This window comes from Anomaloglossus baeobatrachus, chromosome 12, assembly GCF_048569485.1.
Source record: "Anomaloglossus baeobatrachus isolate aAnoBae1 chromosome 12, aAnoBae1.hap1, whole genome shotgun sequence".
Lineage (NCBI taxonomy): Eukaryota > Metazoa > Chordata > Amphibia > Anura > Aromobatidae > Anomaloglossus > Anomaloglossus baeobatrachus.
In genome coordinates this window covers 56,759,980-56,832,068 of record NC_134364.1, presented here as the reverse complement: position 1 = coordinate 56,832,068, position 72,089 = coordinate 56,759,980, and positions in this window count along the sequence as shown.

Below are 72,089 nucleotides of genomic sequence, written 5' to 3'. Positions count from 1 at the left end.
AATTGCATTAACTGACGCGAATAGGACACTGAAACATATACTTTTGTTAGTAGGGATCGGCCACAGCTTTATTATTCTCTTTTTATATCAAGTATTTTTTTTTTAAAATCATATAACATTGTTTAACATCAGGTAAACTGAGACATCATGCACCACTGCACTCCCAGGGGACAGTGCCATATTGTCCAACCGTTTCTGTTATAACCGCCAGCTGTGACTTGAATCATACCACTAAAACAAGAAAACTATATGCGCAAAACATAATGAACCATATAGAACTAGGGGAAGGGTGGGCGGGGAGCTAAGTCAACAGTTACCGGAAAGGGGCCGGCAAGCGCACAGTCCGTCCTTATTAAGGATTGGAAGGTACCAATGACCTCTACAGGATGTGGGACAGAGGGGGTAATCGGGAGGGGGCAAAAAAGGAGGTGAGGTGCATCATAACCAGTGTTTCATTGCATGTTAATATGGAACACTCCCAGTCACCAATAACCCCATACCAGGGGGGAAAAAAAAGGAGGCGATAATGTAAATTACACGATCCCATGACCATCTGCAGTCAGGAATCTCTTTCCTATATAGCCCTACATAAATTTTGATGCTGTCATGTACCATTGTCAGAAGTGTATTCCGGTGAAGTTTTGTAGCATAAATGATAAATTTGTTGGGCCATGAAACATTACAGAGTTGCACTATATATCTGCAAATTGTTTGATGAATTGGCCCCTTTATTTTTATGCAAAAAAGAAAACTGAATTTTGTTTTAGCTGTAATAAATGATAAATATAATCTCACAGTGAACACTAATTAAAAAAAAAAGTATATGTATGTGAGGTAGCACGGTCGGCTGCGCAGCAGAAGACACGGGATCCAGGCATTAAGGTTCACAAAACACGGTTTTAATGTCCAAACAAAAGTCCATAACACAATACATGTGCCTCCCCAGCAGAAAACTCAGGGAGTTCTGTTCACTCCCTCACACCCAGCACACCTGCCCTTGTTCCTGATTCTATTTAACCCTTCCTTCAGCCTGTAGGGAAACAGCATTAACCCTATAGTGGATTTACTTTCTATCATGGAGTGAGCACAACCGGGGCGAGACATACCGGCCGTCATAGATAACCCCGGTCACAGTCTCACATATGTGATAATCTCTCTGAGATTTTACACCATTTACCGGTCTCTGAGAACGCATGTGTCCAGTCAGTAAGATCCCTTTTGTTCAGTTTTTCTCAAAGTGTCCTGCTATCGGGCAGGAATGTGTATGGAGTAGACTCCTTCTTGTTCAGTGGTCACCACAAGAAAAGCATACCGTATTATTTTTTTTATAAATACTGTTGCCAATGGACAATATAGGCCCCTTACCTCTTGGATCCCTATACAACTTGCACAGGTTGCAGCGATGGTGTGTCTACTCCTGTGTTATATCAAATCTGAGCAAAAACACATTTTGCAATGACTGGCCTGTTTCAACGCACCCACAATATTCAGGCTCTTGTAAAATATTTTGTAGTACTCTAATTAATGTCTGTTTACATCCTCGAACTTTCATTGCGAGAATCTGGTACGAGCTGATAGAGAACACTGCATCACTTCTGTCAGGGAAAGCTTCCCAGTATGTGGGTTCAAGGGCGGAAAGATAATCCTCTTTCATCAAACATTACACATTCAGATGTAGACACCTCACAGTCAAAGGTATCATGTAGTCTTTGAAGTTCTAAAAATGAGATTTGGACTCCTTAGGAGACACGCATTAATTACCGCTGTGTATTCAGACGGAACAACCTCCTGGGGTTTCTGTTGGAAAATTTGATAAACCTTTTAGGGGAGGGGGGAAAAAGTCAAATACCAGATCCCGCAGCAGTGATATTCATATCAAATGAACAGCTATTTGGCAGACTATTCATTTGGATACAATTTCTGCATTTTACGCATGATTTTGTGTTACGGATTCTTCATTGTAGCACTGGAACAATTTTATTTTTGGCACCGTTGCTGCACCTGATCTCTCCTTATAAGAACGCTGCCAAACAACCTGTAAAACTAATCACAGAGTGTGTACAGAATTCGTCATCTAAAGAATAAAATTCAATTACATGCAAACAACAGATACAGATGTAAAATAGCCAGTCATGTGGAAGGACTGTGGGGATATCACCATGCCTTTTAGCTTTGTTTTCTATTGTACTACAAGTAAACATAATTTAAAAAAAAAAAGAAGTTAAAGTAATAAATACAGAATAATGGATATTCTTGGCTCCAGATTACATCCCTCTATGCTAACATCTTTTGATAAACAACCCCTAGGGATTTTGCTCCTGTCTAGTGGTCATGTGATTTTGTGCTTCCAAACCCTTTACGGTAATTGGTGCATTGATTTTAGAATTAGCCTTTATCCTTGAATATTAGCCATTTTGAAACGTGGTGTAGACCAACACGTATAACCTTACAGTCTACACTACCTTATTGTTATTTTCTATATTAATACCAAAATCAACAACCTAAGACCTTTGTTGGATAATATAATGATGTAGTTCTAATTGGCACAACTACATAAATTACACGAGTCACTATATCTATAAAAAGAAGGCATTCAACAATTTAATTTTACCAGATCTGCAAAAAAAACTGATGACCGTAATTATTAATTGTCTTTGATCAGTAGCCAAATTCAGTAATCCCTCGGTTGTTTCATACCATCATCTTGTGAAGAGTAAAGGGGGCTTTACACGCTACGACATCGCTAATGCGAACTCGTTGGGGTCACAGAATTGGTGACGCACATCCGGCCGCATTAGCGATGCCGTTGCGTGTGACACCGATGAGCGATTTTGCATTGTTGCAAAAATGTGCAAAATCGCTCATCGGTGACATGGGGGTCTATTCTCAAAAATCGTTACTGCAGCAGTAACGAGGTTGTTCCTCGTTCCTGCGGCAGCACACATCGCTCCGTGTGACGCCGCAGGAACGAGGAAGCTCTCCTTACCTGCCTCCCGGCCGCTATGCGGAAGGAAGGAGGTGGGTGGGATGTTACGTCCCGCTCAGCTCCGCCCCTCCGCTGCTATTGGGCGGCCGCTCAGTGACGTCGCTGTGACGCCGCACGGACCGCCCCCTTAGAAAGGAGGTGGTTCGCCGGTCACAGCGACGTCGCCGGGCAGGTATGTGTGACGGGTCTGGGCGATATTGTGCGGCACGGGCAGCGATTTGCCCGTGTCGCTCAACAGATGGGGGCGGGTACCCACACTAGCGATATCGGGACCGATATCGCAGTGTGTAAAGCCCGCTTAAGGCCTCATTCATACAACAATTTTTCACATACGACTGTTTTTTCAGTGATAGAACTTATACCTATTAATAGTTTATGGGGCTGGTCACATAGAATCATAGCATATTAGAGTTGCAATGGACCTCTACGGTCAATCATGTCCAGACCGCTGCTCAATGCAGAATTCACTAAACCATCTCAGACAGATGTCTGTCCAGCCTCTGAAGACTTCTGTTGAAAGAACTCACCACCTCTTATGGCAGCCTGTTCCACACATTGCTCACTCTAAAGGTCCAGTCACACTAAGCAACTTACCAGCGATCCCAACAACGATAGGGATCGCTGGTAAGTTGCTAGGAGGTTGCTGGTGAGCTGTCACACTGCGACGCTCCAGCGATCCCACCAGCAACCTGACCTGGCAGGGATCGCAGGAGCGTGGCTACACGAGTTGCTGGTGAGCTCACCAGCAACCAGTGACCAGCCCCCAGTCTCCTAGTTACAGCACACATCAGGTTAATTAACCCGATGTGTGCTGCAGCTAAATGTGCACAGAGCAGGGAGCAGCGCACACTGAGCTCTGGCTCCTTGCTCTCCTAGTTACAGCACACATCGGGTTAATTGCCTGATGTGTGCTGCAGCTAAATGTGCACAGAGCAGGGAGCAGCGCACACTGCTTTGTGCTGGCTCCTTGCTCTCCTAGTTACAGCACACATCGGGTTAATTACCTGATGTGTGCTGCAGCTAGCTACATGTGCACAGAGCAGGAGCCGGCACTGACAGTGAGAGTGGAGGAGGCTGGTATCAAAGGTAAATATCGGGTAACCAAGGACAGGGCTTCTTGGTTACCCGATGTTTACATTAGTTACCAGCCTCAGCAGAAGCCGGCTCCTGCTGCCTGCACATTTAGTTGTTGCTGTCTCGCTGTCACACACAGCGATCTGTGCTTCACAGCAGGACAGCAACAACTAAAAAATGGCCCAGGACATTCAGCAACAACCAACGACCTCACAGCAGGGGCCAGGTTGTTGCTGGATGTCACACACAGCAACATCGCTAGCAACGTCACAAAAGTTGTTCGTTACCAGCGATGTTGCTAGCGATGTTGCTTAGTGTGACGGGGCCTTTAGGCTATGTGCGCACTAGGTGTTTTTCGCGGAGTTTTTGTGCTTTTTTTGGGTGCGTTTTTGCTCAGAAAACTGCATGACTTTGCTTCACCAGCAAAATCTATGAGTTTTCATTTTTGCTGTCTGCACACAGCGTTTTTTTTAGCTGCGTTTTTGTGGTGTCCACAAATATGCAGCATGTCAATTATTCCTGCGTTTTTCACCCATTGAGTTCAATGAGATGTTCAAAAACGCAATGAAAAACGCAAATTGCAAACATAGCTGCGTTTTTATGACTAAAAACGCAGCTATAAACGCAAGGGGTGGGTAGGACAGTGACGTGTACAGGAAGAGGATTCCTTCTTTTGGTAAACACAGAAGCGTGAATCCTCCCGATACTGCCACCGCTGCTTCCACCGCCATGTCCACTCCCGTCCAGCGCCATGTCCGGACAGGAGGTGGAAGCAGCTGCTAATTCAAAAATTCAAAAGAGAACAGTAAATAAAAAATCTCATACTCACCTGTCTGCAGACTCCCGGTACATGTCCGCTCCCAGCTACTCTTCCCGGTACCCGCACCCCTATGTACAGACTCCCGTGATACGTCCGATGGCTGCAGGACCTGCCGGTGATCAGCTGATGCGGTCACCTGACCGCATCAGCTGATCATATAAGTCTCACGGCGAGGCCGGCTTTTTACCGCCCGGACGGCTTAAATTATCAGCTGATGTGGGCAGGTGACCGCATCACTGATCACCGGCATCTCCTGCAGCGATCGGACGGGAGTCTGCACAGAGGTGTGTAGTTTTTTTTTATTTTTACTACTGATGTATCAGCTGATTGTATAAACGCCGTTTATACAATCAGCTGATGTGTGATGTGATTCACATCCTTGAACCTGACACATCATCTGATCGCTTTGCCTTCCAGCAAACCGATCAGATGATAATGGATCTGGATTGGATGGTGCGGGACCCTTGACCCAGGATTACTGTGGAGGGGGAGGTCTTTATTTCAATAAAGATGAAGTCACTAATTGTGTTGTGTTTTATTTCTAATAAAAATATTTTTCTCTGTGTATTTTTTTTTTATCTTTACTAGAAATTCATGGTGTCCATGTCTAATATTGGTGTGACACTATGGGCTTAGGGCTAGTTGATAATACACAGCTAGCTCTAACCCATTATTACCCAGCGAGCCACCCGGCATCAGGGCCGCTGGAAGAGTTGGATAAAGCACCAGAAGATGGCGCGTCTATGAAAGCGCCATTTTCTGGGGCGGCTGTGGACTGCAATTCGCAGCGGGGGTGCCCAGAAAGCATGGGCACCCTGCGCTGCGGATTCCAATCCCCAGCTGCCTAGTTGTACCTGGCTGGACACAAAACTTGGGGCGAAGCCCATGTCATTTTTTTTTTTATTTCATGAAATTCATGAAATAAATAAAATAAAATAAAAAATGGGCTTCCCTATATTTTTGTTTCCCAGCCAAGTACAAGTAGGCAGCTGGGGGTTGGGGGCAGCCGTACCTTCCTGCCATACCTGACTAGCATACAAACATATGGCGAAGCCCACGTCGTTTTTTTGCTACGTTTTTGGGCAAAAAAGCCTCCTGCATACAGTCCTAGATGGAGCATGCTGAGCCTTGTAGTTCTGCAGCTGCTGTCTGCTCTCCTGCATACACTAGTGGAAAATGAAGGAGAACAGATTGAAGCCAGAAATGACATAAGACCTTTTTTCTTTTTCTTCACCAATCTTTAATGGCATTGTTCACTGATAAGAAAAACCACATGAAAACGCAGTGAACAAAAACGCAGCAAAATGCAGACAAAAATGCACCAAATCGCGGTAAAAACGCATGCATTTTTTTAATGCGTTTTGCATTTGTGCGTTTTTTAGCAGCCATAAACGCAGCATTTTTGATGCCACAAAAAACGCCTAGTGCGCACATACCCTTACTGTCAAAAAGTTTATTCCTAATATCTAATCTGTATCTTCTCCCTTTCAGTTTGATTTAATTGCTTCTCATGATTCCATATGTAAATGAGAATAAGGGTGATCCCTGTGAGATATTTGTAGACTGCTATTAAGTCTCCTTTTAGTTTTATTTTTTTGCAAGCTAAACATTCCCAGATCCTTTAACTGTTCCTTGTAGGACATAGTTTGCAGTCCGATCACCATTCTGTATGTCCTTCTCTCACCTTGCTCCACTTTTTCAATGTCTTTTTTTTTTTTTTTAAATGTGGTGCCCAGAACTGGACACAGTATTCCAGATGAGGTCTGACCAAAGTGGAGTAAAGAGGATAGTTACTTCACGTGATCTAGACTCTTTGCTTCTCTTAATACATCCCAGAACTGTGTTTACCTTTCTTGCTGCTGCATCACACTGTTGACTCTTGTACAGTCTGTTTATATAGCCAAGTCTTTTTTGCACGTGCTGTTTCTTAGTTCTATTCCTCCCATTCTGCAGCTATTTTTGTTCTTGCATTTCTGTTGAATACCATTCTATTAGTCGCTGCACATTGCTCTAGCTTATATCGAACCTTCTGAATCCTTTCTCTGTTTTCTCTAGTGTTAGTGATCCCTGTGTTTTTGAAGATTTTGTGGTTCGCACCAAAACACGATGACCTATACTGTTTTGATCTGAGCCATGGATCAAATGTGCCAATGCTAGTCTAAGGGTACAAGAAAAAAAATCAGACAGCACTCCTGTGTTGTCCTATTTTTCCTGTTGGACTATTTTCCTGTGCTGTCCTATTTTTATGTTGGACTAGTAGGAGAAGCTTGAGAAAATTTCTTGTAGGAAAAAAATGATATATTTTATTCATGTGTGTGATTTTAACAACTCCATACTTTTATAGACACTATTACAGTCTATGCGGCCGTTCACATGTCCATGTATTTTTATGGACTGAATTGTCCACACAAAAACAAGCAGACATGTCAGATTTTGATCTGAGTCTTGGATCAATCTCGTCATTGCAAATCTATGGGTCATTGAAAACATAAGACGGCACTCTGATACCATCCGTATGCTGACTGTTTGAAAGCAGAAGCTGGAGAAACCTCCATCAGATATTTTTTTCCATCTGATAAAAACAAACCTGATGAACATCTGATGGTAGAAACTGACAAACTAAAGAATGATGCATATCAGATCCAAAACACTGATGAATACATTTTTTGCACATGAGGAAAATCACCAACATGTGAATGAGCCCTAGTAGAGAGGAGATCATCTATCTAGATATAGTGAATATCTATCTGTGAACACTTATTTCTTATTCTGAATTCAGAAGTGTCCTTCCTCCTGCACAGGCAGGTAAAGATGGACACATCTGTCTGTTCAAAATTTTTTATGGCTAAATATTTGACCTGATTTGTTTCAGTCCCTTTTCTCTAATAATGAACTCCAATGACCCTGATTTTTTTTCTCACAGCTATACAATACTAGGTTAGAGCCAACAGGTGATCGGCTCTCCACCCTCAAACTTCGGTGCATGTGGAAAGCAACCCAGGAAAGAAGAAAAAGAACCCGGCACTCAAATATGTACAATCCATTTTGTTGCTTTATTCACCTCTTGAACGTTTCAGCTCCATCCCGAGCTTTCAACAGCAGTCAACACTACGTTAGCTACCTGGCGCCACCAACATACATTTGAAGCATTTTATCCTGTTACCCAATATTAAGAGAAAAACCTTAAGTCCATGTTTATACATTGCTAATCTGATGGATACAAAACAGAAGAATAATATAAGTCTTTGTTCAACTCTGCATATCGTCAATGGGGTACATCCGTCGTCATTGATGTCGTGAGTGCAAGGGTGGATGTCTGTGCCCATAACAGAACAGAAATATGGGGGAAATAAAAAAAACTTTGCAGATGTGGACAGATGAACAGAGCCATTAAGAACAACCGGTCTGAGATGCAATAACTCAAACAATCTACCAAAGCCATACTGTGGAAACCGCTCACATCAATAGAGTAAATGGGATCAAATGTTATACAAGTTTCAGAAATTGATAGCACTCAGAATTTATTTGTAAAAACATTGACATTGTGAAGCTTTTACTTAGTTCTTGTGTTATCTTGGGAATTTTCATTGAATGCAGAGATTGTATAAATGTAAACGGCTATATATATTACTGAGAATAGAGGGAGCAGCAGGCCCAGTGATCGCTGGGGAAAAAGTGAAACGTAATACAAGAGCAGCAATATCAGGACATATGGCAATAAAGCGCTTAGAGGTCGTCTGATGACCTTCTTTTTCTGTTAACAGGAGGTACAAAGACAAAACTGTTCTACAGAGAGAAAAAAAATGAAATGTTAGCTACATTTCTTCATTACCTGTATATATTTCATTGGTAAACCAAGGCTAGATTAACAATGTGATAAGACATTGATGAGAGCCACCATTGCCATCTACTATGGGTAGCAACCCACTTTATTAAAAATGGATGTGAGGTTCTTTTATACATACAGTGCAATCACTTATCTCAGTCCCTGACTGCAATATAGTTCTGAAGTAATTTCCCAATATCACATGCTTAAAGGGAAACTGTCACCAGGTTTTTGCACCCTCATCTGAGAGCAGCATAATGTAGGGGCTTAAGGCCCCATTACACGCTACGATTTATCTGACGATATGTCGTCGGGGTCATGGTTTTCGTGACGCACTTCCATCGTCGTTAGTGACGTCGTTGTGTGTGACACCGACGAGCGACTCCGGACGATAGTAAAAATAGTGAAAATAATTGATCGTTGACACGTCGTTCATTTTCAAAATATTGTTCGTTGTTTCGAACGCAGCAGACATATTGCTACGTTTGACACCCTGCCAACGACGAACAACATTGTTAGTGCGTCCGTCATCAGCGATGTGGGCATGTCGTTACCAGCAATGCTCCACGCCTCCTCCGCTCTGATTGGTGTCACGCCAGGGTGTATGCTATGGACAATTATACGCCTTTGTCGTTGCCGGAATCGTTGGGAGGAATGCTGTGTGACGGTGCCCACACAACGGCCTTGATCAAACAATATATCGCTGAACGATGTAGCGTCGTTTGTGAGATGGGTACGTGTGACCGCTAAAAAAACACCTATGATCTCGGCAAATCGTAGCAACGATCTGGGTGTGTCACATCGCTAACGAGATCGCTAGCGATATCGTTGTGTGTAAAGCGGCCTTTAGACCATGAATCCAGCGATGTGTCACTTACTAGGCTGCTTGCTGTAGTTTTGATTAAATTAGTGTTTTATCTGCTACAGATCTTTCAGTTGTATGAATGCTGAGCCAACACCACTGATTGGCAGATTTCTACCTATGCACAGTGTACACAGAAAGCTGCCAATCAGTAGTAGGGTTTGGGTTATACAGAGCTCATGAATATGGAGGCCTACTTGGTAGCAGGTTTACTCGTTCTCTAGTGATAATCTCCTGCTGATACAACAATTATTTTATTGAGACTACCTAAATAGCCCAATAAGGGACACATTGCTAGAATGAGGGTTTCAGTCTGTACATTAAGCTGCTCTCAGTGGTGGCAAAATGGTGGTGAAAGATTAATTTATGCCCCTTGGATGAGTTTTCTTGTAGCACAGATCCAAAGCGCGGCTGCTAATTAGCTGCTTCCTAAAGGTTACAGCAGCTTTCTGCTACGTCATTACAAATCAATTGCAAAAGGCTAGCTTAAAGTTAATAGTCACTAATGGCACAGCGGCTTTTTAACAACCTCAGACGTCTGTTGAATGCTACATGGTACCCCAGCCTTATAGTAAAAGATTCCCAGCTGCATAGAGAAAGCCAAAGACACAAATTCGAAACATGCTCCTTGCAGATGTCTCCATGACCTCAGTAATACAGTAGTTTTAGTTATGTATTCGCGCAGTCATTGATTCCAATGCCTCTGAGAAGTTCTCTTAGGCTAAATTCACACTTTCGTTGTTTTGCATCAGTCACAATCCATCACCTTGAGGAATTAGGGTATCCTGCAAAATATTTTGCAGGAATCCGTTTTTCCCCCATATTTTTGTAAGAACGACGGATTGCGACAGATGGCCTTGCGTTGCATCCTCCGCGTGACGGATGAGTCGTGGAATGACTGACCGTCGGGTGGTATGAATGCACAATCTAACGTTTTTTGGAGCTGCAAAAAACGCACTCCGCAGGATTCCGTCGCCATCCGTCAAGGGCTATACCGGCTGTCTATGGTGCTGGATTCCACCCTAATCAGTCACACGACGGAATCCAGTGCTGGATTCCGTCATGTTCTATTGTTTTATTGAGCATGCCCAGCATGTTTGGCACACCCATTGGGCTGTCCCAAACATAAATGGATCACAACGGATCCGTCAAAAAAACGGATGCACAGCAGATGTAACAGATGCAACAAATCAGTTTTTTTCACAGGATTCCTGTGAACGGAATCCTGTGAAATACATTCATTGCATAAGTTGACATCTAAAAAACGACTGATCCGTTGTTGCGTCGCAACAACGGACCTGACACATTTAAAACAACGGAAGTGTGAACTAACCACCTCTTTCCACATACTTTCTAAGAGCTTATAGATGTCATAGACACTTGCTCAGAAACCACCTATATGAGCCAGAACGTATAGCCAGTAGCCAGCAGTAAGTGTCAGGAGGTATAATAGATCCTTTATAAATCCAGTGAATAAAAGGCAATAATTCCATTTCCTTTTCTTCTTCATCCAACCCAAACCACCAAGAGGATTTTTCACAATGTCACATTATTGGACCCTCGCTTCTGCAGTTTTATAACCAGTAAATATAGCAAGATGCAGATAAATTCAGACCCCTAAATTAATGCAGATCCCAGACCTGACCTCTAAAATGCAGTCTCTGGACCAAACCACTAATATCAGGTCCATAATTACAGACCTCTAACAAGACTCTAACGAGAACCTCAGACCAAACTCGAGTACACAACTCTCTTTCTCTCAATGAATTATGCTGTGTGCTTGCAATAATTACTGGTGTTTTTTTTGTTGTTTATTTTTTAAATATATACCGTATTTTTCGTTTTATAAGACGCATCGGATTATTAGATGCACCCCAAATTCAGAGATAAAAAATGTAAAAAAAAAATGTACTGCTTTATTAGGTACTGCTGTTTTCTAGTGTTAAGGCCCAGTCACACACAACGACTTACCAGCGATCCCGACAACGATACGGCCTGATAAGGATCGCTGGTAAGTCGCTGGTGAGATGTCACACAGTTAGACCTTACCAACGATGCAGTAACGATTATCGACCTGTGTAACGATCTCGGAGGGCGTTGGGACTCTTTTAGGAGGTCGTTGGTAGGTGTCAAACACAGCGATGCGTCCTGCCCAGCAAGACATCGTCTTTGAAGGAAATGGTCTGGACCCTTCGGCAACGACTAGCGATCTCACAGCAGGTGCCTGATCGCTGGTAGGTGTCACACATAACGAGATCGCTGCTGAGATCGTTGCCGCGTCACAGAAATTGTGACTCAGCAAAGATCTCGTTAGCGATCTCGTTGTGTGTGACGGGGCCTTAAGAATACTGTCAACGCAGCCTCAAACTATGCCCTACAGCTAGAAGGCATGAGGACCTAACGCTTTGGAACCTGAACCTGGAGAGGAGCAAGGAGTTGTTACTACGTCATTTCTGTACAACTGTACAGTGGCAGATTAAATTATGGGCACCCATGGGATGCTTGTGAGCAAGAGGTCTGGGGAAAACTGAACCATCCATATTATAATCCGTCACTGGCCATACGTAATATGATATAACTGAAGTGTAACAGTTTACTGGGGAATAAATGAGCAGCGACCTCTACTTCCCATAGTAAAATCATTTGTTTGTCATGTCTTTGAAACCAGAACTGCAAAAGTTACCTGATCACTGCAGTCTCTCTTATTAAAGAGATTATTATGAAATATTGTGTTTAACAATATTCTAAGGACTTGAATAAGCATGGACATGGGATAGAAAACCACCTTTAATCTGGCATCAATTGTACCTGATAAGTGTTAAGTTATCAGACAATATTGTAATGTATAAAGCTATAAATAACTGATATTTACAAAGGACAAAACTAAGGCTTACAGTAACTAACGCGATGGAGATCACAGAGAATTCTTAACTGGATTCTTGACTCTGTCGTATCGTACTTGTTACATTGTATTTCCAATTAACTGTACTTGTAGACTAACAAGCAATCCAACTACTGTCAAAAAAACAAAATCCTGCAAATTTAGAGATAGGACAGAAAACATCTCCCTGGATTAAGAACTAAAAACATTGCACATGTGCTTTGATGGAGTTTGTTACTTACAGATGTGTTTAATAAGTTTGTCAAAACACAAATCAGGGAAGAAAGCCTTTCATACCCAGGCAAGAGGGAAAGGCTGATTAAAAGGGCCGCTGGACAGATAAAAGGAGGAAAGATAAGACGCTTAATTTTCATGTCAAAGAGCCCAAACTTCAAAAATAAAGCGAGGAAAACAATAACAGCAGCTCTGAGAATAGAATGTGAAATGTGAGAGGGTTCCGATTTAGAAGCATACACAGCTCTCTCGGCTAAACCATCATGACAACTTCCTTGCCAAATGTGGAAATAAACATGAGCTCGAGACCTCGGGTTATAATGATTATAGACAGAAATGATGACAAAATAAACATGACTTGTACTAAAGTGTTTCATTTGAGTTACCCATAAACAGGAAATGCAGTTCACTGTCAAGAGCTGCTCAACGGCTTTTGCCCCCATACACTTTATATAGCTGTCGGCTGAACCATTGCTAATAGCTGAGCAGCATAGTTTTTCCCATAGAGCTTTGCCAGTAAATAAGGCTCCATATATAACCAAGGTTGTGTCTGGCATCGCAGCTCATCTCTATTTACATAAATGGGAAGGACCTGCAATACCAGACACTCTAAGGCCTGAAACACACGTCCGCAGAAAACACGTGCGTGTCTCGCGGTCCATTTTTTCAGGTGCCTGTTCCGTGTTGAATGTCCATTTCTCCGGTACTTTTGACAGTGTGATGGCGTATGCTTGCCTTGCGTGCGTGTACAATGTCCGTGAATGCATGAGATAGGTACCTGTCATGTCCGTGTGCAGTCCGTGTGTCTTGAGCCGTTTCACCATTAAAAAAAAAAAAAAACGCACACAGACCATACGGAAAGCACACGTACATGGTCCGTGTCATGTACGTGCAGACACAGACCCATTGACTTTAGCGGGTCTGTGTCTGCGTGATGCCGGAGAAACGCGAACATGTCAGCTGTGTTTAATAACGTACAAACCACACGGACACACGTTCCGTGTGGCTTTACGTGTGTGTGCCTTTTACCATAGGGTAACATTGGTGCAGGTGTGTTCGTGCCACCGGTACATGTCAAAAAGTCCCAAACACGTACCGGTGGCACGGATGTGTGTTGCAGGCCTAAAGAAGAGGGGCACTGTTTGTATATGAAAAAAAGCAGACCATTTTTTTTCTACAACAGACAATTGCTTTAACAAGATATTTTGAGAAGTGCAAGTTATTCATAGGATAGGTGATACCTTAGTAATCAATAGTGGATCGATTGATTAGACTTTCCCTAGCAATCCTGAGTATAGGGCTCTGCAAAGCTCCATGTTGAATGGAGTGGGATGTACATGGTGCACCTCAGCTCCATTCATTTTCTGTGGGTCTGCTGGAAGTAGTGGGACGCTATTCTCTGCTTTCTACAGCAGACCCATAGACAATGAATTTAGCTAATTCAAGCATGCACACCTCTGGGCCATTTCTCAGGAACCAGAGCATAAAATTATTTTTGAGATTGTTAAATGGAATCTGTCACCAGGGTTTTGCTACCCCATCTGAGAGCAGCATAACGTAGTGGCAGAGATCTTGATTCCAGTGATGTGTCACTTACTAAGCTCAGTGCTATCATTTTGATACAATCAATGTTTTCTCTGCTGCAGATCTAGCAGTTATACATGAATACGCTGGACTACTTGCAGCACACCAAGTAGTCCTCTAATGAGAACACTGGGGAACGATAAATTGGTGCATGAGAAATGTAACCTGTTTTTATGTCAATTTTTTTTAGCTGATTCGAAATCTGTCCTTAGTTAATGACATATGATATACTCTATGTGCATACGACCGATCAAAAAACTAATACTGCGGTCTACTAAACATTATTATTTTTGCCTTCTTGGTTATAAAAAAAGACAAGCAGTGATCCAACATCATGTGGGTATTCCAGTGTTCTCAGTATCTTTCTTCCACAGTTCGTAAAGCTTGGTGGAAGTGTTAACCTTGCTCTTCATTTTCGCAAGGTTTTCTGGGGAAAGATCCAAGTGGCTATGGAGACAATACACCTTGATACTCATTGTGCATAATAAAAATTAATTTTAATGGTTATATTTTTGTTAAATGGTCTAACTTTTTGAGGTACCCCAGATATTGATTTTGGTCTATTTACTCGTGCCAGGATGAAGGAAATTCTGTACAACCATAGTAAAAGGATACCATGCATCTGCCTCAGCATCGTTCAATGAATCTTTGAGGTGTGGATCTTGTATGAGTCCTGTGATTTGAGGACGGTGAAAAATACCCGCCTTTAGCTTCTCCATGTAAATTTTCTGCAGATATAGTCAAAGCATCTTTCCTCTTTGTTTAGAGCCTATACAACCTGCTTGATGAAATGTGCAGTGATGGTAAAATGATCTTTTTGCTGTCAAACAATGATTCTGCAATTACATTGTTTTCTCCTCCTACCATGTGTTCTGTCAGAGACGACTGTTTTCTCATCCAGTGCCAATTTTTTATCTACTATCCCAGGGACAGAAAAAACAGGGATACTTGGTGTATCTGCATTTTTAGATCCACATAGATCGACCACTGGTGATCATGGTATGATATTTTCTGTAGGGCAAGAGTAATTGTGTTTTGCTCTTCAGTTATCTTAGTTGAGTGACCTGATATTGTAATCTGCCCATTTTCATCAGCAAGCCTTATATCTTAATAGTTATTTAAATATGTATTGCTTTTAACAAGCTTTCAAATATTTGTCACATTCCTTACAGACTATCTTTGATTCTATAATTTATACTGCTGTTTAGGAAAAAAATCACATTCATGTGTGGGCAACTGTACATGATCTCAAAACGCAGAGCTGCTACAAAAAAATGAATTACATACTCTGATTCAGACAGGACTGAATATACCTAAACTCAAGCCAAATACCTGAGGCATCAAAAACATTTTTTTTCATTTGTTCCCCAGTGTAATCAACTGCAGATTAAACAGTGATTTTTATCAAGATTACAGTAAGTGACACCGCTGGAATCAGAATCTCTGCCCCTACATTATGTTGCTTTCAGATTGGGTGGCAAAAACCTGGTGACAGATTCCCTTTAAGGATCATCCATCAATCAATAAGTTATGCCCTATTCTATGGATAAAGGATAACTTTTGATTCTGGGAAAACCCCTTTAAGCCCCCATCACACGTCTGTCTCTGGTACGTGCTTGGTCCATTTCCTCACACGCCGGAGACACAGGCACACGTAGACCCATTAAAATCAATAGGTCTGCGCTCACATGCGTTTTTTGCCATGGACTGTGTGGAGCATACGATTGCCCGTGTGCTCCACACGTAGACATGTCAGTTTTCTCCGGCATCACGGGTGTCACTTGGACAGCACATGGATCGCATGGACATGATCCGTGTGACACACACCAGAGAAAACACACGTGCCTGTGAAATAAAAAAATGTCTATACTCACCTTCTCCAGCGCTGCTGTCTCCGCTACTGTCACTTGCTTCCGAGCCCCGCTCATTATGCTCATGAATATTCACTACACTGCGGGCAGTCGGCAGGACCGGAGACCGCAGATCAGTACCACAGAGTGCAACGCCAGGGACAGGTAAGTAGAAAGTTCCTGTTCTCCGTGTGTTATCACTGATAGCACACGGAGAACACACGTGGGCAATACGCATGTTTGACACGTCAGTGAAAAATCTACGTGATTTTCACGGATGTGTGAAGGGGGTCTTAAGGAAAGTTCTTCTATGAAGTCATTTTAACATAATAAAGAGAAGCAAACTGTGGAAAGAATAGGCGCAAATAGGGTCTTATCCGGTAAACAGGTATGGGATGAATGTTGAAAAAAACCACTCACCTTGTTAGGTTGTGCTAGTCACAACCCCTTAATAAGCATGGAAGTAGCGTGGAAGGCAGTGGTCCCCAGGGGTGAGATGATTTCAAAGACAGGAGAAAAGCGGGTTTAAATACTGCGCCAAAACCACAGGAGTCCGGAAAATATAAGTAAATCCCTTTTATTTTCACAGGTCTACGCATTTCAGGGACATCTCCGTCCCCTTCATCAGGACAATATACAGGGAATACTACCCTGTATATTGTCCTGATGAAGGGAAAGAAGATGTCCCTGAAACGCGTAGACCTGTGAAAATAAAAGGGATTTACTTATATTTTCCGGACTCCTGTGGTTTTGGCACGGTATTTAAACCCACTTTTCTCCTGCCTTTGAAATAATTTTAAAATAATAGACATATTTTGTAAATATTTTCTTGTTTGCCAGATTTTCATTCTGGGTTCTGCGTGTATGATAGAAATTCACTGAGAAAATGGGATGATCACATCTGTAAAGAGCTGTGGAATGAATAGCATTAAATAAGTGAGTTAAATATCCAAAAATTTAAAGCAACAGAAAAATGACCCCTTTCAAAATGAGTAAATCCTTATTGGATAAACTCATTAAAATCACCCAAATATCATCACAAAAATGTATATATGAATATAAGAAATAAGAGGATCAAAAACAATAGGGTAGGAAGGGGAAAGGCACCTACAGTATGTAGGGAAAAGTACATTGCTCCATGATAAAGTCCCATTCAAACATCAGGATAGAGTGGTCCAGGAGGTCTCAGCGCTGCCTTAGCCCATGTCAGTGAATGTCAGAATGAGTAATAGATGCACCTGTCTGTCTAGGTGTGCGGCGTCCGGAAATACCCTCTGTTGAGGAGATGACGTGAGGTGGAGCACCGGCATTGGGGCCATGTTTAGGTAATCTTAGACAAGGAGGTGAGGTCAGTAGGAACGCAGAGTGCGACCCATACTCACTGCGCATACGCCAGTAACCGGGGATATTATGGGTACACAACAACATTGGTCAGCGTGCATGCTTCATGGGAAATGCCTCAATGAACAGTGATATAAAAGTGTGGCACAGCGCAAAAAGGATATCAAAAGTGCGATGGTCCCACTTCATAATAACCATATGGAATATTAGATATATATGCCAAAGGATATAGGAATGTTTTATAATATATGGGAAAGGATATAGAACTGCAAACGTTTAACACTAAACACCCGTTATATGCTGGTAATGAATAGCAGTTAATTACTAGTAAAGGCTAGTTCTGCCAATCAAATGTAGATGCATTAGGGGTACAGTAAGAATGAACCCAATGTACAAAATCATAAATATAGTGCTTGATAGCCGGTTATAGTCAGAGTATTGCACCAGACATAGATGTCACCAGAAACAGCCCCAACACTAGTGCGTAATATCACTAAGGGACATATCAAAGCATCCCATGTAAGTATAGGGATATTTTTACCAAAAAAACTATGATCCCAAAAGAGGGAAAGAAAAAGGTAATCTACTAAAAAGAGAATAGATTCTAAAAGTCAATACCTATAAGGGCCAATGAGCTCTGCAGGAAAGTTTTGTGGGTACAGGTAGTGACAAACAGAGAAAAGGAGGAGAAAAAAAAATAGGACAAACACTCATATAAACATTTACATTACTAAGAAATAGTGACCATAAATCAGCAGTATGCAAGACAAAAATATAGTAAAAAATTTGCTCACTCAACATTCTGAACTAAATTAGAAAAAAACAAAAATATAGTTGAAAGCTCCGCTTGAAGATGATTATCACAATATATTCAGAGCACTTGATTAAGAGACATATTATGTAATTAAAACGGTTTAGCACCTTTTATTCTTAATGCTAAGCATCGTCTACCGAGCCCTGCCATAATCTTCTACTGATTGTGTCCTATTAAGATACTTATTATAGCCATATCTGGGGCTGACACACTATCTTCCCAAATTTAAAGGGATGGACACTTTGGTAACTTTTTGAATTTTATTTACACTTTATACTGGGGGGTGGAGAATATTTCTGTAGTAAGTAACATTTACCTTATGATTCCCAATTTGCAAAAAAGACTGTATATCCACTTTGTATCCGTTAGTTGTAAATTTTCCAAAGCTATATTGTGCTTGTAAATTTAATTCTTGTGGTGTGTGAGCTCTTCTTCAGAAACAAAGGATCCAGCATGTTTAATCAATAATTGCTTTGATATTTACCGTCAAAAGTACTGAATACATATCGGCTAGTCAGTTGGAAATGTTTAGTCAACTTTTTTCTAATGCAAATGGGACAAATCTCCACATTTTAAATTACTCTTCCCCATAAGGCTATGTGTCCACGGTAGAATGTACCTGCGGATTTTTCTGCATGAAAATCCGCGACTTTCGCGGCAAATCCGCACCTTATTTTTGCCGCGGATTTACCGCGGATTACCGCGGATTTTGATGCGGATTTTTTTTTTTTCCCCCATTCTATACCCAAAATCCGCAACAATAATTGACATGCTGCAGATTTTTCCGGATCAAAATCCGCGGCAAATCCGCCGCGGAAAAATCCGCAGCATGGACACAGCATTTCCAAAATGCCATTGAAATGGCTTGGAAGTGCCGCTGCTGCAGATTTTCGGAAAATCCGCGGCAAAATCCGCAGCGTGGACACATAGCCTAAGGGTCTTTTTAATTTTTGCTATGGTCTAAAACCTGGGTAAAATCTGAAGCTGATGATCCCTGGATTATGCTCAGTCATCCAGTTTCCATCTCTCTTTCATGTCATAAATTGAACATTAGGTAACAGACACGGACAGTATGGCTGCAGCCTTCCTTTAGAGCTCTTATAATTTTATTATTCATGGCTTTATTTCATTTATGAAGACAGAGGATAAGGTCACCCGCATCTGTAATGATGTGCAACAGATAACCGGAGCAAGCATTACTGGCCAGCATTGTGCAGCGTTCAATTGCATTTACTCAACATTTCACAATGAGCAGACATATAATCTTCAGACAAATAAGCAAAGATCTAGGTATAATAAAAACAGAGAAATTATTCCTATAAAATTGCAGAGAAGATGATGGTGGAAGGATTAATTACTGTTAATTAGTATGATGAGATGGGCCCACAACCAGTGGGTAACAGCTTTATCAATCTACTTATTATTCATATACAATATAGACAATTATTTATGTGGATAGGGAGATAGCAGTGTACAGCGGTATAGAAAAAGTAGGAGCGCACCACAAATATTAGGCAATATATAATAAGGGGGTGCTAAAAAGTGCAACAAGGGAAAACTGTCAAGGGAAGAAAAAGATGTTGCACATAGGGCAAGCACAACCCGATTGTATATAAATAATGAAAACCTTTATTGAAGAACATTAAAATCAATTAAAATACAAAGCTGCAAACCCAAAAACCCATGATCACAAATAATCCCATATTGTGATGTATTCACAATAGAGACAATAATAAGTGATAAATCACAGGAGTATCAAACCCAAATGTGGATGGTCAATGAAAGGCAATAATATATCCCTGTAACAAGGGATCAATATAATAGCAGTATATGAGACAGAGAAATGGCTGTACTAGTCAGTAATACCGGCATCAATGCTATTATAATGCAGTGATACAATCAAAACAATTGGTAGGGGTGGGGGAAATAGATAACAAAGAATCCCCAATATCCAGCAACCTGGAGAAAAAGGAATTACCAGCCAGAAGCTCTGCATGAAAGGAAAGGCGCCACAGACATCTAAACCAGTGCATGACGAGAATGGAAGGAACCTGGAAGAACCCCAATGCAAAGGAGCAGAGCAGCCGGGGGAGAGAGGGGCTCCTGTGACCGTGACCAATGTGGATTGGGGGGCATGCAGCAGAGCCCAGCTGTATAGGCAATCATGCCTTCACTGTTCACTGTATTCCTATATTGCATAGGGGCTCAGTAGCCTTTCCTGCATTTCTCCCCACAGAATCTGTCGCCCCTCTTGGAACAGAACATCTTCAGGAGGCAGTGCTGCAGTTACTTACTACAGTTTCCTGCATCAAACAACTATGAAGATGTACTGAATCCATCGTGATAGATGCTGTGGGAGAGGTAAATGCAGTGCCAGCACTCTGCGTCTATCTCTGCTTCCATAACTTCTGTGAAAGGAGTTGTTAGGGGTGGAGCTATAAATAGTGAGTGACACCAGTGCCAGCCCACAGCTTCTAGAAGCCACCCTCAAAGTCGTCCTGGATCCATGGTGATAGATGCTGTGGGAAGGGTAAGTGCAGTGCCAATTCTCTGCTTCTATCTCCACTGCAATTTCTGTGAAAGATGTCAGCAGGGATCGGTAATAGAAGCAGTGAGTGACACAAGCGCCATCCTCTCCTGATGATTTGTTGGAGGGTGGCTTCTAAAAGCTGTGGAGCGGCGCTGGTGACACTCACTACTTCTAGCTCCGTCCCTAATGACATCTTTCACAGAATCTATGGTGGTGGTGGAGATAGAAGAAAAGAGTCGGCGCTGCACTTACCTTTCCCACAGTGTATATCACCATGGATCCAAAACGCCTTCAGAGAACAGCGATGGAAGAAACTATATTGAGTAACTGCAGCGCTGACTCCAGATGATGTCTATTCCAGGAGGGGCAAAAAACGCTGCAGGGACTAAGTGCAGCCCCGGCCTCCTGTGAAATCACATTGAGACATCTCTCAAATGAAATTTCGCAGGAGTACAGTAAAAAAAACAAACCCCAAAACATTTAGAGATTAGCTAGATAAGGAGAATTGTAGAGTATTGTGTATTAAGGCCAATTACAAAAGCGGTTAGGGTATAAGGATAGAAATTTGGAAAATACATTTTCACAACACCTTTAAGGTTGTGCATGAGTGGCCACATCGGCAATGGAAGAGATATTTTGATTCTAGAGCAGCCGATCTAGATTCCTTTTCTGGGAGTTACTCAAATAAAGTAATTAACAGGGGGTGGAAAGTTACAGCTATTAACCTGATCTCTTAGGGGTGCAGGATTCAGCAAAATCTAGATGGATGAGGTTAAAGAGAGAGACTTTATTGGCAATGCCTCAAAATACAGACATTACCAATAAAGACTTTCTTTTCAACCTCTTCCATCATGATTTTTCTGGATCCTTCACCCTTAAGATGTCAACTAAGATTAATCACTTTGGTGTCCACCCCTCACTGGGAACGAAAATACACAAGTCATGCAGGATATGGATCTAGGTTTGTTTCTCTCACAGAGAGCAATCGGATATGAATCTGTCACATGATTGATGCAAATGGATCCCAACAGACCCTTTGACTATCATGTGGGATAGAGAGTGAACTAGATCACTATGGCATTGTTGGATGTTGTCGTATAAGTATTCTCTGGACATAACTGCTTGGTTAAAACGATTAATAGAAGAAAAAAATATAAAACACGCTGTACCTTTTCTTGTTATCTTGTTACGATGACGGAACCTGCGATGGAGCCAGGTGCGAACAAAGCCTTAGGCTGATATGTGCCTGGTGCAGTACTTTTTGTTCCTAAATGATACCATCATACGGTGACAACAAAAAACCTTCGCTAAAAGGCAAATAACACTGCAAGACATCTGCTTAATTAACACTTTCCTGCCAGTAGGAAATGTAGCATCTGAGCGGTTGTTTTTTCATAGCCTTGGGCACATAGTGTGAGTTAGGGAGTGTGAGCTGTGGATACATGGCCAGCAGGGCTAGTGGCATCCTATTAGATTGTTAAAAAAAGGGTAATATATGCAGCTTTCACCCTGCGAGCACATCCTTGTGGTCTGCCCTGCATTCACAGTCTGTAGGCCTAAAATGATTTACTATTATTTTCATTGTTTAGGCATATCTTATTTTTCTATTTTTATCATTTAGAAATTATTTTAGGAATAGGCTATAGGACCAGTGATTGAATCTTTACCCAACAGATATTGATTGCATATACAATGGATAGATCAGGAAAATCCAATTTTTCTAACAATTATTGTTCAGATTTGAGTAAAACCTTCTTATGCTTCAGTCTTCTTGCGCAGAGAAAATTGATCCGCCGTCTGCCTGAAATGTGCGGCTCAGTTGTGCACATATTGCTGCTCAGAGCTGAAGTGAGAAATCACACCTCCATTTCTAAATATTTGTATCGTTCAAAGAGAATCATTTGCTCCAGTGCATTTTCATCAAACACAGACACACACGGATCCGATTCCTGACAGCAGAGCTGATCAGATTTACAAAAAAAAAAAATAAAAATAAAAATAAATAAAACTCCCACTTTTCTAAAGAGAGGTTTCTAGTGTTACTGGAGTGATGGAATTTATTTTGACAGATGGGAGAATAATGAATGTGTTTATGAATACACATAGGGTGCAATGGCAGGGACATGAAAAGACCAATCGCAAAGTTAAACATGCTGCATCTAAGTATAGCAACCAGCAGACATGAAAGCGATGCATTCGCTGGTAAATATAGAGCACTTATAGAAACAAATGGACATATTGGACCATCTTACATGATAAAGACTGATCTATTTATTCCACGCTCTCCTGCTAAAACCCCATTTATTGCTTTCCCTTAGTTAGAATTTCCTGATAAAATAGGTAATTTATTCTACCATATAGCAAGTTGTTTGTTTTAGTAAATAGATGTATTCTGCACAAAACAAAAAAACATCTTTCTTGGGACTCTGTACTGAGCTGCACCTCCTGGAAATACATGAATTAATTGACAACCTGCTCTTATCATTCCCTTGTTTCCCCTACAGTTTGACACTATAAGAAGTGATTGAGAACAATTCTACCTCTCAGCACGATGTGTTCAATGTATATGTTTCCGTAAACATTTTCAGGAGGAATAACAAAGTTACCGTACAATGACTTTCACAATTCCAATAAATTAAATAGGAAAATTCCCAACTCATCAAGCTTCAAAGAACTGGAATGTAATAAATTGTAGGAAAAAGTAAATTCCCACACGAAAAAGTCAAATAGAGGAATAAAAGAGATAATTGTAATGGCAATAATTAATAAAATTTACTAAATAAAAAAGAAAAATACCACAGTAAAAAACAACAATAGAGCGACCGCCAAATAGGCATTAATAACTGTGGTAAGTATAAAAAGTGAGAAAACACACCAGACCACCATATAAATATATATGCACACGGTACCGTATTTCCGGATTATAGGACGCACTTTTCCTTCAAACGGGGAGGAAAATGAGGGGTGCGTCTTAGAATCCGAATGTACCTTACCGGGAGGTGGTGGAGAGGGGTCACATGAGCTGTGCTGGGGCCTGTGCGGCGGGCGGTAAGGCAGGGACATTCTAAAAATGACGGGGGTGCGGAATTCAAATAATGGCGCCCAGAGGCGGCGCGTGCGCAGATGAAGCTCTCGGTTCAAGAACTCATCTGTGCAAACGCTGCATCCGACCCATTGATCTCCCAGCATCGGACTTAAGGAAAATGGCGCCTGGAGGTGGCCCATATGCAGATGAGATCTCGGCTTGTCATTGAGCCAACAGAGCCTCATAACCACATTAGGTGAGTGTATATTATTACACATTGCCCTTTTATCTGGTAAGACCCTATCAGCGCTTCTGTTTTCTAGTTTTATCACACAAATAATGGCTTATGTAGTAAATGTATGTAATCAACTATAATGTCAAATAATGTCCACAACAACAATGGTAAGTGTAAAGAGTTGAAAAAACAAATAGCAGTCCTTTTAACAGGAACTTTTGGATGTTCTAAGTTCAGCATTTGAACAGGGCATTATCCCCCTCAAAAAAAATTTGGGCCATGTTAAAACACTTCATCCTTGTCTGGCTACTTTTTATTTGATCCCCAAGATTCACAAGAATATTTGGGATCTCCCAGGGAGACCTATTTTTGCAAGTAATGGAAGGGTTTGTGAGGTTACCTGTGATGCCATTGATTGTTTATTTGAAACCGTTGGTAGCGAGTTACCGTCTTTTATCAAGGATACCATGTCAGCACTTTGCAGATTGGACGTCATTCAATTGAGTCTGAATATGTTACTTGTTACTGCTGACGTGGAATCCTTGTACACCTCAATTATGAACGCTTTTGGTCTTAAGGCTGTTTCCTTCTTTCTACATAACAGCAACAGCTTATGGTTGAACTTCTGTTGATTCTGCTTGATTTTATCCTTACCACAATGTCTTTACATTTAAGGATAAGATATTTCTGCAAACACAGGGAACAGTGATGGGGGGGCCTCATATGCCTCCTCCTATGCTAATCTTTTTTGGGGGGCATGAGAGCGAGAGATTTTTTGAGTGAGAACGTACCAGGTTCTAACCGCTTTCAAAATTGGATGCGGTATATTGATGATGTCCTTTTCATCTGGGAAGGCACCCTTTCAGAGTTACAAGAGGTTATGATGTATTTAAATCGGAACACCCAAAACATCAAACTTACCTTTAAAATGATAGAGAGATGTATTTCTTGGACATCCATATTACAACCTTGGATAATGGCCTCCTTTCTACCTCCATAAAACACCTTGCTGCACGCTAAATCTTTTCCTCCAAAGTCCACCATCACTGATATTCCTATGGGGCAGTTTTTAAGGACTAAATTAATCTGTTCTGAACAAAAGTCATTCCACATTCAACAACAAGATCTAGCCAGTAGATTTGAAGATCGTGGCTACAGATGCACTTTTGCTGTTGTATCTCATAAATATACTATAATCGTGTATCATTTATTCTTACACCTGTTATTTAATTTGTTGATACTTTGTATGTATTGGGTACTTAATACCGCTACCTCTAGTATATTGTGTAGTGATATACTGTATGCATACATATTTTTATGGTGGTCTGGTGTGTTTTCTCACTTGTTATACTTACCATAATTATTATGGCCAATATGGTGGTCCCTCTATTGTTTTTTACGGTGGTATTTTTCTTCTTTATTTTGTAAATTGTATTAATTTTTGTCAATAAAATTATATCTTTTATTCCTATGTTTGGCTTCTTCGTGTGGGAATTTACTTTTTACAACAATTTATTATATTAAAGTTATCGAACAGAACAGTTCTAAACATCTTAAATACTTTTTACTTGTACTTTGACATTTTTGAAAAGGGACTTGAATAGCAGAGTTCTGCAATGTCCCAAATTCAAAAAAGACGTTATCTCAGCATAGTCATTCATCACATCAATAGAATATTGAAAAAAATGTCTAACTGATGTCGGTGCTTTAATATCAGAATACAGGAACCATGGCAGATGATATTCTCTTCCGGATAATCAATTTATTGATAACAATGTACTCGCATGCAATGTTTTAGGGTTTTATTTTTAGGACTTTATAAAAGCCATATGTGGCCATAATGTCATGTGTAAGGGTACCTTCACACTTTAGCGATGCAGCAGCGATCCGACCAGCGATCTGACCTGGTCAGGATCGCTGCTGCATCGCTACATGGTCGCTGGTGAGCTGTCAAACAGGCAGATCTCACTAGCGACCAGTGACCAGCCCCCAGCCAGCAGCAACGTGCAAGCGACGCTGCGCTTGCACGGAGCCGGCGTCTGGAAGCTGCGGACACTGGTAACTAAGGTAAACATCGGGTATGGTTACCCGATGTTTACCTTAGTTACCAGCTCACACCGCTTAACTTAGCGTGTGCAGGGAGCAGGAGCCGGCACTGGCAGCATGAGAGCTGCGGAGGCTGGTAACGAAGGTAAATATCGGGTAACCACCTTGGTTACCCAATGTTTACCTTAGTTACAGCTTACCGCAGGCTGTCAGACGCCGGCTCCTGCTCCCTGCACATTCAGGATTGTTGCTCTCTCGCTGTCACACACAGCGATGTGTGCTTATCAGCAGGAGAGCAACAATAAAAAAAACGAACCAGGGCTGTGTGTAACGAGCAGAGATCTCACAGCAGGGGCCAGATCGCTGCTCAGTGTCACACACAGCGAGATCGCTAATGAGGTCACAAAAAACGTGACTCAGCAGCGATCTCAGTAGCGATCTCGCTGTGTGTGAAGTACCCCTAAGTTTCTTCTGTATACATTGTTATCAATAAAGTGATTGTTCGGTGGAGAACATCTGGTGCCTTGAATCCTGGAATCTCACATTGTTTAAAACATTGGGTATGTTTATACCAAGCCTATACGGATACAGAGTGGTGCACAGGAGTATACCAATTGAAAATGGTGTGGGTGCCACACCATAGAGATTATGGGACCCACTGACGATAAGTACAGGTTCTATTTGTGTCCATTAGACACACGAGATATTCTAGATTCGCCTTAAATATTTGTGATGAGACACCCCCTTTAAAGGTAACATTTCATTAGATACATGACATCTGAAATACAAACAGCCTGAATCAGAGCATAGCTGCACAATTGCATTTATACATGCTTTACTCTGAAATGCTCTAAACACATAGCGTAAAAAGGCGGCCAGGAACTTATAAGAAGAGACTTGACTGGTTTGATAATGTTCTTGTCTGGCTTCTCCAAGACCTGCTCCAGTTCATACAAGTGTCTTCCATGTGTGTACATAGGGAACGATCTGTCAACTAATTGGAGCAGGGCAGGGAGAAGCCAACCAGGATCCGCACCAAGTTAATCAGGTCTTTCCCTTTGGTCCTTGGTCAGCTTTTCAGGGTATGTCTTGTCTGAAACAGTGCAGCACTTCAGAGTAAAACATACCTGGCTGCAATCATGTAGCTAGGCTCTGATTCATGCTACTCTTGGTTTAGGCATTACAAATCTAATAACAGGTTCTCTTTGAAGATGTATACCTTTTTCCTCACATCACCCCTGCATTTTTACAAAATACTAGCAATTGTCTGTCCTCTGTCTCCAGCATCATCTCCTACCTCTATCTAAAACTGAACCTGTCAAAAACTGAACTTCTCATGTTTCCTCCCTCTCCCAAAACCCAATATTACCATTTCTGTGTGTGGTTTTACCATTATGCCCCAGCAGCACGCCTGCTGTCTTGGGGTTATATTTGACTCCAATCTCTCCTTCCCTCCCATATTGGTTCACTCGCTCATTCATGTCACCTCCACCTCAAAAACATCTCTAGAATTCGACCTTTTCTTACTTTTGACTCTGCATAAACTCTTACTGTCGTTCTTATTTATTCTCGCCTGGACTACTGTAATTCTTAACTAATTGGTCTCTCTGTTCCTAAACTCTCCCCTCTCCAATACATCCTGAATGCCACAGGCAGGATCATTTTCCTCTCCAACCGCTTCACTGATGCCTCTGCTCTGTGCCAGTCAATGCACTGGTTGCCTATCTGTTCCAGAACGTATCACTCTGACCCACAAAGCTCTCAACAGTTCAGCACCGCCCTACATCTCCTCCCTCATCTCTGTCTATCACCTCACCCGTGCCCTCCATTCTGCTATTGACCTAAGACATCTTCAATAATTCTAACCTCCCACTCCCGTCTGCAAGATTTCTCACGAGCTGCACCAATGCTCTGGAACACACTACCAAGAGCTATTCGATTAATTCCCAACATCCACACCTTTAAGCGGGCCCTAAAAACTGTGACTCAGGAAGAGTGCGGCCGGCTGCGGTGATGTCACGTGATTAGGAACTTGACGTGACACCATCGGATCCCTGAGGTCACGGAGCCCGGGGTCATGCGATGGGGAACAGCGGTCCGCAGTAGCGCCTCTCACAGGCACTATTACCAACATAATGTATTTGTTTCTCAACATAATATCGATCTAGAAAATAATAAATATGGGTGAACCACCCCTTTAATGTCAACTGCGATGCACCATTTCACAGTCCAAAACAGTCAGATCATAGATCAGGCGGCCAAGGAGGTTATATGTGTGCCTGCTGGGCTAGAAAACAATGCAAATAAATTACTCACAACTTTATGTTCTTGTAACCATCTTTCAATGATGCAATTATTATGCTTTCAATGCATCAATCAATAGCGAGCAGTAAATCACAGACAGTAAATCCGAATGAATACTGATATAGATATATCCAGACAGCAGCATAATTCCAAAGCTATTCTGTGACCAGAAGTAAGGCTTTGTATTAATCCTGCGCTATATATCTCTGCTGACTGCAAAGGGTAAGAGGAAATTTTGGCAAACAGCTGTGTCTGTGCAAGTAAAAAGAACAAAAACGATATTTGGCAGCAAAATCACAGCCGTTTAGAATGAGAGGTAAATCCAAGGGTCGGCTGGGATACGTTCTTAAAATTAATATTTTTCCTGCTACCTTGTTACCTCATGATGTCCTCATTTTATCATCTTATGGTGTGTTCAGAAAATTGCCAAGCTATAGCATATAACCCTTTAGTGACCAATACATCAGTAATATTACGGCAGAGTGTTATGGCTGCTTTAGACTAGTTCATCCAGGCTGTTAAACAACTGCCAATTAGCTATATACAAGCTGATCAGTGATCGTTTACTACCTTATTTAGCCAAGATGATAAACTTTCTGTATGCAGAATTTTTTTTAACATGATTGTTCTTGGGCCCATAGAGTAATGCTACCATTACATAGGGGACTTGCTGCTGGTAACTATAATTTTAAATCCGGTTTTTGGTCCATTTAGACAAGCCAATAACTGGCAAACGAGTGTTCATAGGAACAATTGCTCCCAACTATTGGCCTGTCTAAACAGGAAAAACACTCATTTGTTTGCACTCAACAAATGAGTGTTTTTCCTGTTTAGACAGGCCAATAGTTGGGAGAAATTGTTCCTATGAACACTCGTTTGCCAATGATTATTAAACCGGCTTAAAAATTAGCATATTTGGCATGAGATGTGCTGGAGATATGCCGCTGATAACACAATAGTCTATGGCCACGAACGATCATATTACCAATCATTCTATGCATATAGACTTCTAGTTGGACTGTCTAACCAAGTCAGTAAGCAAAAGCATACCAGCCTTTATGTAGCTGATCCGTGGTCATTTCACTGCCTGGTTCAGCCCATCTAAAGGGCATCATTGGACGCAACAAATTAAAGTGACTGCTGGCCTGGTTATATGGATGACACATGGATACGAACACACGTTCAACGATTATTGGCTCATCTAAACAGGCCATTACTCAAACTTTTTGTTAAAGGGTTATACCCATCTTTATAAATGGACACTGTTGGATAGTGCTTGTAAATACAAACAATTTTGAAATTTACTGCATATTAAATTTTTTTGCCATTCTTGATCTATTTCAACTTGTAGCCTTAGAGACCAACCACCATTACAAGACGGCAAAAGATGCACAGCGCTTACCAGCTCTTTTTCGTTGAGCACTGTTTTGAAGCTGGCCAGGATTGCTAGAGGGCACTGTTATCTCCTGATCCCAGCCAGCTTCAGAGCAGTGCTTACAAGCTAGAGAACAGCAGTGGTGGGTCTCCTAGGCAACACGCTGCGTACAAAAACAGTGTTAACATCTCAAGAACGACTACAAATTTTAATAAGCAGTAAACTGCAAAACTGCTTTTATTTACAAGCACTATCTGAGAATATCCACATATAAAGATGGTAATAACACCTTAAATGACAGTTAAAGGCACAAAGATAATAATTTGTTGCATGCAGCAGATATAGTGTCTTATTAGTGCTGAGATTCTTGGCTGTGAGAGTCAATTTGCGCTACATTGTCTACACATGTAAAATAAGAAAAACATGACAATGGCACCTGGAGAAATCCCAGATTCTTAATTTTTCTCTTTGTATAACTAAGTATATCTATCTAGAAAACTATATTACGGATTTTTATTTTAAGACAACTGTAAGCGGTACACGTGTGACACATATATTTATAGTTATAATATTTCCAATTAGAAATTTCTTGCTGCAGAAATCCTTTTGAGCTGTAAATCCTAATTAAGTGATCATCTTGTGATGGAAACGTCTTTATATTCATCAACAAGCTTCAGAGATTGGCAACAAAATGAGCTTGCATCTTAAGGGAATAATTTCTAAAAGAAAATTTTAAATATGCCTGAGAATATGTGAGTGAAGATACATCTATGCGTTTCTACAGACTATATATACCATATACTTCAAAGTCAGTAATAACAAGAAATAAATATATTAAAGGGAACCTGTGAGCTTGGAAATATTGTGCAATCTACAGACATAATGTTATACAGCACGTGAGGCTGAACAGATCATTTTATGAGAAAAGATTCAGTTTTATTTGTATTTTACTCAATTGATTCCCTGTTCTTTAAGGAGTCCAGTAGGCGGTCCTATTCAGTGATTGATGGATATCTCTGCACAAACACAGGGAAGGCTGTCAACCACCGATTAGGTGGACCACCCACTAGGCTCCTGAGGCTAGAAAGAGCAGATATTTCAACTAAGAAAAATACAAGGAATACAAAACTTTTCCTACAAAACTATCAGTCTGTTCTGCTCTTCACACTATAATATTCTGCCCTTTTAATGCACAGAATTTCTAATCTTACACGTTCCTTTAATAGCCACTCCTTTCTGGTAAAACTCTTAATATGTTACATAAGGATTTCTTAATATTTTGTGGAAATATTCTATATTCTATAAACTATGCCATTATGACAGGCAGAGTTTAATTACTCATGCAAGGCAATGTTTACACTGTGATCAGTGTACATGTTCATCTTAGCCGGTGAATTTAAGATTCCATAGTAGTGATGATATTATACGGCCTGTTCTACACATGTATAGCTTGAGAAATGTTGGCATATACTTTCTTTTCCTCTGTTAACACTAGAAGTCCCAAGAATTTCGAGCTTCATAGAGTTCCAATGGTAGAAATGTCAAATGACCCCTCTCTGGGACTTCTAGTTTTAAAGGGTTTCTATGGGATGAGGAAAAAAAAAGTATTAGAATATATTCTTAAAAACCTTTAATCTGGGGAAGAAATCACTATAAAAATGCTGCAATTTGTTACACTGACACAAACCTGTCCTTGAACATTAAAACAACAGGTACCTGTGTTAAGGTGAACTCTTAACCAGAGATCACTAGTTGCCTCCTGATGAAACCGGCAGTGCGGTGAAACGCGCGTCGAGGTTGGAGTGGGTGCAATTTGCGGTGCTGCTGAGGACATATACTTTTTACAAATGACAACAGGTAATTGGACTGACTTATAGGGCTAATAGATAGGTGGGGGCAATACTATAGGCACATGTTTACTATTTCCATTCCTCATACTATGTGAATCATGGTCCCTCCTAGCCAATCTATATAGTGGTTGATGATATGCCTATATCTTATATATATGCGTATATCTTTATACTCTTGTAACTCTAGAATTGTCATCTAATACTATGTCTATGTAAACCACACCCCCTTTGGTCCGTTCCTGTAAACATATGATGTATATATATGTCCACCTATAATTAATACTGGCTGTTATTATACGGGCAGATGCAGCTACTGTAGCATTGTGCCACTCCTTATAAGTGCGGCTTGACATCCCTCCCTATATTCCAAAAATGTTATCCTATATATGATGAAATTTTTATGTATTTTTTGCACGAGCACCTTATATAAATAAAAATTTAATGTTTCAATATTATAGTGTATGATTCCAGAATCCCTTATAGGTTGTTACAGAGATCACTAGTTGCCTACTGTCTGGCCGAATTGGTATATACATGCATAAAAGAATTCACACCAGACACAGTCGGATATGAAATCTCTTCTTGGTCACAGTAAAGTTGGCACCAAACAGACAGAGAAGGAACATGCGTCCTCTTGATATAGGCTAGGGGCGTACACAAGTTCAGATATGCCCATTTAGTGGGACAGTTCATGAGCTAGCCAATGGGGAGATCCGTGTTGCTGTTGATGGGTGCGTCTGACTTCAGTGGATGAAACCATGATGATGGGAGGGACGTCATCTGGTGCATCCATGCTGATGGTTTGGTCTGTGATGTCTTCTAGCTTGACCACGGGTCTTCCCTTATATGGTATCTTCTTTCATTCCCTGCATTCCAAGCAAGGTGTGGTGAACAGGAAATGGCGGCCATCTTTATATCTGTGTCATGTGTATGATCTGAGAGCTGAATTATGTAAGGCAAATCGACATATTTCCCACAATGCTCTATGTCCAGATGTCCAGAGGTTAATTAAGTATTTCATTGTATGGCTCTCCTCAACACCTGTAAGCATGTTCAGTAGAAAGTTCTGCCCCTCCCTTAATGTGTAGTAAGATGTGCTCCTAGTTAATATTTTGAATACTGGAGATGCTAGGAGTACTGAAGTAAGAAGAGGCTTCTCATACTGTTATGGACAAGATTATGAATTATTATGAGTATATCATTGTTACATGGAGATATCCATAAAGAACAGGATTTAAGATGGTGTTTGAACTGTACCCCACATATCTCTTGGCTTAAGACTCAGACAGACAGACTGGGCTATTCTTGTGACCAGTGAATCATGCTGACATTGCTTAATATAAATGAGGAACCAAGCACATTACAGTAAATTGTATATCACAGAATAAGCTGTTCTACTTTATCCAATAGGAGACGTGTTACGTATTCTTGGCACCTAGCCAAGAAGCCGGTTATATATATCTGTACAAACTTCCGGAATAAAGGAGTCTTACTTTCTATTCATATCTGAGTATGTCTCTGGTGTGGGTGAAAGATAGTGGTTATGCATGCTACCACGAGTGACTCATAATTTGGACTGCAGACAGTTTAAGAGGGATGCAAGACTGAATGGCATCAACCTAAATTAAGGCCTTATCATTTGGCGCCCAACAAACCTTAGGACGGAGCTCTGGATGGCGGACGGCCGTGCTGACACCTTCAGTGGAAAGGCAACTACGCGAGAGGTGGAGAATTGCGCACTCCAGCTGCAGGTGAGAACATTTGTATAATCTCACCTTGCAACCTCATGCGTGTACTTGCATTTCGAAGGGGGGGGGGGTTGGGCTGTCCCAGTCTAGACACCTAATGACCGCCATCTCGCATGAGATAAGCCGTCCTAAGAGATCTCACACCAAGGTGGTCAGGTTCACCTTAAGCTGTCTGTAATTTATGTAATGTAATTGTAAATCACATGAAATGTAATGTGGTTTGAGGTTTTTTTGTCTGCTCTAGGAGAAAAGCAGAAGTTCTATGTTTTATTTTTCTCTGACTTAACTGCAAGGGAAAATGAGGAAGTTGTTATATACGCTGGATATATGGATATATATGGTTATATCTGCAGGTGAGATCAGCCACCTGGATGGTGTATATAGTGTCCTTATTGTTATGTCATTGTGTTGACCTGTGTCTACCTGTTGAAATGTCTGTCTATTTGCAGCAGGTGGAGTACATGCTGGTATCGCTCTAATCACTGTGTTTGCAGCAAGGCTGGCTGCAAAAAGAGGAAGTTCTATGTGCTTTGTTCGTACTTGCTGGTTTATGCAAAAAGAGGAAGTTGTGTCACGGGAACGGGTACTTTGATATATTGAAGCTGTTTCTTCTATGAGTGAAGGAAAAAAACCTCTGAAGCTGTACTTTGAAGTATGCTGTTCATGTATATAGTGTATACACTGGTGTGTAACGTGTCCGGTTGATAGTCAGTAATTGATAAGACTGAAGGCTAGGTACCGAGTTACGGTAAGCGCCCTGACTGTATCCTAGTGCGTCTTCCACAGAGAGGAGACGATAGGGGGATTGGTGTTGGCTGGTACAGCGTCATGGTAAGACCCTGACTGTATCCGGTGGAATTTGATGTTCTCCGCGATCCTAGGTAGGAGTAACATTGGCAGAATCCCTTGACTTTGGTTTTAAACAGTATTATTGATGTTCTGGACGGACTGTTCAAAGAAGGTGTATGTAGTGTGAACAGAGGTTACTAGTACATGAAGTCAGAGATAGTGAGGGTGAATTTAGTTTCTATCACCCACGTGACACTTCTTCCTGGTAGGACAACCCGTTTGTGTTGTGGTTTGTGGACTGAGGTAGAAATTCTGTGTATTCTGTGGATGTGTATAGTCGCTGGTTTAGGAGAGAAAGTGGCTAGCTCAGTCGGTAGAGCATCAGACATCCAGGTTGACGTGTTAGTTTAGGGAGTTTACCCTTTGAATATGGGGTCTAATCAGTCCACACCTGTCAAGTTAACAGCAGAAGAATTAGTAAGCGAGCAAAAAGGTAAAAAGTATATTAAAAACATGAAGTCGCTCCTTCAGTGATCACTGCAAAGAGAGGGAGATTAGAGGAGCAAGAATAGAAAGATGTTTTGTTAAATAAGCGAGGGATCTTGAAAGATAAAGATCTCCTTATGGATGCTGAGGCATGGTATAGAACGTCAAAAGATGTTAGGAAATTGGCATGGAAAGAGGAATGTGATGGAGATAGTAGATATTTCTATATTGCACCAGATCAGAAAATGGCACCTCAGGAAGTGGCCAAGCCCATTAGGAAGCAATGCCCCCTCCTCATAAGTCGTCCCCAAAGGGTTGGACTTGTGTAGTTGTCCCCCTGCCCACCAAACGCCCTCCCTAGCCTGCCCAGACGTCATTTCAGGTCGGGCCGCACCTAGTTCCCTTTTCCAGCCAATTTTCAGTCCTCAGGCCACTGGCCTATTTGTTGCTGGAGCAACAGAAGACACCGAGGGGGGGGGGGCAGGAAGATGACAATGATTTAACAATGATTCACCCCACCACTTTGATATATTGAAGCTGTTTCTTCTATGAGTGAAGGAAAAAAACCTCTGAAGCTGTACTTTGAAGTATGCTGTTCATGTATATAGTGTATACACTGGTGTGTAACGTGTCCGGTTGATAGTCAGTAATTGATAAGACTGAAGGCTAGGTACCGAGTTACGGTAAGCGCCCTGACTGTATCCTAGTGCGTCTTCCACAGAGAGGAGACGATAGGGGGATTGGTTTTGGCCGGTACAGCGTCATGGTAAGACCCTGACTGTATCCGGTGGAATTTGATGTTCTCCGCGATCCTAGGTAGGAGTAACATTGGCAGAATCCCTTGACTTTGGTTTTAAACAGTATTATTGATGTTCTGGACGGACCGTTCAAAGAAGGTGTATGTAGTGTGAACAGAGGTTACTAGTACATGAAGTCAGAGATAGTGAGGGTGAATTTAGTTTCTATCACCCACGTGACACTTCTTCCTGGTAGGACAACCCGTTTGTGTTGTGGTTTGTGGACTGAGGTAGAAATTCTGTGTATTCTGTGGATGTGTATAGTCGCTGGTTTAGGAGAGAAAGTGGCTAGCTCAGTCGGTAGAGCATCAGACATCCAGGTTGACGTGTTAGTTTAGGGAGTTTACCCTTTGAATATGGGGTCTAATCAGTCCACACCTGTCAAGTTAACAGCAGAAGAATTAGTAAGCGAGCAAAAAGGTAAAAAGTATATTAAAAACATGAAGTCGCTCCTTCAGTGATCACTGCAAAGAGAGGGAGATTAGAGGAGCAAGAATAGAAAGATGTTTTGTTAAATAAGCGAGGGATCTTGAAAGATAAAGATCTCCTTATGGATGCTGAGGCATGGTATAGAACGTCAAAAGATGTTAGGAAATTGGCATGGAAAGAGGAATGTGATGGAGATAGTAGATATTTCTAAATTGCACCAGATCAGAAAATGGCACCTCAGGAAGTGGCCAAGCCCATTAGGAAGCAATGCCCCCTCCTCATAAGTCGTCCCCAAAGGGTTGAACTTGTGTAGTTGTCCCCCTGCCCACCAAACGCCCTCCCTAGCCTGCCCAGACGTCATTTCAGGTCGGGCCGCACCTAGTTCCCTTTTCCAGCCAATTTTCAGTCCTCAGGCCACTGGCCTATTTGTTGCTGGAGCAACAGAAGACACCGAGGGGGGGGCAGGAAGATGACAATGATTTAACAATGATTCACCCCACCACCAAAAATGATTTGTATAGGCTCACCCAGATTAACGCTGGGGATTCTTTCCGGCCAGTAATGGAGCCAGGTTTGCGGGTTTACAGTGAGGGTGTGTGTACCTTATCACCCAAGTGACACTGGAAGATGTTTTATGTACAATGTACGCAGTTTTTGGTGTATAACACCGTAGGGTTGAAATTGAAAGGGAAAAAAAAGGAACTAAGAGAAGTGTTAGTTTCTATTTCAGTCCTGTGAATGAAGTTCTGTGAAGTTTAATTGTAAATGACACACGTATGTTGAAATGGAGAATTCTCCCAAGGGGGGAGGTTAGATGAGAATTGATGAGCAATTCTGAATCTAGCAACTACACTATGTGTATTTTACCTGTCTGTGAAAATAAGAAACATAAGCGGATATATAGGGTGGACTTGTGTGCTGTCTGTGGAGCACTGTGTCCACGTAAGCCCACCCCATTATTTTCTGTCCTGAATGTAGATTTCTTTCTGTCACTCTGTGTTTTGCCCAGGCCTGGGTGGGGTATGGTATAGGGATATTATTGCAGGGGCTGACAGGAGATAGGGATACGCTGGAGGCTCGGCCCTGACCACCATCAGGTCTACCGTTGAGATGAGGGCAAGCACAGGGTCCCTAGTTACAGGGTCAGCCCAGGAGTCCCTATATAATCCATATTCCCAGTGACAGATTGAATACCTCCTGAGTGTAGATGTCACAATACATGTCACTCCCTCCCAGGACTTTTCAGACGCCATTTTTGGCCAACACCTACTTCCTCTTTTAGCGGCTGTTTCTTATCGGTAATTATCTTTAGTGGACGTTTTAACTCAGACACTACATAGTTCATTTTTAGACGCCATTTTAGTCCAGCCGACACCCAGTTCCCCATTTTTGTTTCAGCAGCTACAGCCACTGTTCTGTTTATTGCTGACATAGCAGGGACTGCAGAGGGGGGATATAGGGACCTGAAACACACACTCCGTTTTTGGTCATATATGCAGTTGTTTCCCATTGTGTTCCCACTAATGAACCTTAGCAGAGGTTATTGCTGATAGTCCTGTGGAAACCTTTTCCCTTCACTTTTGCATGTTTGTTTTTGCTGTATCTAGTATACAATTTAGTAGACCATATAGACTGCTCACTATGAGTCCTGGTGGACAGTGAATATTTTTCTGCCTATGGTAGTTGCTGCTTAGCCTGGTTTGAGATATTCTCACTTGTATTTTATCCTGCCTGGTATCTTGCACAAGAGTTCCCTGATAGAGAGGGTGGAGGTTCATGTGGTCCCAAGGGGACATTGATCATCAGGAGTTGACATATATTAGAGTTTTTCGTTGGCAGCACCCAGTAATCCTTTGTGTCTTAGTTTGCAGGGTCTGACAGGAGAGAGGGATACGCTGGAGGCCCGACCCTGACCACCATCAGGTCTACCGTCGGGATGAGGGAGAGTGCAGGGCCCCCAGTTACAGGGTGAGCACAGGAGAGGTAGAGTAGATACGCTCCACTGCTTTTTCCTAGTTGTGTATATGTAGTCAAGGGGTGCTGCTTGCTAGTTTCCAAACCCTCTTATGCTCTTTTCTCTTTCCCCGGGGTTTTAGGGAGTCTTAGTTTTTAGAATTTCAGTGTTCTCCTGACCCCAAAGTTACACCCATTGCTCTTTCTTACAAACCTGGGTATAGTCCTTTGTATCAGGTCTCCGAGAGCCCACATGTAAACTACAGCTGGTAAGGACCAAGACACCCTCCTTCAAATGGCAAGACGTATGGAGATGAATCTAGCAGCTTACAAGATCACCCCACATACAGATGTGCAGCAGTCACAGTCACCTGAGCTACAGTTAAAGTCACCTGAAGAGTATCATCACGTCATCTCCAGCCCAGAAGTCATTCTACATGTTTACCATGGAGGAAGACAGCAGCCCTTTGAACACTGCTCAGCCAGATTGAACACCTACCGAAAGCACCAGTTGAAGATCAGTGCCCGTATGACATCACTGCTCCCTGACAAAGTCACCATCTCCCGGTGTGGGGTCCTTAATCCTGCTGAACTTCTCCCTCTTCCAAGGGGGGAGTGTCCCACCTCTGACACCTTGGTGGAAGAGGTAGTCGACTCTGGCATAGCTGAAACTCTGGATTCGATACAGTGACGGATACACCTTTGGACCCTGACTTAACACCTTTGCGGATGGATCAAGATGTGCATCAAGAAGACGGTTCCACATGGGTATGGTGCTGGTAGCAGAAGACGCTGTGCTGATAGAGCAGTCGCTTCCCACATGCCTGTCTGTGAAGAAGCAGATGTATGTGCTCTCGCTGAAGCCTGCAAGATGGCAGCCAGCATCTACTCTGTGGAGGACAAGAGACTTGATCACTGCCAATGGAACTGTAAACCGCCATGAGGCCATAGAAGAATGGATGGAAGCTTTGCTATTGCCAGACAGTCGCGGTGAGCAGGGTTGAGGCCTACATTGGAGGAGTCAAGGGAAGCAGTAAGAAGTACCCTCACTGACAGAACATCCAAAGAAGCCCCAAGACCACTCACCAAAGAAACAGTCAGTCAATCTGTGCTTTTTGAATGACCCCGATGTGAAGAAGAAAGGAAAGTCTGGAGAAAACATTATCCTGACCCTAGAAGAGCAAGTCTCAGAAGAAGAAGAGGACTGAGATAGGGTACAGCTGTGGGCTCCCGGAGACCATAGAAAGTGGCTAGGGACCTGCTTTCACTGCCAGCCAAAGAGATATGGCAGGCCTTAGACACAGAACTGACTCTACACACCCCATACCAGCCACAGAATAGAGGGAAGGTTGGGAGGATGGGGCAGTGTAGAAGGCAAGGGCATGAGAGTCTTCCCCTTGAATTGTTCAGTGTCAGACACACCCCAGCAGGGACCACTAGGTTGAGACCCTATGAAATCCTGTTTAGAAGTACTCCCAGATACTTCAACTAAGCTTGTTGTTTGTTTAAACATTTGCCTAATATACGTTTTTGAGTTTTCTCCTCCAGATCCAACCAGATCTAGATTTTTCTCTCTTTTCTTTTTCTCTCTTCTCTTTTCCTCTCTCTTTTCTCAATCTTTCTCTCTCTTCCTCTCTTCTCAATCTTTCTCTCTCTTCCTCTCTCTTCTCTCACTCTTTTTCTTCGGACGAAGATCCATGCATTCCACTACAAAGAGATGTCAGACCTGCCTGAGACCAGGAGATGGCTGTCTTCCCTCTTCTACCCGATACTTTGTGCCAGGACGATGATATCTAAGCATGTGGACCGGAAGACGACTGTACATCTTATCTTTGATGTCCCACCATTACCGACTGAGGAGCATGAGACTTTGAGTGAAACCAACCCTGATAAATATTAAGCCCATTTGAGGACTACTGCCATGTTCCCCCTTTTCTGAATAACGTATGCCAGCGGAATATAGCCATGAGGACAATCTAGAGAATACGGTCAGGATCTGGCTTCCTATGCATAGTCTGTCGGGTGGGGAGATTCATCCACAAGGGATGGGGTATCTCGTATGTGAGTGAGGTAACCATCGGCATTAGGACAGATCAATAGACTCGGGAAAAGTAAGGAAAGACTTTTTGGCTATCTCCAAAGGGGGGACTGTTATGGACAAGATTATGAATTATTATGAGTATATCATTGTTACATGGAGATATCCATAAAGAACAGGATTTAAGATGGTGTTTGAACTGTACCCCACATATCTCTTGGCTTAAGACTCAGACAGACAGTCTGGGCTATTCTTGTGACCAGTGAATCATGCTGACATTGCTTAATATAAATGAGGAACCAAGCACATTACAGTAAATTGTATATCACAGAATAAGCTGTTCTACTTTATCCAATAGGAGACGTGTTTCGTATTCTTGGCACCTAGCCAAGAAGACGGTTATATATATCTGTACAAACTTCCGGAATAAAGGAGTCTTACTTTCTATTCATATCTCAGTATGTCTCTGGTGTGGGTGAAAGATAGTGGTTATGCATGCTACCACGAGTGACTCATAATTTGGACTGCAGACAGTTTAAGAGGGATGCAAGACTGAATGGCATCAACCTAAATTAAGGCCTTATCAATACTGCTGTCTACCATGTCTATGTTATCTAACTCCGTCTGATCTCACTCTGGAGATACCAGGAATGCTGTGGTATGAGGAGGGTGCTCACATTTCTGCCCAACGTGTCTACCTGTTCTAATATTGGAAATATAAGGAATGTTGGTGTAAGAAGCAGCTGCTCACACTGCTCTCCATACTGTCTGTCTGATCTAATACTGGAGATACCAGGGGTGCTGAGGTAAGGCTGGGCTGCTCACACTCCAGGCCATCATGTCTGTCTGATCAAATACTGGAGATACCAAGATTGCTGAGATAAGAAAATACTACTTACACTGTTGCTCACCCTATCTGTTCTAATACTGGAAGTATCAGGTGTACAAAAGTAATAAGAACTGCTGAAATTGCTGTCCACCATTTCTGCCTGATATAATACTAGAGATTTAAGGGGTGCTGAAGTAAGAAGAGGCTGCTCACACTGCTGCCCACCCTATCTGGTCTAACACTGGAGATACCAGGGGTGCAAAAGTAAGAAAATGCTACTCACACTGCTGTCCACTCTCTTTGTCTCATCTAATACTGGAGGTGTCAGGGGTTCTGAAGTAAGAAAAGGCTGCTCATTCTGCTGCCCACTCTCTCTTATCTATTGCTGGAGATACTAGGAGTTCGGTCCACTCACTCTTTCTGAATGTTGAGCTGCTACCGTGACCTGGCTATGCTACGTATGGTCATATTATCTCCAGGTCATAGCAGCAGAGCTTCCTACTGCATGTGGTCACAGGCTCCTGTCCTGTTAACTGGTGAACATAAAAGCACAAAGCATTAAATGCACTGTACATGAACATACAGAGTTGCCTGGTTAACCATGGTCCACAGAATCCATTCCGTAGGTCAATAAAGCACAATGCAAACCAAGGGAAGACACTGGGGCTGTTAAAAATGCATTCAATGACTTTTAGAATAGTGATTGTTGGCTGCTATTTATAGAAATAACAGATTTATATACTTTTGGAAGTATGTATGCTAATAAGCCAGTTGTAAGTATAAAACAAAGTCTCGCATTCTGGATAGAAACAAGTAAAATGTTTCTTAAATCCTCTAAGAAAACATTATTTATTAGCAGAGTCTTTTTGTCAAAAACCGCTCCTCCGTACTATTATTTACCCGTCCTCAGCTGCCAGCTCCACAATAATGTAATTTGCCAGCCATCAGCGTTGTTTGTCTTTAAGATAGAAAGAGGGCAAGATGTTAAAATGCTTTCAGGCCCAGAAACTTGCAGAGAGCAGTGCCCCAGAAGTGGAAAATATATCTTGATTAGAATAATTATACCGGTCTGTTCTTGGTTCGATACAGACTCCAAGATGAATTATCAGCTAATTTCTCCATGACCGAAATGATCACAGGCTGAATTATAATTAGATGCCAGCTTGTATTAAGGCTTACAAATCAAACTGCCTCTTGTCAATGAGTGACAAAAGTGGCTTTCTGTAGGCACAAAAGCCATAAACAACACAAGTAGTGAGGGGATTTCTCCAAAGTAGAAAATAATGACAGAATAAATGTTTATGAGTCACATTCTGTCACTGGCGGCTTCGAAACAGGGAACAACTAAATTAAACTGGCACCTAAAAGACAAGTTGATATAATTTTCACAGATTCCAACGAACGAAAATTGTAGCTTAAAGGTAAATCCGTCTTTCTAAACAGACAATTAAAATGATGTTTTGTTTACACATTGTTTTTAGTGCCGTTAAATGGAGTCCTGCCATTTACAATTACCTTTAAATACGGAGAATATAACAATTATGCTGCTGGTAGATGTGGAAACAGTGGAGAAGACAACTAATTGTGTAATGTGAAGTGTACAATAACCATAGTCACCAAGGAAATACAATATAATGAGGATTATAGAGCCCAAGATAGATAAATACATCCATATCCTACAAATACTATAGGTAAAAAAAAAAAAGAGTAGTTGTCCATGATTGTAAGAATGGTCCTCTGAGGATAAGCAGACTGCAAGATATACCCTGTAAACCCCCGTGATCAGCTCTGATCTGTGAGGGAACCATATTTGGCGTCCTATAGTTATACCACATTTTACATACCGTATTTTTCGGACCATAAGACGCACTTTTTTCCCCCAAATGTTGGGGGAAAGTTGGGGGTGCGTCTTATGGTCTGACTATAGGGCTGCGGCTGGGAATGAGGGTGCTGCAGGTCATCGGGGGCACGAGCAGGCAGCAGCAGCACCTGTTCGTGACCACGTGGGCCCGCTCATTACATATGCACGCCCATCCTCCCGCCCATCTCTCAGCGCTGAAGCCGGCACTGACAGGTGGGCGGGAGGACAAGCGGGGACGCGCGCATAGCAAAGAGCCGGCCGCATGATCACCCCTGGCAATTACAGCCTGGAGTGATCATGTGCGGCTGTATTCACTGCCCCCCGCGCGTCATTACCAGCGCGGGGTGCAGTGAATCAGTACACTCACCCGTCCCCGTGTGTGGAGCCGCCCCCCTGCTGCACGCGATGTCTTCCTGTCTGTGCCGGTCAGCTGATCTGTGCTGAGCTGGTCAGCTGATCGGCACAGACAGGAAGACATCGCGATGCAGCAGGGGAATGGCTCCACACACACAGGTCAGTGGTGCAGAGAGGAAGATGATCGGTGCTGCAGGGAGTGAGGAAAAGGCGAGTATAAACGTTTATTTTTTTCTCTGTGCTATAGGATACAGACCATATACCAGGATGGTATATGAGCACGATGGGGGCATATAGCAGGATGGGAGTATATGAGCAGGAGGGATGGGGGGGGTATGTGAACAGGCTGGATGGGGGGGGGGGTATGTGAACAGGAGGGATGGGGGGGGGTATGTGAACAGGAGGGATGGGGGGGTATGTGAACAGGCTGGATGGGGGGGGTATGTGAACAGGCTGGATGGGGGGGTATGTGAACAGGCTGGATGGGGGGGTATGTGAACAGGCTGGATGGGGGGGTATGTGAACAGGCTGGATGGGGGGGTATGTGAACAGGCTGGATGGGGGGGTATGTGAACAGGCTGGATGGGGGGGTATGTGAACAGGCTGGATGGGGGGGTATGTGAACAGGCTGGATGGGGGGGTATGTGAACAGGCTGGATGGGGGGGTATGTGAACAGGCTGGATGGGGGGGTATGTGAACAGGCTGGATGGGGGGGTATGTGAACAGGCTGGATGGGGGGGTATGTGAACAGGCTGGATGGGGGGGTATGTGAACAGGCTGGATGGGGGGGTATGTGAACAGGCTGGATGGGGGGGTATGTGAACAGGCTGGATGGGGGGGTATGTGAACAGGCTGGATGGGGGGGTATGTGAACAGGCTGGATGGGGGGGTATGTGAACAGGCTGGATGGGGGGGTATGTGAACAGGCTGGATGGGGGGGTATGTGAACAGGCTGGATGGGGGGGTATGTGAACAGGCTGGATGGGGGGGTATGTGAACAGGCTGGATGGGGGGGGTATGTGAACAGGCTGGATGGGGGGGGTATGTGAACAGGCTGGATGGGGGGGGTATGTGAACAGGCTGGATGGGGGGGGTATGTGAACAGGCTGGATGGGGGGGGTATGTGAACAGGCTGGATGGGGGGGGTATGTGAACAGGCTGGATGGGGGGGGTATGTGAACAGGCTGGATGGGGGGGGTATGTGAACAGGCTGGATGGGGGGGGGGTATGTGAACAGGCTGGATGGGGGGGGGGTATGTGAACAGGCTGGATGGGGGGGGTATGTGAACAGGCTGGATGGGGGGGGGTATGTGAACAGGCTGGATGGGGGGGGGTATGTGAACAGGCTGGATGGGGGCGGGTATGTGAACAGGCTGGATGGGGGGGGTATGTGAACAGGCTGGATGGGGGGGGGTATGTGAACAGGCTGGATGGGGGGGGGTATGTGAACAGGCTGGATGGGGGGGGGTATGTGAACAGGCTGGATGGGGGGGGGTATGTGAACAGGCTGGATGGGGGGGGGTATGTGAACAGGCTGGATGGGGGGGGGTATGTGAACAGGCTGGATGGGGGGGGGTATGTGAACAGGCTGGATGGGGGGGGTATGTGAACAGGCTGGATGGGGGGGGTATGTGAACAGGCTGGATGGGGGGGGTATGTGAACAGGCTGGATGGGGGGGGGTATGTGAACAGGCTGGATGGGGGGGGTATGTGAACAGGCTGGATGGGGGGGTATGTGAACAGGCTGGATGGGGGGGTATGTGAACAGGCTGGATGGGGGGGGGTATGTGAACAGGCTGGATGGGGGGGGTATGTGAACAGGCTGGATGGGGGGGTATGTGAACAGGCTGGATGGGGGGGTATGTGAACAGGCTGGATGGGGGGGTATGTGAACAGGCTGGATGGGGGGGGTATGTGAACAGGCTGGATGGGGGGGTATGTGAACAGGCTGGATGGGGGGGTATGTGAACAGGCTGGATGGGGGGGTATGTGAACAGGCTGGATGGGGGGGTATGTGAACAGGCTGGATGGGGGGGGTATGTGAACAGGCTGGATGGGGGGGGTATGTGAACAGGCTGGATGGGGGGGGGTATGTGAACAGGCTGGATGGGGGGGGTATGTGAACAGGCTGGATGGGGGGGGTATGTGAACAGGCTGGATGGGGGGGGTATGTGAACAGGCTGGATGGGGGGGGTATGTGAACAGGCTGGATGGGGGGGGTATGTGAACAGGCTGGATGGGGGGGGTATGTGAACAGGCTGGATGGGGGGGGTATGTGAACAGGCTGGATGGGGGGGGTATGTGAACAGGCTGGATGGGGGGGGTATGTGAACAGGCTGGATGGGGGGGGTATGTGAACAGGCTGGATGGGGGGGGTATGTGAACAGGCTGGATGGGGGGGGTATGTGAACAGGCTGGATGGGGGGGTATGTGAACAGGCTGGATGGGGGGGGTATGTGAACAGGCTGGATGGGGGGGGTATGTGAACAGGCTGGATGGGGGGGGTATGTGAACAGGCTGGATGGGGGGGGTATGTGAACAGGCTGGATGGGGGGGGTATGTGAACAGGCTGGATGGGGGGGGTATGTGAACAGGCTGGATGGGGGGGGTATGTGAACAGGCTGGATGGGGGGGGTATGTGAACAGGCTGGATGGGGGGGGTATGTGAACAGGCTGGATGGGGGGGGTATGTGAACAGGCTGGATGGGGGGGGGTATGTGAACAGGCTGGATGGGGGGGTATGTGAACAGGCTGGATGGGGGGGGTATGTGAACAGGCTGGATGGGGGGGGTATGTGAACAGGCTGGATGGGGGGGGGTATGTGAACAGGCTGGATGGGGGGGGTATGTGAACAGGCTGGATGGGGGGGGTATGTGAACAGGCTGGATGGGGGGGGTATGTGAACAGGCTGGATGGGGGGGGGTATGTGAACAGGCTGGATGGGGGGGGGTATGTGAACAGGCTGGATGGGGGGGGGTATGTGAACAGGCTGGATGGGGGGGGTATGTGAACAGGCTGGATGGGGGGGGTATGTGAACAGGCTGGATGGGGGGGTATGTGAACAGGCTGGATGGGGGTGGTATGTGAACAGGCTGGATGGGGGGTGGTATGTGAACAGGCTGGATGGGGGGGTGGTATGTGAACAGGCTGGATGGGGGGGTATGTGAACAGGCTGGATGGGGGGGTATGTGAACAGGCTGGATGGGGGGGTATGTGAACAGGCTGGATGGGGGGGGGGTATGTGAACAGGCTGGATGGGGGGAGGGTATGTGAACAGGCTGGATGGGGGGGGGGGTATGTGAACAGGCTGGATGGGGGGGGTATGTGAACAGGCTGGATGGGGGGGGGTATGTGAACAGGCTGGATGGGGGGGGGTATGTGAACAGGCTGGATGGGGGGGGGTATGTGAACAGGCTGGATGGGGGGGTGGTATGTGAACAGGCTGGATGGGGGGGTGGTATATGAACAGGCTGGATGGGGGGAGGGTATGTGAACAGGCTGGATGGGGGGGTGGTATGTGAACAGGCTGGATGGGGGGGGTATGTGAACAGGCTGGATGGGGGTTTATAGCAGGATCATATACAAGGCAGGAGGATCATTACCAGGATGGGGTACCTTAGTAGAGAATTTGGGGACATTACCCCCATAACAGTGTCAGCAGCAGATCCTCGCCCCATAACAGTGTGTCATGACCACATTTTTTGCTTAAAGTTTTATTTTCCCATTTTCCTCCTCTAAAACCAGGGTGCGTCTTATAGTCCGGTGCGTCTTATAGTCTGAAAAATACGGTAGTTTCTATAAAACACATTCGGCTATGTGCACACGCAGCATCAGACTGAAGTACTTTGGGCCCATCAGAGAAAATCATTCTTGGGGCCCACCTTGCAGCTACATAGAAATAAATACAAGACCACCAAGGTGGTAAAACGTGTGAATATCAGGGTATAATATAAGGTACTACACGTCTTAATATAGAAAGAGCTGGAGCCCACAATTTGCTGCAAACTCAATGATAAATGTCCCCTGATGTTTATTAACCACTAATCTAATGTTTTATAGCACCATCGTAGTGGATGAGATCTTATGAAAACTCATCCCTAAACTGAGAAAATCCACAGCGTGAATTGTCCGGCGCTGCAGATTTGACATGAGCAATGTATCAATTTATGCTGCAGATATTCACCTCTAATGTCATCCTTTGTAATACAAATGATACTGTCAGTGGTAAAGGTGCACCATTTGCAAATTAGTAATAACTGCAGCAGTAGCTGAACAATATTTGCGTGGATATTGCCACCGTAATTTGGTGTAGGATATCCACTGTAGAAATTCTGCATCAAATACATCATGTGACTGTGTCCAGTAGTAGTGGCGAGGGCCCGAAATCAGTTATACATGGTGTTAAGGAGGGATATCAAAAGGAAGGGGTGAAGGGTGGACCCAGCACCACAATCCAGTATATTAAAATATCAAAAATGTATTGTATATTAAAAATCCAACAGATCCAAAACTTGAGAGAGGAAGCATAAGCACACCTTACGCGTTTCGGACAATAAATAAAAACAAGTCCTTAATCATGACGTAGGATAACAAGTCCTTAATCATGACGTAGGATTAAGGACTTGATTTTATTTATTGTCCGAAACGCGTAAGGTGCGCTTATGCATCCTCTCTCAAGTTTTGGATCTGTTGGATTTTTAGTACACAATAAATTTTTGATATTTTAATATACTGGATTGTGAGGCTGGGTCCACCCTTCACTTCTTCTCAGCTACATACCAGCCTGGCCGGTCTGGAGGACCACGAGCACCTGCAAGTCCTAGAGCGCAGTTGCCTATGGTAAGCTGAAGTCTCATTACTTTTTTTCATATCAAAAGAAAGCTTTCCTTCACATGCCCCATACACTTTTTACAGAAATCTTTCAGCCATCAGAAGGCCATAACTTTTTTATGAAGTGCCTCATTTTATTAGTGGTGGGGGAAGAAAACGTTTGTCAGTAAGTGGTGATACAGGGAGAGGAGCTTAGTCAGGGGTGACACAAGGAGAGTGCCTCGGGCAGTTGGGTGATCAGAGAGAGGGTCTTAGATGTGATGCAGGGTGAGGTGGCTCAGTCAGTTAGTGGTGATAAAAGGATACGGGCGATATGGACAGACGTGCTGAATCAGTCTGGTGTGATACAGGAAGAGGGGCTCAATCAGGGTATTTACAGGGAGAGAGATTCAGTCAGTGGTGATACAGGGAGCAGGGCTCAGTCAGTAAGGGGTGATACGGGGAGAGGCGTTCAGTCAGTCAGAGGAGATACAGGGAAAGAGGTCTCAGTCATGGGTGATACAGAGAGAGGTGCTCAGTCAGTCAGAGGAGATACCGGGGACAGGGGCTCAGTTAGTCAGAGTCAGTGGTGATACGGTGATAGGGGACCGGTTAGGCGTGATACAAGGGGAGGGATTCAGTCAGTGGTGATATAGGGAGAAGGGCTCAGTCAGTCAGGGGAGATACAGGGGGAAGGGGTTAAGTCTAGGATGATATGGAGAGAAGTGTTTAGTCAGTAGTGATACAGGGAAAGGGTTTTAGTCAGGCAGTCAGGGGACATACAGAGGGAGGGGACTCAGTCAGTGGTGATGTGGGGAGAGGGGCTCAATCAGTCGGGTGATGTGGGTAGAGGGGATTAGTCAGTCAGGTGATACGGGGCTGAGTCAGTCAGGAGTTAAAAGAAGTGTTAAGAGTGGTTAAAGAAGTTAACTGACTGTCTCTGTATCGGCTTGGAACCCGCTTACTACTAATACATACAATTTTAAATATTTTCCTGTGGCAAAGCTGCTGCAAAAGTTGTCAAAAGAAATGCTACAAGAAAAAACATTGTCCGTGGGTTTTTTTTTTACAGGAAAAACTCAGCAGGTATGCCAGCGTCCAAAAGACAACGCTCTTAAAATAGAAGGATGCTTGAGCATTGCAATTTCTGTCCGTTCAATATCTATTGGCCTGATGAAGACTACCAAATACTGCAACCAATTAACTTTTCTATTGCTCCAATACACAAAGCAACTTAACAAATTAGTCTGAATTATATGTTTCATACTGTTTGTGTTTACACTTCCTATGCTGAGGTTTGCAGGATGCAACCTCAAATCCTGCAATTATGTATTACCTTATTACATATTTCCTCTTCTCAGAGGTGTAACTTGAAGCTCCTGCTATTCAATACAAATTCTGTAATAGGCCCTCAATTACTATTTGCCATTTATAATACTGGTGTCTTATGTGGCTGAAAGTTGGGTCATATGTATACAGACTGTTTAAGAATTAATGTATGGCTATAGTAGGGTACAAAAAATATCTCTTCACTTGCAATTAATCCCCCCCTCCATAAATAATAAACATTTAGATTTCTCTATAGCTGGCTAAACATTTTATCATCTGTATTATAGCTGCAGTACCAAAGTCTCCTGCAGTTTCAATTAACCAAAGAGTACCTAACTTTTTTTTTATTGTTCTATTATTGTCTGGGCATTGTAAAGTTGTATATTTTTTGTAATATACTGTACTTCATTACTTTATGTTGCTTCCTTCTCTCTACAGTCTTATTTTCATGCCCCTTTCAAAGCTGCTTTCGACTGCTGACCCTCAATATCTGTACATGATATTTAAACATATCCGGCCTTGTGTTGGAGTATTGTGGAACGTTATTAATACTATGTAAGATTTTTATACTCAGCAATATGAGCTTGTTTTGTAGGATTTGCTTTCATTCTAGCCTGACATTATGCCGTTGAGGATGGAACTGTAAGTCTATGTCCACACATTGAGTATTTAAATGAGTTTTTACCTCAATATTTGTGAGGCAAAACCAGGAGTGGGTAAAAAAAAAAATGCAGAACTGGTGCCTGCTGTTTTGTGTTGCCCACTGTGGATAGCACTGTTGTTTTGGTCCTGGGTTCAAATCCCACCAAAGATTACATCTGCAAGCAGTTAATATGTTTGCCTTGTGGTTTCCTCCCCATGCCAAAGACTGATCGATTGTGATTAGACTGTGAGCCCTAATGGGGATAACATTGATTGTCACCGTCATCGAGCATAGGAGCATGGCTTCACTATTAATTGTGAATCAGGGCCATGGAAAAAAAAAACAGCCAATCTCTTCCTCTCCTCCCATTTGGTCAGCGACCACCCTGCTGCGCAGAGGGTATGTGATGCAACCACCTCCTTTGATATGGTCAGTATGATTGTGAGACAAATGTTTTGTGTGATGACACTTTTCTGTACCTTTTGTAAGTAGGGACAAAAAAGTTACATGGCATATGTTCAGACTTTGCAGAGCCACTTTAAAAAGATGTGAATATTGTATTTTTTAGTGAAAGGTGTAGGTTTACATTGTGTTTTTGGTGCATTGTTTTCTGATAGAAAATGCAAATTTGGTGCAGAAAAATTGTGCATCAAATACTAAGCGTGCGCACATAACCTAAGGCTCAATGTTACTAGTGAGAGGCGTCCAATCAGCTTGCAATAAACCATTTGTATTGGCAGACAGTTTTTCTTTGGTTACTGCGGAGCTTGGCGATGATCGTACCAAAGTGTTTGTGTATCCATGTATTAGATTCTTCCTGTACGGTTCTTGGTCAAGGCTGGAACTGGATGTGTCTACAGTGTGTCCACCCATATCCTGGCCACAGTCATTAACTAGAGAACGGCGGCAGCTATAGGCATAGAAGCGGTGTCTAGGTATAGTAAAATAGCCATGCACTACTCAATGAAACCACCTATAGTGCCACCTGGTGGAAAACAACGGAGTTAGCATTCTTATCTCGAAAATGGAACAAGATAGAGAAAAAAAGTGAATTAAAGTTTCAGGGCATTATCCATTAAATACGAATCAACACCTTGCATACAAACATGCTATGAAATCCATGAACCCCCCAAAACATTGAATGCTGATCACGCATATGGCGCTCATTTAACTTTGATGCTCAAAGTGGCCACCGTCAGCTGCAATGCACATCTGGACTCTGGACAGCATACTGTATCTTGCTGCACGTTGTGCAATATGGTAGGTGACACGTTTGCACAAGCATCTGTAATACGTCGTCGTAGGTCCTGCAATGTTGGTGCAGGGGTCACATACACCTGCTGTTTGATGTGACCTTACAGAAAGAAGTCCAATGGGGTCAGGTCAGGTGAGCCTGGATGCCACTCCACGCAGCCACCATACCCAATGACTTGTAGGAAGGTCTCGTCTCCATGAGGTATCGCTTTACGTCCGCAGCCTTGTGAGTTTTACACGTTCTAATCATAGCATTTCTGTATGCAAGGTGTCGATTCGTATTGAATTGATGATGCCCTACAACTTTGTAATTTACTTTTTTTTCTCTATCTCGTTCTGTTTGAGATAAAAATGCTAACTCCATTGTTTTCCACCAGGTGGCGCTATAGGTGGTTTCATTGCATAGCGCATGGATTCTTTACTATACCTAGACACCACTTCTATACCTATAGCTGCCGACGTTCTCAAGTTAATGGTGGTGGACAGGATATGGGTGGACACACAGTATACTAGACATGTACTGTGAAAGCACCCAATAATTTGCCTAGTAGCAATAGTAGCCATTGTATCATCCATAAATCCAGTGTGTGATTGTCGTGACAAATTGGTGGGATACCTTCCCAATCTCCCTGACAATGATGATAATTAGTGATGAGTGAGTACTACCATGCTCGGTACTCCTTACTGGTGATGATTGGGCACTGCCGTGCTCGATACTCGTAACTGGTGATGATTGGGCACTACCACGCTCGGGTGCTCGGTAATCTTAACTAGTGATGAGCGGGCACTACAATGCTCAGATGTTCAGTACTCGTAACTAATGATGATCAGGCACTGCCATGCTCGGTACTAGTAACTAGTGATTGGGCACTGCCATACTTGGGTGCTTGGTACTTGTAATTAGTGATGAGCGAATACTGCCATATTCAATTGCTCGTAAATAGTGAAGATCAAGCACTGACTTGTGAACCAAGTATTATGGAAGTCTTTGGGGAACTCGAGAAGCTCTTCCAGAAAAATGCTTGCATTCCCCATAGACTTCCGTTATACTAGGTACACAAGTTGAACCCACCTAACTGCTCATTACGAGTACTGAGCACTCAAGTGTGGTAATGCCCACTCATCACTAATGATGTCTGTAAAGTGCTGTGAAATTAATGGCGCTATATAGGCTAGTAAAATAAATACTGCACCATGTGTGGGCATTTAAGGTGTAGGATGTATAAGGTGTGCCTGGTATTATGGACAGGGAACTGTGGTACTGTGCTTATTTAGCATTATGTTGCAGTCGGGTGCTGGCACAGTGGTAGGGCACTGTCATGCTGTATCTTTTCTTCTGCATGATGGGGTCTTCGTGCTATGTGATAGCTGTTTATTTGGCAGTATGATAGGGCCCAGTGCCTGGCAGAGTAGTAGAGGCATGTAAGTTGTAATTTTGTTGCTGTCATTCTGGATCCTTGAAAACTCCACTGGTTGCAATAAAAAAAAAAATACAACAAAAAACTAAAATGTCTAATAATGTACTTTTAAAATAAAAAAAATAGCACTGCAAACTTCTAAAGAATAATAATAATGACATGGTACACATACTGTATCACTGCGTTTCACCACAAAGCTAGGACCCCATCTCAAGTCAATACCAGTCACTATGCCCCTTTATATTTCCCAACACATAGCCCTCGCTCTACAATGACCTCTCTATACAGAGGTGTGCAGCAGCAGGATGAGTGAGATTTTGCTGTGCATGTTCCCCAATGTCTTTATTCTGATCTGTCACAATTCAATAGGTAAATACAAAAAAATATCCAGGAAGCTGCAATTATCAGCCCAACTGAGTAGAGATTGCAGTGGAAATTTAATGTGGATAAAAATGTTACCTTTGCTTTAGTCCTAAAAGCTTTCAGTGGCGGGTGAATATTACTGTAAGGAATAATTTACAGGCTAACAGCCCGACCTCCTCATTGCTTCATTTAAGAGCACAGAGGTAGTTATGGCCGAGCCGGTGCACACACCACACAGCTGTTACATGAGGAAGCCCCAAGCCAGACCTTGTGATCACTATGCACAACTCACTGATACAAGCCCAGGGGATATTTACCAAAGACATGAACTGGACACTTTCCAAATAAACACCAGCCGCTAGGTGTTTCCTGCACCAGGCATTGTTCACGAGTCAAGAGCAATCACCGTTCCGAGCCAAGAACGGGCAGCCGGATTAAATATGCAGAGGGTAAAAGGAGTAGCTGTATATCATTGGCAGGCTCCTTAATAAATTTATTGTACATTTTTTGGAAGCTATTTCATCTTAACTGGGTAATTATGAAGGAGAACTCATCTAAGGTTCCACCTTATCAGCCAAGAGTACGCATATATCCACTCTATAATGGCAGCCTATACAGCTGCCATGATGAGGCCAATGAGATGAGCAAGGCTCCACTTGGCAGTACTCTCTTCCGATTTACAGTAGCGCAGCTGTGTGAACCAGCAAAGAAATCTTCCCTTCCACAGAAAAGTGAGAAGAATTCGAATAAGGTCGGCAAATTATTTTGATATATGCTCTCCCTGGAGCATGGCGCCTGTGACAGAGGTTTTGAACCAGTAGGGTCCTACCCTTTACAGCACTTAAACCAAAAATTTCGCATTTGAGTAAAATTGGAAAGAGATATTTTATATAAGTGTAATCAAAACAAAATTACCTTTTCGTCATATAATGTTACCTTCTTCAGATTTATAGATTGCCAGTAGCTCTCAGCAATCTGTATATCCGAGGAAGATTAACTTATATGACCAAAACATCATTTTGTTCAGGTTGCCCTTCAATAAAGTATCACTTTCCAACATTTGTCTGGCATGTCTTTATAAGAAAAAAACAAACCAGAGATTAAAGGAGAAAAAATACTCAGTGTGCTGTGATATGGGACACAAACCGTTATGGGAATTAAGCGTTGCAATGTAGGGACATTTGTCTACTTGTGTTGTGGTTACATTGGCAGTCATGTCACAACTTATGTGGTTACACTTTCCTTCATAATATCTGGGTAGATATTGCATTCTCGCAGGTGCAGCGGTTGCTACAGCCCACCCATTGCTGATACAGCGTCCACTGCACCAGATACATGCACGTGGCAGGAGCGGCCGTGCTTCTCGCTCTCAAAACCTTTTGAGAGCGAGAAGCACGGCCGCTCCTGCCATGTGCATGATTAGGTGCTGGGTCCATGGTGTATGGGACCTGAATTGGATCCACCGCTTATATGACTCTGTAATGAGTCTTTGTCTATTGCATTTCTGCTGGACATAACGGGCTCATGATGTTATGAGACCCGGAATGGATTCATAAGCTCCCCTGAAGAGTTTTTTCCAGAATGTAATGCGTCGGGAGGTATATCTGTCTGTAAGGTTCTGCCAGGAGATGGTTTGAACCACACTGAATCCAAAAATAATTGGTGCGATAAATCCAAATAATTATTTGGGGACTTTGATGTCAAGTGGCACCCATTTATCTGGTGAAATAAGTCCCAAATCACTATAGCGGTATTAGTTGAATCTATTGGCCTACACATATCTCCTTGTCAGGAGGGGCCAAACCTTATATGTATTGTTTGTCTGGTTTTATTGTCTTAGGACCAATTTTATATGAATTTATTAAAGGTTAATTTTTAAATTTGTATTTGGAGAATATTGAAACTTCAAAATTGCTGATCTCCTTGATTGATTGTTTAGATAAACCCATTGGCTATATATTAACTAGTGTTGAGCGAGTAGTTAACTATTCGTACTCGCTATGCTGTTAGCGAGTACTGTCCGCTACTCCCATATTCATTACAAGTAGCGGGCGCAATGTAAGTCGATGCGAAATACTTGCTAAGTAATGAGTAACCCAAAAGCCGTACTTTTCGTGCGAGTATTTCTCATTGACTTACATTGCGCCCGCTACTCGTAACGAGTATGCGAGTAGCAGACAATACTCGCTAAAAGCATAGCGAGTAGGAATAGTTATCTACTCGCTCAACACTACAGGTTACCCCTTGAAATTCATGTGGCCATTAGTACATAGGTAAACAGAAGAAATGAGCAAAAAGATTTGCACAACCCTATCTGTTGTTGAATTCTGTACCCTGTGGCCACCAAACCAGGCCAGTATTAAAGAGGTGGTTCACCCCTTTTCATTACTGGCCACATCGATATTCTGTTGAGAAACAAGGTTTCTCTCAAATACCTTGTGTTGACAATAGTGCCTGTGAGCGGCGCTATTGCGGTCCACTCACCCCCTTTGTGTGACCTCTGGAATCCGGTGATGTCACATCAACTCCTGTTGACCTGACATCACCGCGGCTGGCCCAAGTCTCCGTGAGTTGCTGAGCTGTGGGCGGTGTTTCACCGCTCAACACAGCACAGCGCTGCTCCTGCTTGTGGCTCTCTGCATTGAAGGAGAGAGTGTACGCAAGATGCTGGGCTGTGACAGTGGGCTGTGATAAGTGGTGAAACGCCGCCCACAGCCCAGTCACTCAGGAAGAAAGCAATCTGCCTCAGTTGATGTAACATCAGCGGGCATCAGAGGTCATGGAAGGGGGTGAGCGGACTGCAATAGCGCCGCTCCGCACTATTGGTAATACAAGGTATTTGAGAGAAACCTTGTTTCGCAACATAATATTAATGTGGCGAGTAATGAAGGCGAGGTGAACCACCCCTTTAACTTCCGTGATTGTCACTTGACTGCTGGCATGCTGGACATTTCTTGCGATTATTAGGCCCCTGTGACGTCAGGTTGCTAGCATTCAAGTTGTTGCCATTGCTGGGGCCTAACAAAAGCAAGAAAAGCCCAGCATGCCGACATCTGTAGTGAACATGATTTAGGCCAAAGCGAAAGACAGACTTATCTGGTCTTGAAAAGCAGCACTGCCCTGCTGTCACAACTCTCCTTACGCGAGGTGCAATATTTTATATTCATGCTGGCTATCCAGGGTGCCAGGAAACATGACTGACATTCCAGCTGTGGCTCTTGTGCCAAAGGTGGCTTCAAATAACATATGACTGCCGTTAGATTATACAGAAGCACTGAGAGCCATCAAATGTTTTACTCTGTCTGCTGTTCTGCATATTATTGAGCTTCCATATGAACCAGTGTTAGATTCAACATTGACATTCACCCATGTATACCAGTAAAGGCAGGTATTAGTTATCCACTTCAATTATCCAATTCAGTCTTATAGACATTGAATGGTGTAGCAGAGTGCATGCCCAACTTATCACGGTTTACAGAATCAAAAGTTATCCCCTGTCATATGACAGAGGGTTACTAACTGATCCCTGAAGGTCCAATCGCTGGGGCTCACAGCATTCCACAGACCCCCCTCATCTTAAATAGAGATGTGCATGCTTGAGCTCCACTCCATTCATGGTCTATAGAAGTCAGTAAAAGCAGAGTAGAGAGTTCAGTAAACTCTGGTAGTCCCATAGAGAAAAAATGGAGAAGAGATTGAGCATGGCCGCCTTCTCTCCATTCAAGACGGGGCCTTGTAGAGCACCATTCTTGAGATCGCTGAGGGTCCCAACTGTCAGATCCTCAAATATCAGTAAATAATCCCCTATCCTTAGTGTTTCTCAGGATAACCCTTCAACTACTTGTCATAGGGGGAAGAGACAAATACTGTAAAGGTTCATGAAACTGCAACACAATACCAAGGTACTCCAATGAGGGGAAAAAATAGTTACAACCATCAGAAGCAATCAAGGAGTAATTTCCTTGATAAGTTGTAGAGTCATGTGTTCTCTTTTTCTTTGATTGCACAAAATGTTTATGGCGAATTCCAAAAGTATGACTTTAAGGCCCATAAAGTTCTTATCTTGGTTGTGTCTTCACAAAATTCTTTCAAAGTAGAATTAGAGGAGAAAAGTAAACTTCCAAGAAACTTATTTGGCTAGTAAGTTTCTCTAAAGCTGGGTTCATACACAACGACGTCGCTGTTACGTCACCATTTCCTGTGACGTAACAGCAACCTTACATGATCGCTAGTTAGCTGTCAAACATGTAATTTTAAGCAGCGACGGAGCAGCGATCATAGCGACGTCGACGGTCGTTGGGACGTGTCACACGCGTCGCTGTGCAACGACGCAGACCTTGATAGAGGCGTGGTGTTTACCCCTAGACATGTTTTGCGTTGCCTCTTTTCACGCCCCTCTGTTCCGATTGATCACTACAGCGCCTTTGCGTTGCATTTTTCACGCCCCTCTGTTCCGATTGGTGATCACTACAGCGGCGCCTGATTGGGTGACGGTGCCAAACAAAGGAAGACACAAAGAACGACACACTAGCGGCACCAGACAGAGACTCTACTATGTGGAACAAAGAATGGAACTTAAAGAGTGAAATCACTGTAACGCCTTCGGCAAGTTACCCAATCGGATTGCTGTTATGACCACCAATCGGAGTCCTGGGGGCGTTGTAAAATACACCACAAAAACACGCCCTTGTCCTGCCTTCAGTCCTACGTCATTGCCTTCAGCGTCATCGCGACCGTCGCTGCTGTGGTGTAAAACACAAGGATGCATGTGGCACAGCGGGATCGCAGCGATCAAAAAATGACCTGGAATATTCAAGAGCGAACAGCAATCTCGCAGCAGGGGTCTGATCGTTATGTGTCACACCAGCGACGTCGCTGTTGAGGTCGTTGCTACGTCACAGAAAATGGCGACATAGCAGCGATGTCGTTGTCGTCGTCGCTGTGTGTGACACCACCATTAGGAAGCAGACAAGAACTGTCTGGTAAGCCCATTTCCTGAATGTAGGTCATTTAAACTGTGACTAACACTGATAAGAAGTTGTTGCTTCTGGGTGAGAAAGTAAAACCCCACTCCTATCAAGTCTGTCATGCTGTATTAAAGTGTAATTCCCAAGCGTTATCTCTTAAACCATTTAGCTGCCACTACAAGGCAAGAACGCGCCTATAAGGGATCTATCTTTATACTAAACACTCAGTTACCAGGGAGAATTGGTCACAGGAATGTAATTTGGTACAGAAGATTTCAAAGAAATTAGCGCATATTTTTACTGAGACATTTTAATACCAATTTATAGAAAAATATTAAAGAGCGATAGCATAGAATATATTAATTTCTTCTTTATGGTCACAGAAGTTCATTCATATAAGTTATAGGCTTCACAAACTCCCCGCAGTCAGGTATAATATAGATGGACATGAGTAAAACCAGGTAAGGCTAAGTTCACATTTCCGCTAAAATCTATCAGTCACAATCCGCTGCTCTTGTAAACAGCGGAATCCGTTTAGCGGATTCCGCTGCTCCCATAGACTTGTATGAGCAGCGGATTGTGACTGATGATGCTGCGTTGCACCCTCCGCCCGACTGATCAGTCGTGGAACGACTGACCGCCGGGCGGGAGGAACGCAGCATGTAACGTTTTTTGAGCAGCGAGATCCGTCGGATTTCGCTGCGCATGCTCTCTGGCTCCCTGCACACGTCACCAGCTTTGGTTGGTTACCCGATATTTACCCTGGTTACGGTGCAAGGAGCCAGCGCTAAGCGGTGTAGGCCCGTAACCAAGGTAAATATCGGGTAACCAAGGTAAACATCGGGTGCTTTGCTGTTACCCGATATTTAGGCTGGTTACGTGTGCAGGGAGGCCGAAACTTCCCCGCTCGGCCCCGCCCCCTCCCGCACTCCGCACATGTATATACACACACACACACACACCTGTCCCCAGCCATGCAGACAAGCACTGCCACTGACACCCTCGTCTGGCCCCGCCCCCTGCTCGGCTCCGCCCCCTCCCGCACTTTGCATGTGCACACACACATACATACATACATACATACATGCACATACTCACACATACACTCACCTGTCCCCAGCCATGCAGACCGCAGCACTTCTACTGACATCCTCAGCGCCTGGCCCCGCCCCCCGCTCGGCTCCGCCCCCTCCCGCACTTTGCATGTGCACACACATACATACATACATACATACACATACACACACTCACTCACTCACAGATACACTCACCTGTCCCCAGCCATGCAGACCGCAGCACTTCCACTGACATCCTCAGCGCCTGGCCCCGCCCCCCGCTCGGCTCTGCCCCAGAACTCCGCCCCCCGCACACAACGGAATCCGACAAAGAATTCTGTTCTTTGTCATCCGTTGTACAGCGTTGAACAGCGCATCAGTCACATGCGTCAAGCGACGCATGTGACTGATACAAATCAACGGAAATGTGAACTTAGCCTAATGAAAAACTAATTTCATAACATGATTTTTTTTTTACAAAGATATAAAAAAATATATATTCAGAACATAAATATAAAGGGGATTTCAAGGATTTGAAAAAGTCACTTTTTTCCATTAAGAGCGCCATTCTGGTCCACGGGTTGTGACTAAGAAAAGAATAAAGGAGCTCCCTGTGTGAACCAGTCCTATAAGCAGACCTAAGAGTACAGTACTGCTGAGGTGGTTGTGCTGGGCACTCATGACATTGGTGAAAGCTGTCCTGGAACGACCGCCAGTTCCTGAGGCACAAAACAGAAAATGGAAGCAGAGGCATGAAAGAGATGCGTTATCGTCTGGGCACTGACATGGATAAATTGACACAGGATCACAGTAGGTTTAGGGACTTTATTGGACTACGCGTTTCAGGGACAATCCGTCCCCTTCTTCAGGTATCTGAAGAAGAGTTGTGCCAGCAATTGTAGATTTCTCTTGAATAGGACTTAGCTTCAACACACAGCCCTTGGACAAGAATCGCTCTGTTTAATTTTTTTGGGGGGTGGGGATCTTTGTTATTGCACAACCCATTTAACCCCTTCACACCCGACCCTGTTTTCACCTTCATGACAGGGCCAAATTTACAATTCTGACCAGTGTTGGGAGAGTCATCAAATCTATCAATCACCTGACTAGGACAGATTTAAAATCACTGGAAACAAATCAAATGATAAAAAGCATAGATCTTAAAAGGGAACCTGTCAGGTGCAATATCCACCATGAACCACGAGCAGTTCTGGGTGCATATTTGTAATCCCTCCCTAACGGTCCTTGTATCTAGTAGCATAAAGAGTTCTTTAGAAAAAGTATTTCTAAAGGTCCCATATGATAAGCTAATGAGACCAGGGACTAGTTGCAAGGTCATTTGTTCTTGCGCTCATTCCGCCCTTTTAGCATGCCCACTGCCATCATCGGTAGTAATGTCGGTTGCAATGCCAAAGAACACTGGGCATAGGGTCAGTGCGCATGATCAGAAGTGCTCAGCCCTTCTTTTCATGTGCTCTACACCAGTTTGAAGCCAGAACGCGTACACCTGGCTTCATAGTGCGCATGACTAAAAGTCCAGGGATCATGCGCACCAAGCTGAAAACCACCATCGGGCCAGTGGCAGCAGAGGTGAGCACGACCATGCCTCTGACTCTACACATTCATTAGCATGTTAGCACGCTCACAGGGGTGTGCTTACATGCGAAGGGGGCCGATTAGTCAAGGGAACTAACGCCTTTGCAACTAGTCCCTGGCCTCATTAGCATAAAATGAAGTATCTTTAGAAATACTTTTTCTAAAGATCCCTTTATCTATGCTACTAGATGCTGGGAGAGTTAGGCAGGGATTAGTAATATGTACCCAGAACTGCTCGTGATTCTGGCTGCATTTTGCACCTGACAGGTTCCCTTTAAAACCCATAGGAAATAGATACAAAAAGGATATAGAAAAATTATAACTTGTTATTAAAAAATAGGAAACTTTATTACCAAAACAATAATACCCCTGTAAGGTCGTCTAGCAAGAGAGCAATCCAACCAGGTCTCAGTACAGTACGGGAGAAATCAGCCATTTATAGTTTTGTCACCTATGATACCGACGCATTGGCTTGTATACATGGACTGCTATGAAGCACAGCCCTAGTTATTATTAACCTGTCCTAGCATTTTTATAAAACATTTATGTGCACATTGAAGTATCTCCGTATCAAATGGCTGTGGAGATAGCCATTATGATATTCCAGGCAATAAAGGAAAGGAATACTTTAATCCTGTCCAACAAGTTCTAGACCCCGACACTGGGGAAAGTCATCTATCAGTGTTCATGCCGTGTTCTTTTCCTCTTCCTTTTATGACATATCATCCTTCATGTCTCACTTGCAGAGATTTGGAGGATGTGAAAAGACTTCTTGGCAGTTAAGCACAATGTAACAGCTGTAAGTGTTTAGCTTGTCAAGAACAGTGACTTACAGCCCAGGAGACAATGCTTCATCACCACACAGGACAGATTGCAAGTCGATTTCTGAAGCCAACATGAAAAAATAACTGGAAACCCCTGTCTATTGGCTCGAGAAGCCCTAGACGAGCCCTTTCATCTAATACTGCTCAACACCACATTAAGAGATTGCTGTAATATCCGCAGATACTTGTAAGGCGGCTTCAGTAGCATTTTCGGTAGTTGCGTACTCCCTTCCGGTACATCAGAAGAACATTCTACCATTACTGGAAAGGTTCCTAAGAAATTAAATAATGGATAAGTGACAACAGGCAAAGACGCAATAAACATAGCTGTCCAAGCAATATCATCTGTTTACAAGTTACTGTAATCATCATGAAGGATCTTTTATCATAATATTAGCTACCGCACTATAGTGCCGTTTTTGCATCTGCGTTTTCATCTCCAGTTTTCAATTCTGTTCTAAGAACTGAACATAACTGAATGCCGGATTCATCATAAAAGGCTTCGTACTGACACCATGGGTCCTCTCTACAGACCCCATCAACTCTCATATAATAGGTACCGTTGACTTGTCAATCACTTGGAATAACTCATTTTTTTCCATCAAATATGATTGCATCTGCGTCAAAGTCTTGTTGGAGTTCTCAACACAGATGTGAACATAACCCAAGACTGTCCTGAATATCACTAAATTGATAAGTATGAATGTAGAGTTGAGCAAAATATTTTCCTCAAAACAAATCTATCGTGCATGAGGGCCTTATAAACGCATTCTCACTAAGCAATTCCTCCTTAGTCTGTATAAAATTGCCAGTAAATAACATATATATCATATATATATTTCTCTATATGAAGTCTGAAGCATAGAGAGGGACAGAGGTCTCATACACCTGAATATGACTTATTGTGGATCTGTTGAAAACAGAAGCATATTGGGAGGTGCAGACTTTATAATGGTTTTAATAAATCTGGAGAATTTTAAGCCAATAAGCTTTTCAATAAGAAGCCGTGTCTCTTTAACCCCTTCAGCCCCCGGGCACTTTCAGTTTTTGCGTTTTTGCTCCCTTTCTTCCGAGAGGCCTAACTTTTTTATTTTTCCATCAATCTTGCCATATGAGGGCTTGTTTTTTGCGGGACGAGTTGTACTTTTAAATGAAACCATAAGTTTTACCATATGGTGTACTGGAAATCGGCAAAAAAATTCCAAGTGCGGAAAAATTGCAAAAAAAGTGTGATCGTACAATAGTTTTTGGGATATTTTATTCAAACTGTGTTCACTATATGGTAAAACTGAGATATCTATGTGATGCCTCAGGTCAGTGCGAGTTTGTAGACACCAAACATGTATAGGTTTACTTGTATCTAAGGGGTTAAAAAAAATTCACAAGCTTGTCCAAAAAACGTGGCGCACGTTTTGCGCCATTTTCCAAAACCCGTAGCGTTCTCATTTTTCAGGATCTGAGGCTCAGTGATGGCTTATTTTTTGCGTCTCGAGCTGACGTTTTTAACGGTACCATTTTTGCGCAGATGCTACGTTTTGATCGCCTGTTATTGCATTTTGAGCACAATTTGCGGCGACCAAAACACGTAATTTTGGCGTTTGGAATTTTTTTGCCACTACGCAGTTTCCTGATCAGATTCATTGATTTTATATTTTGATAGATCGGGCATTTCTGAACGTGGCGATACCAAATGTGTGTGTATTTTGTATTTTTTTAACCCTTTAATTTTCAATAGAAGAAAGCAGTGGAAAAATCCAGCTGGACTCCAAAGGGATAAATAAAAATGCTTCTTTATTTATATCAACTCGATTAAAAATATATATCCATTTCTCAAGTAAAGACACCGGCTTGTTCACACTGATGCATGGCAGATGTATACTACTACGCGTTTCGGCGGAACGCCTTCCTCAGGTCATAGTCAGTACAAGATTAAGAGGATATTTATAAATGTTTTTCCTGAGCAGCGAAGTAACTCACATGTTCTCAATAAATTAATTATATAGGGGAGTATACACTGCTCAGGTAAAATCACAAATTCACAAGAGGAAAGTACAAAAAGACCATGAAGTATTTATCTAACCTTAAATTACATAGGTATCCATCCAGATAAAATACAGAAAAAAATATATATATATCAATTAACATCTAGGTATGAAAATCTTATATATAGATAAATATACATATCTTTTTTTCTTTCTTTTTTTTCCCATAAATGGACATGAAAATCAATAGACACAATAAAACCCCACTTTATAGATGTAGATAATCACATTCGTTTGTCAAAACACATTATAGGAAGCAAGACATATAAAAAGGACACTGCCCACAGGTATAAGAAGAGAGAGAGAGAAAAAAAAAAAAAAAAAAAAAAAAAAAAAAAATTTATAATGTTTCGCAGTTGTCAGCCGAGGCCTACCCGTATATGTAAGGCTCAAACAGAACACATATCAATATTAATGAGCGACAGAAATATCAGTGTTGAGATCTACAACAACAAATCAACCACGCTCATACAATGGAAGTGTAAAGTGCTGTTGTATTAGTCTCGCAGTTGTCAGCCAAAAAAAAAAAAAAAAAAAAAAAAAAAAGGTTAAATTTCTCTCTTTTTTTCAAAAACCTCAATAGCATAAGATAATGTTAGCAAGGGAGGGTGAGAAAACCGCTCCCATGCTAACACCACTCCGCTGCAAAAAAAAATAGTGATCATGTGGTATATCTGATAGAGTGTGAACAATGCCAGATTCAGTACGTAGGCTGTACAGTGGGGCCACTTAAAAAACGTATACGCAAGCACATGTCCGATTCAGTGAACGCTAATACCATTGGTATCTCTGCGGTATCTAGACATTTTGCCACAGTCCACAAGGGCAATTTGACAGCTTTTAAATTCAAGGGTATAGAGAAGGTTTTTAAACCATTGAGAGGAGGCGACTATAGGAGAAAGCTACTTAATCATGAAAGTCGGTGGATTTTTATGTTGGATACCCGCCTCCCAAAGGGATTAAATAGCAGACATGATTTGATCTTATGCTATTGAGGTTTTTGAAAAAAAGAGAGAAATTTAACCTTTTTTTTTTTTTTTTTTTTTTTGGCTGACAACTGCGAGACTAATACAACAGCACTTTACACTTCCATTGTATGAGCGTGGTTGATTTGTTGTTGTAGATCTCAACACTGATATTTCTGTCGCTCATTAATATTGATATGTGTTCTGTTTGAGCCTTACATATACGGGTAGGCCTCGGCTGACAACTGCGAGACATTATAAATTTTTTTTTTTTCTCTCTCTCTCTTCTTATACCTGTGGGCAGTGTCCTTTTTATATGTCTTGCTTCCTATAATGTGTTTTGACAAACGAATGTGATTATCTACATCTATAAAGTGGGGTTTTATTGTGTCTATTGATTTTCATGTCCATTTATGGGAAAAAAAAGAAAAAAAAGAAAGAAAAAAAGATATGTATATTTATCTATATATAAGATTTTCATACCTAGATGTTAATTGATATATATATATTTTTTTCTGTATTTTATCTGGATGGATACCTATGTAATTTAAGGTTAGATAAATACTTCATGGTCTTTTTGTACTTTCCTCTTGTGAATTTGTGATTTTACCTGAGCAGTGTATACTCCCCTATATAATTAATTTATTGAGAACATGTGAGTTACTTCGCTGCTCAGGAAAAACATTTATAAATATCCTCTTAATCTTGTACTGACTATGACCTGAGGAAGGCGTTCCGCCGAAACGCGTAGTAGTATACATCTGCCATGCATCAGTGTGAACAAGCCGGTGTCTTTACTTGAGAAATGGATATATATTTTTAATCGAGTTGATATAAATAAAGAAGCATTTTTATTTATCCCTTTGGAGTCCAGCTGGATTTTTCCACTGCTTTCTTCTATTATCTTCTCGGCTTGCTGCCGTAATCCGTGCCGGACCAAAGGGGACTAACAGGAGGATATATTCAGGCTTGTCTCTGCAGTGGTGAGCGGTTTTGTTTGTTTTTTGTACTTGTTTAATTTTCAATGGGGTGAAAGGGGGGTGATTTGAACTTTTAGGTTTTTTTTATTTTTTTTTAATTTTTTAAACTTTTTTTTTTTTATTTTACTAGTCCCCCTAGGGGGTTATAGCGATCAGCAATCCGATCGCTCTGCACTACCTGCAGATCTCAGCTACAGAGCTGAGAACTGCAGATTTGCTGCTTTACTTTCAATGCCGGCTGTATTCCGGCATTGAGAGGAAGTGAGTCATGTTAGCTACAGGCGTCATCACATGACCCTGTGCTACCATGGCAACCACCGAAAGTCACGTGATCATGTCACGTGACTTCCGGTGGGGGCGGGGTAAGTGACTGTCATGGCGGCGCCCATATACATATCGCTGCCAGATTTTGGCAGCGAAATGTAAGGGGTTAATGGCCGTGGGTGGAAGTGATTCCACCCGCGGCTAGCAGGCACACGTCAGCTGTTGATAACAGCTGATATGTGCGCGGATCGCGGCCGCCTACTGGCGGCAGGGCTTACCGGCACACAATGAATCTGTCAACAGGTTTTTGCTAACTCATCTGAGAGCAGCTTGATGTAGGTAAGGAGGTTCTGAATCCGACGATCTATCACTTATATGACTGGGTGCAGCCGTTTTGACAGAATGTGCATTTTTAGTTTTAGTCATGTAGAGGAATCCAAGAACTGTTCCCGCACACACCAGGCTCTCTATAGAGATTGTACATTGACTGTGAGGTGTCAGAGGAGCGGGGTGCTGGACAACATGGCACAAGGAGCTAGCCACAGTAATGATAAGGGTCCAGATGCTAAAACAAACAGAAAATAAACAAAAGATTGGACTGTGACAACACAGGCATGCCTGAGTTTTCTGTCTTAACCCTTCCAGCATGCTAGCTTCAAATTATATAGCAAAAACCTGCTGACAGATTCCCTTTAATCAATATGACATTTCGCCCAAACAGTTGCATACAGGTGTAGATTTGCTGTATAATTTACTCCACTTTAGTAAATTTGTTGGGCTGCATGTGTCCATGCCCCTTTCTTAAAGCTTCCCCAACTCTGTAGAAAAGTGCCTTAAGTGTGGGTTAGGGGTTGAAAGCTTAAGAGATCACAAATTATGGAGTACATTTGGCGTGCACCATAATTTGCAACTTTTTTTTATGGCAGAATGTGATAGAAATATAATCATAAAACGTCCTTATGTATATGTCTGCGTTCACGAGATCTAAAGTACACTACAAATGCTCCAAACGTATCCAATGACCTGTAGATTGCAAAATGCTTGAAATTTTATTTAGAGAAGAGTTATGCAGTACGTGAAGTTTTGATAATTTTCCCTGAATTCCAGTAGCAAGTTTGACATAATACACTAAAACTCAAAAGTTAATCAAATGGACAATTTACGACTTTGTAGAGAAAAATGAAACATTGCATTATTGCACCCACCTACAATTTGCATCGTACAGTAGAACTTGTCGTGTGGCCTATATACAATGGGGGAAAATACGTATTTGATCCCGTGCTGGTTTTGTAAGTTTGCATACTGACAAAGGCATGAACAGTCTATAATTTTAAGGGTAAGTTAATTTTAACAGTGAGATAGAATATCAAAAATAAAATCCAGAACACTACATTGTATAAATTAAAAAAATGTATTTATATTTTGCAGAGAGACATAAGTATTTGAGCTCTATGCAAACAAGACTTCATACATGGTGGCAAAACTCTTGTTGGCAAGTCCAGCAGCGAGACTTTTTTTTGTAGTTGATGATGAGGTTTGCGCAAGTCAGGAGGCATTTTGGTCCACTCCTCTTTGCAGATCATCTCTAAATCATTAGGATTTTGAGGCTTTTGCTAGGCAACTCGGAGCTTCAGTTCCCTCCATAAGTTTTCTATGGGTTCAAGGTCTGGAGACTGGCTAGGCCAATCTATAACCTTAATGTGCTTCTTTTTGAGCCACTCCTTTGTTGCCTTGGCTGTATGTTTTGGATTAGTGTCCTGGCAGAGGCAAGGACGTTGTCACTCAGGATTTTACGGTACATATCTTTATCCATTGCCCATTGATGCATTGAAGTGCCCTTAGCCCCCAAAACATAATGTTTCCACGTCCATGCTTGACAGTGGGTACAGTGTTCTTTGAGTCATAGGCAACATTTTTTTTTCTCCAAACATGGCGAGTTGAGTTAAGGCGAAAGAGCTAAATTTTTGTCTCATCTGACCACAGCACCTTCCCCCAATCACTCTCAGAATCATCCGGGTGTTCATTGGCAAACTTCAGACGGGCCAGCTGTACATGTGCCTTCTGCAGACAGCCGGTGGTACACGGGCCTTCTTGAGCAGTGGGACTTTGTGGGCACTGCAGGATTTTAATCCATTACAGTATAATGGGTTACCATTGGTTTTCTTGGCGACAGTGGTCCCAGCTGCCTTGAAATCATTTATAAGTTCCCCCCCCTGTGTAGTTTTAGGCTGATCTCTCACCTTCCTCATGATCTTGAATACCCCACGAAGTGAGATTTTGCATGGTGCCCCAGATCAATATCGATTGACATTTTGTATTTCTTCTATTTTCTTGCTATTGCACCAACAGTTGTCTCCTTCTCACCCAGTGTCTTACTTATGGTTTTGTAGCCCATTCCAGCCTTGTGCAGGTCTATGATCTTGTCCCTGAGATTCTTAGAGAGCTCATTGGTCTTGCTCATGTTGTAGAGGTTAGGGGTTCTTCACACACAGTGAGATCGCTGCTGAGTCACGGTTTTTGTGACGCAGCAGTGACCTCATTAGCGATCTCTCTGTGTGTGACACTGAGCAGCGATGTGGCCCCTGCTGTGAGATCGCTGCTCGTTACACACAGCCCTGGTTCGTTTTTTTATTGTTGCTCTCCCGCTGTGACGCACAGATCACTGTGTGTGACAGCAAGAGAGCAACAATCCTGCATGTGCAGGCAGCAGGAGCTGGCGTGTGACAGCCTGCGGTAAGCTGTAACCAGGGTAAACATCGGGTAACCAAGGTGGTTACCCGATATTTACCTTCGTTAACAGCCTCCGCCTCTCTCACGCTGCCTGTGCTGCCGGATCCTGCTCTCTGCACATGTAGCTGCAGTACATATCGGGTTAATTAACCCGATGTGTACTGTAGCTAGGAGAGCAGGGAGCAAGCGCTAAGCAGTGTGCGCGACTCTCTGCACATGTAGCTGCAGTACACATTGGGTTAATTAACCCGATGTGTACTGTAGCTAGGAGAGCAGGGAGCCAGCGCTAAGCAGTGTGCGCGGCTCCCTGCTCTCTGCACATGTAGCTGCAGTACATATTGGGTTAATTAACCTGATGTGTACTGTAGCTAGGAGAGCAGGGAGCCAGCGCTAAGCAGTGTGCGCGGCTCCCTGCTCTCTGCACATGTAGCGACATTATGATCGCTGCTGCGGCGCTGTGTTTGACAGCTAAGCAGCGATCATAACAGCGACACACAAGGTCGCTGTTGCGTCACAGAAAATGGTGACGTAACAGCGACGTCGTTGTCGCTGTGTGTGAACCCAGCCTTAGAGTCCGACTGATTAATTGAGCCTGTTGACAGGAGTCTTTTATACAGGAGACAATTTAAGATAGTTAATAGGTTGATTAGGAGTGTCTAAGTATCTGTAGGAGCCAGAACTCTTAGGGTAAGTTCACACAGTGCGTTTTTCGCGGCGTTTTTTGCGCAGTTTTCGGGTGCGTTTTTGCTCAGAAAACTGCATGACTTTGCTTCCCCAGCAAAGTCTAGGAGTTTTCATTTTTGCTGTCTGCACACAGCGTTTTTTTTCAGCTGCGTTTTTGTGGTGCCACAAAAACGCAGCAGGTCAATTATTCCCGCGTTTTTCACTGCGCTTTTCATCCATTGAGTGCAATGGGATGTTGAAAGACGCAATGAGAAACGCAAATAGCTGCGTTTTGGTGCGTTTCTAAGACCAAAAACGCAGCTATAAACGCAGGAGGTGGGTAGTAAAGTGACGTGTACAGGAAGAGGATTCCTTCTGTCAGTAAACACAGAAGCGTGAATCCTCCCGGTACCGTCACCGCCGCTTCCACCTCCGGTCCTGTGCATGTCAGCTGCCGTGCAGCGTCATGTACGGGCGGGAGGTGGAAGCGGCTGCAAAAACAAAAGTGAACAGTAGAAAAAAAAAAAAAAAAAGTTATACTCACCTGTCTGCAGCCTCCCGATGCCATGCCCGCCGGTGTGTGCAGTCTCCCCGGGTACGTATGCCTGCAGGATGCAGGACCTGGCTATGAATCACCTGATGCATCAGCTGATCGTAAGTCTCGGGCTGACGCCGGCGCCCAGCCGGTTATCAGCGGATGCGTCAGGAGACTTCATCCCTGATTACCGGCAGCTGCTGCAGCGATTGGACAGGATCAGACTCCCGCCCCATCGCTCCAGGAGCTGCCGGTAATCAGCACATAAGTGAGTATTTTTTTTGCACTGATGCATCTGCTGATTGTATAAACGGCTTTTATACAATCAGCTGATGTGTGATGTGATTCAGCCCCTAGAACCTGACATCATCTGATCGCTTTGCCTTCCAGCAAACCGATCAGATGATATTGGATCCGGAGTGGACGGCGCGGGACCCTTGACCCAGGATTACTGCGGAGGGGGGGTTCTTTATTTCAATAAAGATGGAGTCACTAATTGTGTTGTGTTTTATTTCTAATAAAAATATTTTTCTGTGTGTTGTGTTTTTTTTTTTATCTTTACTAGAAATTCATGGTGGCCATGTCTAATATTGGCGTGACACCATGAATTTCGGGCTTAGGGCCAGCTGATAATATACAGCTAGCCCTAACCCCATTATTACCCAGCGAGCCACCCGGCATCAGGGCAGCTGGAAGAGTTGGATACAGCGCCAGAAGATGGCGCTTCTATGAAAGTGCCATTTTCTGGGGTGGCTGCGGGACTGCAATTCACAGCGGGGGTGGCCAGAAAGCATGGGCACCCTGCACTGTGGATTCCAATCCCCAGCTGCCTAGTTGTACCCGGCTGGACTCAAAAATTGGGCGAAGCTCACGTTATTTTTTTTTAAAATTATTTCATGTTCTATATTTTTGGTTCCCAGCCGGGTACAAATAGGCAGCTGGGGGTTGGGGGCAGCCCGTACCTGCCTGCTGTACCCGGCTAGCATACAAAAATATGGCGAAGCCCACGTCATTTTTTTTGTTTGGGGGGGCAAAGAAATCCTGCATACAGTCCTGGAAGGAGGATGCTGAGCCTTGTAGTTCGACAGCTGCTGTCTGCTCTCCTGCATACACTATTGGATAGAGGATGCTAAGCCTTGTAGTTCGACAGCTGCTGTCTGCTCTCCTGCATACACTATTGGATGGAGTATGCTGAGCCTTGTAGTTCTGCAGCTGTCTGCTCTTCTGCATACACTAGTGGAGAATGAAGAACACATTGAAGAAGGAAATGACATCAGACCTTTTTTTTTTTTGTTCACTGATAAAAAACGCATAAAGACGCAGTGAGCAAAAACGTAGAAAAACGCAGCAAAAAAACGCACCAAATCGCGGCAAAACGCGTGCTTTTTTTGCCGCGTTTTTTTTGCCGCGGGTGCGTTTTTTGCCGCAAAAAACGCACAAAAACGCAGCGTCAAAAAAACGCAGTGTGTGAACCTAGCCTTAATGGTTGGTAGGGGATTAAATACTTATTTCTCTGCAAAATGCAAGTAAATTTATATAATTTATACAATGTTATTTTCTGGATTTTATTTTTGATATTCTAATCTCTCACTGTTAAAATTAACCTACCCTTAAATTATAGACTGTTCATGTCTGTGTGCCGCCCTTGTGGAAGCAGCAAAGCTGCTCGGATCCAGGTTCGCTGTGGCTCAAGGGTCTCCGGTCTGCGGCCACTCAAGTGAAAGGAGTATTTACAGGGGAGTTATAGTTCGTGACGCCACCCGTGGTGTGTGGTAATTGGGAGTACCACCGCTGCCGTTGGTAGTACCCGGGGGTGATGGAGCGGGGACAACAAGGTGTTGTAACCCTCCACAGGTAGGGGGATGTCCCGGGACTCGGTGAGGGGTGCCGTGGGGTGCAGGGGTCACTCTCGTACTTACGCAGTTCATAAGCAGACACTGACAACCGGGTAAAACAAGTCTCTGGGTACTGCTGAGGGGAGCTCGTCTGGGTTCCGTCCCCAAGTGGTGCTTCCTGGTGATCTGTGCCCTGCCTCCTGGCACTTAGTTTGACTTCAACTTGATGGCCCGGTAGCATGGAACTAGCCGGGCCCCGCTCCCTACTATGCTTAAGTATGAGAGCTTGCTCTCGGGGCTCACGCTTGGGATTTTCTGGACAGTTTTGGGTTGGAAAGTCCTATCCCCCTCCTTGCGCTAATGCCCCGATTCTGGAGCGGGTGGGAACAGATCGTGAAGGCTCCGTTCTCCTCAGGTGAATTGTCAGGTTGCCTGAAGCTACTCCCCGACCTAGGGTCCGTGTACCCAGTCGTGCCTTTGGTCCCGGACCGGTGAGTGCTAGGCTGCCGGCTGTCCTCGACAGGTCCGAGCACTTCGCCACAATCCCCTGCGACCAGGGGTCCAACTCCTCTAGGCCCAGACCACAGTCTGCAACCTAGGCAGTTACTTCAGGAGTCCTCACTCCCGACTTCCTCTGAGCTCCTCTCAGCTCGAGGGCTACTTCCAACTCTCTCTCTACTCACAGACTAACTACACTCTTCACCTCCCCTCCCTGACCCCCCCAGATGGGCGACTCTATTCCACTCAAGCCGTCCACTGGTGTGTCAAGTGGGTGTGGTGCAGGGTGTCTCTAGGATTTGATTTGCTGTTGGAGGCAACACCACTTAAGTAGGGACCCAGAACCAAGAGCGAGGCGGAATACTGCACGGGAGGGCAGCTTGTGCAGTACCCTGTG